The 72,089-nt window shown below is 41.6% G+C and overlaps 1 gene segment (V, D, J or C); it reads right to left on the reverse strand.

The window, feature by feature from the left end:
• Nucleotides 1-5,820: 5,820 nt before the first annotated feature.
• Nucleotides 5,821-11,214, reverse strand: LOC133255914 (T cell receptor alpha variable 8-4-like). The segment is given in 3 exon segments: nt 5,821-5,899; nt 10,177-10,330; nt 10,443-11,214. Coding segments are annotated over 3 exon segments (279 nt in total).
• Nucleotides 11,215-72,089: the final 60,875 nt, after the last annotated feature.

Below are 72,089 nucleotides of genomic sequence, written 5' to 3' on the forward strand. Positions count from 1 at the left end.
CTCAATAAACTTGGTATGGGGAAAATGTACTTCAAAATAATGAAGGTTATTTATGACAAACCAACAGCTAACATCACAATCAATTGTTTTAAAAAATGAAAGCTTTTTCTCTAAGAACTTAAACAAGAAAAGTCTGCAAATCTCACCACTTCTATTTAACATAGTACTGGAAGTCCTAGCCATAGCAATCAGATATGAAAAAGAAAGAAAAGGCATCCAAATTTGAAGAAAGAAACTGCCACTATTTGCAAATGACATGATGTTGTGTATAGAAAATTGTAAGGTACCATCAAAAAGCTATTAGGATAAATAAATGAAAGTAAAGCTCAGTAAAGTTGCAGAGTATGAAATTAATATATAGAAATCTTTTGCATTTCTATATACTAATAATGAATAATAAGAAAAAGAATTTAAGAAAACCTCCAATTTACAATTGAATCTAAGAGAATAAAATAATTAGCAATAATTTCAACAAAGGAATTGAAAGACCTGTACTTTTAGAACTGTAAGAATTGATAAAAATGATTTAAGACAATACAAATAAATAGAAAGATATCTCGTGTTTATGGACTGAACACGACTGAGTGACTTTCATTCACTTGCCATTAAAATAAATAATTCCATGATTTCTGGGTCAGTTTCAATCCCAAAGACATTATTAGACTTGATGAAACTTGACTGTATATTTATACTCCTTCTGTTAGAATAGGAAAAAAAGAGTCCCAATTAGCAGTGGCTAAAAGACAAAGAAAGGGGGGGGGGAAACCACAAAAATAGAACAAAGGAAGGTTTGAGGACCAGACTGAGAACCTCAGGTGAAACAAACAGTACTCTTGGCTAGCCCAATTTACATAGGGCAGGCTCAGGGGGAGGAGAAAAAATAAAAAGAGGAGCCAAAATTGAGCTGTTTGCCCCTTTTGGATCAGCCCGCCCTCATGCCTCAAGGATGTATTTTTCCTTTGCTTGCCAAATAAAGCTGAGCTGTAACAGGGCTGTAACACGGGTCCACCAGTTCGAATTTTTGCTGCAGCGAGACAGAACTGAGGAAATTACACAATCTCCCGACATATCTGGTGCCATTTCTTGGATTTAACCTGGGTGAAACAATCTCAGATTGGCCCTTGAGAGGCAGAGGCTAAGCACGGCAGAAGCACAGCTTGGCAAAAGCTCATTCAGTGGAAGCTAAATGGAAAGAAAACCCAGTGCAATGGAAGTGACAAGAAGCCTGCTGCTGCTGCTGCTGCTAAGTCGCTTCAGTCGTGTCCTACTCTGTGTGACCCCATCGACGGCAGCCCACCAGGCTTCTCCATCCCTGGGATTCTCCAGGCAAGAACACTGGAGTGGGTTGCCATTTCCTTCTCCAATGCACGAAAGTGAAAAGTGAAGTCACTCAGTCGTGTCCAACTCTAGCGACTCCATGGACTGCAGCCCACCAGGCTCCTCCGTCCATGGGATTTTCTAGGCAAAAGTACTGGAGTCGGGTGCCACTGACTTCTCCAATAGAAAATTGTAAGGTACCATCAAAAAGCTACTAGGATAAATAAATGAAAGTAAAGCTCAGTAAAGTTGCAGAGTATGAAATTAATATATAGAAATCTTTTGCATTTCTATATACTAATAATGAATTATAAGAAAAAGAATTTAAGAAAACCTCCAATTTACAATTGACTCTAAGAGAATAAAATAATTAGCAATAATTGCAACAAAGGAATTGAAAGATCTGTACTTTGAGAACTGTAAGAATTGATAAAAATGATTTAAGACAATACAAATAAACAGAAAGATATCTCGTGTTCATGGACTGAAAGAGTTAATATTGCTAAAATATCCATACACCCAAAACAATCTACAGATTCAATGCAATCCTCATCAAATTACCCATGGCATTTTTCATAGAACTAGAAAAAAATAATCCTAAAATTTGTATGGAACCATAGAAGACCTCAACAGCCAAAGCAATTTTGAGAAAAAAGAGCAAAGTTGAAAATCTACACTCTCTGATATGAAAATATGCTACACAGTCATAGTAATCCAAAATTGTATGGTACTGGCACAAAAACAGACATAGATAAATGGGACAAAATAGAATCAAAATAAACCCATGTACCTATGATCAATCAATCTATGATAAAAGAGGCAAGAATATACAGTGGAGACAAAGACAGATTCTTCAATAAGTAAGTTTTGAGCAAACTGAACAGCTACATGTAAAAGAATGAAACTAAAAATTTTTCTCACAACATGAATTAAAATAACTCAAAATGTTTTAAAGACTAATATGTAAGAGCTGAAATCATAAAACTCCTAAAAGAAAATATAAACAGTATGCTTTGTGACATTCATCTTTATAATATTTTTTCTAATCAAACTAAACTCTGCACTGGGACAGCCCAGAGGGATGGTATGGGGAGGGAGGAGGGAGGAGGGTTCTGGATGGGAAACACATGTATACCTGTGGCGGATTCATTTTGATATTTGGCAAAACTAATACAATTATGTAAAGTTTAAAAATAAAATAAAATTAGAGAAAAAAAAAAAAAAAAAACTCTTGCACAGAGAAGAAAACCATTAACACAAAGAAAAGGAAATCTGAAAGGGAAAAGATATTTGCAAACAACATGTCACCAAGGATTTAATATCCAAAATATATAAAGAACTTGTACATTTAATATCAAATACATAATCTTATTTTAAATTAGGCAGAGGACCTGTATAGGCATTTTACAAAAAAAGGTATATGGATGGCCAACAGGTACATGAAAAGATGCTCAATGTCTTTAGTCATCAGTAAAGTGCAAATCAGAACAACAAATGAGCAAATCACCTTACTAGCTGCTGCTGCTACTGCTGCTAAGTCGCTTCAGTCGTGTCTGATTCTGTGCGACCCCATGGAAGGCAGCCCACCAGGCTTCCCCGTCCCTGGGATTCTCCAGGCAAGAACATGAGGGCTGTCATCAAAAAGGCAAGAAATAACAAGGGTTGGTGAGGATGTGGAGAACAGGGAATCTTTGTGCACTGCTGGTAGTAATATAAATTGGTGCAGCCTCTGTGGAAAGCAGTATGGAAATTCTCCCGCTCTGCCCTCCCCAGATTAAAATGGAATGATGCCTGCGACCTGGAGTCTTATCTTTCCTCAGGTGCTCAGAAAGGAGGCAGCACCTCTGGGGGGAAGGGCGAGATAGCCATTGGGATCCTATCTGGTTTTGGTGGCTGTGGTGGGAAAGATAACAGCAAACTGACTGACAACTTTTTTTTAAAAATTAAAACTAGAACTACTACATGATCCAGAACTTCCACTCCTGGGTATTTATCCAAAGAGAACAGAAGAGCTAGTTTAAAAATATACAGGTGCCCCAATGCTCACAGAAACATTATATACAATAGTCAAGATCTTGAAGACATCTCAGTGTTCATTCGTATCATAGATGAATGGATAAAGAAGATCTAGATGATAGATAGATCAATATAGATATAAATAGTGAAATATTACCATAAAAAAGTAAAATCTTGCCATTTGGAACAACATGGATAGACCCAGAGGGTATTATACTTATTGAAATAAGTCAGAGTGAGACAAATAAACTGTATGTTTTAATACATATATGTGGAATCTGAAAAACAAAACAAACAAATATAACAAAACAGAAACAGACTCACAGACATAATGAAAAAACTAGTGGTCACTGATGGGAGAGGAGTGTAGGCGTGAACCAGGTGAGAGGAATCAAGAGGCACACACTCTGTTATAAAATAAACAAATTGCAAGTTTGTAATGTATGCCAAAGGAAATATGATCAATATTTTAAAGTAATTTTGTATGGTATGTAATTTATCAAAAATGTCAAATGACTATGCTGTACATCTGAAACTAATATAGTATTGTAAGTCAACTACGTTTCAATTTTAAAAGTTTTAGATTAAAATGTGGCAAAGTAGACTTTGAGTGTGGGATTAGTTGAAGGATCTTGATATGAATTATTCTGGATTATCTGGGTAGGTCCTATACATAACCATGCATCCTTTGCTGACATGAAAAAAAAAAAAAGACTATCAGATATTTCTCTAGAAAGATGAGTTTATTTGGGATCAGCAAAGGATTGCAATTTGGGGTCTGCAACCATGGCAAGCCTCATGCTAGTCCCCACAGGACAAGAGAAAAGAAAGGGAAGTTGGGAGGGCTACTGTAAACAGACATTTACATCTGTTTACTTTGGGATGTCCCTGGTGGTCCAGGGCTTAAGAATCTGCCTTCCAATGCAGGGGACGCGGTTCAATCCTGGTAGGGACCTAAGATCCCACAGGCCACCAGGCAACTAAGCCCATGTGCCATAACTAGAGAGCCCATGTGCTGCAACTACTGAGCCCATGCACTCTAGAGACAGTACTCCACAACAAGAGAAGCCCCTGTGCGCGCGCACACACACACACACACAGAGTGAACAGAGTCCATGGTTTTTCACTGGCCCAGTGTTTGCCTGGAAAAGAGGTGGTATATTTCTTCAGCCCTTTAATCCTGTTATCTTCACAGAGTATGAGAGCTCCCCCTGTCTCCCAACTCTATTTAAATGAGTTTCTGTTTATTTACTAATTTCCTACACCTTAGAAGCAGAAGAGTTTTTGACTCCAGAAGAGAAAGGAGCTGAGGTGGTAGAAGTAAGAGGTTGCAGTGATTCAAGGAAGGGCTATGACCCAAGGAATCCAAGTGACCTCCAGAAGCTAGAAAAATGCAAGGAAATGGATTCTTCCTTAAAGCCTCTGCTACTGCTGCTGCTAAGTCACTTCAGTCGGGTCCGACTCTGAAGGAACCAACCAGCCAAGATCATGACTGTAACCAGTAAAATTGATTTCATACTTCTTCAACCCAGAATTATAAGAGAATTCATTTGTTTTAACTTATCAAGTTCATGTTAAACATTGAGCAAACATTTTTTCTTTGCTTTCCACAGTAGTAGGATGGCATGTAAATATTTGCAGTTGTCTGTTGGAATACTTCATGGTGAGACAGATGTGAACATTCTGGAGAAGGCAACTAAGCTGGATAATATCTTTATTGGAGTGATTTCGTTTAATTCCTTTCACTTTTTAACATTTTTGAGTTCAGCAAGCATGCTCTGTCACTCAGTCATGTTCAACTCTTTGAGACCCCATGGATGGTTAGCCTGCCAGGCTCTTCTGTCCATGAGATTTCCCAGTATTTCCCAAGAATACTGGAATGGTTTACCATTTCCTCCTCCAGAGGATCTTCCCCACCCAGGAATCAAACCCATGTCTCCTGCGTCTCCTGCATCAGTAAGCAGATTCTTTATCACTGAACCACCTGGGAAGATGTGGTTAAATATTTATTTTAATTCTATCCTCTTATCAACTACACTGATGGTTCCCAGTTAGAAGTTTCTAGTGCAGAAGGAGACACAGATTGAGAAGGGAAGATAAAGACTAAAGTCCGTAATCTGTAGGGCCAAAAAGTATCTGTGGTTTAAACTGTACTGATGTAGGTGAGTAACGTTAAGCACTGCAAATGCCCTGTGGTGGCCTCACGGTGTGACTGTGGCTGGAGGAGGTCTGAACCCCGCGGACGGTAGAGGCTGTGTAGAGGCTGCAGGTGCCTGGGGAGCACTGTGCTGCACAGCACAGAAGTAAGTGCCTGAGTCTGTGGTCTGCGAAGAGGAAATGTGCAGTGAGCTGTGGCGTTCTGTAGGGACTGTCGTGGCATTTAATCTTCCATCTCGCTTTGTCCCTGAAGGAACGTAAAACAGGTGGATGAGGCGGCCCCCGGGGTTCTGAAGATACCACTGCATACTGTCTGCGAAGGTGGAGAAGTTACACTGCAGAGTAGAGCTGGCTCCCTCCTGGAGACTCAGGGCTGGGGGACTCTGCGCCACATCCATCCCTCTCACACCTGATGAGAAGGAGAGAAACAGTCACAGGTGAGGGTCACAGAGCTCCTGCAAAACCCGGAAAGTACACCCCCAACCCCATAAATGATAAGGATAGACAGTCTGCAGGACTTGTCAGCTCCTCTCCCTCCTTCAACAAAAGAGAAGCTGCTCATTCCTTCAGATTCCCCTGTGGGGCAGCCCCAACTCACAGCAAACCTGGGCAAACAAAAGCCCCAGTACAGTGTCTACTAGCCTTTTCATGACTCTTTGCCTTGTTGCTGGAAAATATTCACAAAATACATAGCAAACCCAGGGTGGTGAGTGTCATGACTTGTCTGGATGTTTCACCTCCTGCAGCCAATCAGCTCAGCCAACAAACCCTGCTCAGCTGCCACTCTGTGACAGGAAGCCCCACCCTTTGGTCTCAACTGAACTAAAAACAGATTAAAGAGGGGTGAGAGTGGAGGGAAAAGGTGACATTCAATGTTTTATACATAATTTTGAACTTGTGAAATGGACGTTCATATTTTCTCCTGATATATATTAATAAATAAATCTTAGGCAATAAAAGTGGAAAAAAGTCAGAAAAAGCTGATATCTATACTTCAAAATTTTCCATCTAATCTTTTATGAGTCCCTGTTTGATCCAGGGGACTTTCCTGAGAGCTATGGATAAAGATAATGACATAGATAAAGATAATAACAATCAATACAAATATAGATATTTTGCATTATGGTCATAAATGGCTAGTGCTTGAATCAGGAATAAGGCAGAGCTATTAACTGAAAGGAATATTCATCAAAAAGCATGCTTCTTATATGCCGATAATGATTTAGCTTTCCTTCACACAAAATTATTCTCTGTTAGTACTAACCCCCATTTGAAAGAGTTTTCCAGGGGATGGAGCGGTAAAGAATATACTTGCCAATGCAGGGGACGAAACAGATGGGGGTTCAATCCCTGAGTCTGGAAGATCCCCTGGGAAATGGCAACCAGCTCCAGTATTCTTGCTTGGAAAATCCCATGGCCGGGGGAGCCTGGTGGGCTACAGTCCACAGGATGGCAAAGAGTAAGACCCGACTAAGCGACTGAGCACTCAAAAACTCGGGATGAGTTTCAAAAACTCGGGATGAGTTTCGGAAGCAGGAGGTAGATGGGCCCCTGGGCTAGACAGCTGGTATGTGTCAAGCAGAGTAAGCTTCAAGCTTTGTTTTTCCTACACACTCCAAGCACTGAGGGAAGAACCAATTCTACCTGTTGGAACTGTTCCTTTGACTTGCTTTTCATTGCTTTTGTTATTATAATCATACATAATGGGCTGCCTCAGAGAATCAACCCCTCTGCCTGACTGCTAAAGTGCTTTTGTTCATGGCCTGTCCACCTGTGGATGGTAGGAAAGAAGAAATTAATACATCCCCTGCCTGAGGCTTGCCATTCTAGGAGATGTTTGCAAGATTAATTTTGCCTTTTTGTTTCCTCACCTTCCCCTTCCCTGTTCTGTAAAAGAACCTGGCATTCAGACCCAGACAAGATGATTATTTTGAGACATTAGTCTGCCCTCTTCTTGGTCAGCCAGCTTTCCAAATAAAGTCCTTGCCCCAACACCTCGTCTCTCAGATTCATTAACCTGTCATGCTAATTAGACTCAGTAACGAAGACAGTTGGGTGTTAGTTCTAAAAGTCTTGTAGGTCTTCATAGAACCGGTCCACTTCAGCTTCTTCAGCATTACTGGTTGGGGAATAGACTTGAATTACTGTGATATTGAATAGTTTGCCTTGGAAATGAACAGATATCATTCTGTAGTTTTTGAGATTGCATCCAAGTACTGCATTTTGGACTCTTTTGTTGACCATGATGGCTACTCCATTTCTTCTAAGGCATTCCTGCCCACAGTAGTAGATATAATGGTCATCTGAGTTAAATTCACCCATTCCAGTCCATTTTAGTTCGCTGATTCCTAGAATGTCCACATTCACCCTTGCCATCTCCTGTTTGGCCACTTCCAATTTGCCTTGATTCATGGACACAACATTCCAGGTTCCTATGCAATATTGCTCTTTACAGCATCAGACCTTGCTCCTATCACCAGTCACATCCACAACTGGGTATTGTTTTTGCTTTGGCTCCATCCCTTCATTCTTTCTGGAGTTATTTCTCCACTGATCTCCAGCAGCATATTGGGCACCTACCGACCTGGGGAGTTCCTCTTTCAGTATCCTATCATTTTGCTTTTTCATACTGTTCATGGGGTTCTCAAGGCAATACTGAAGTGGTTTGCCATTCCCTTCTCCAGTGGACCACACCCTGTCAGACCTCTCCAGCATGACCCGCCTGTCTTGGGTGGCCCCACACAGCATGGCTTAATTTCATTGAGTTAGACAAGGCTGTTCTCCATGTGATTAGATTGACTAGTTTTCTGTGATTATGGTTTCAGTGCGTCTGCCCTCTGATACCCTCTCGCAACACCTACCATCTTACTTGGGTTTCTCTTACCTTGGACTTTATTTTGGGGGGCTCCAAAATCACAGCAGATGGTGATTGCAGCCATGAAATTAAAATATGCTTACTCCTTGGAAGGAAAGTTATGGCCAACCTAGATAGCATATTCAAAAGCAGAGACATTACTTTGCCAACAAAGGTCTGTCTAGTCAAGGCTATGGTTTTTCCAGTAGTCATGTATGGATGTGAGAGTTGGACTGTGAGAAAAGCTAAGCACCAAAGAATTGATGCTTTTAAACTGCGGTGTTGGAGAAGACTCTTGAGAGTCCCTTGGACTGAAAGGAGATCAGTTGGGGTGTTCTTTGGAAGGAATGATGCTAAAGCTGAAACTCCAGTACTTTGGCCACCTCATGCAAAGAGTTGACTCATTGGAAAAGACTCTGATGCTGGGACTGATTGGGAGCAGGAGGAGAAGGGGACGACAGAGGATGAAATGGCTGGATGGCATCACCGACTCGATGGACATGAGTTTGAGTAAACTCCGGGAGTTGGTGATGGACAAGGAGGCCTGGTGTGCTGTGGTTCATGGGGTCACAAAGAGTCAGACACGACTTAGTGACTGAACTGAACTGAACTAAGACAATTAACAGCAAGAGCTGAGCTCTGCTAGAGTAAAAAAGTGACGACTTCTGAGGTCAAGAGGTCAAGGAAAACTGCACAGGCACAGAAATACTCCATGGTGCTCAAAAAGGAGGTGGCACCACCTCATAACAGATAATGCCAAGCATCCCACAAAGCTCTGTGCTGGCATCCAGCACAAGACGCAAAAGATGCCTATGCATCTTTCCAGAGTGTCCTAAAACAGGTCTGATGCTGGAAAAGGAAAGAGATATCTGGCCAAAGATAAACACAGACCCAGAAGAACTGCCCCATAAAGATGTTTTAACCACCTCTTCACTGCACTCTTCATCTTCCTCCTCATTAGGGAGGATGCCCTTGTGTCTCCTGCATTGGCAGGCAGACATTACACCACCTGGGAAGCGTATTATTGGGGACTGATAAATAAAGGAAGCCTTTTATTGTTTCACACGTACTGTTTTTGGAAAGGTCACCGATATACATTCTTTAGTGCCAGCAGTAATTAGCTGCACCAGTCCCAAATGCTTAGTCAAAGAGTTGAAGTCCTTTAAGGAAAGAAGCCTCTAAGGATACTAGAAAAATAGTCTGAAGATAATGCAGTTAGAAATAAGCCATTGTCCTGGGTTTTTTGTTTGCTTGAGAGATGAGATCAATATTGTAAAGCAAATTTTCTGACTTGTGTTATATCAACTCACATGGCCAACCTCAAACTATTATAACTCAGCCCATCACTATTCCAAATGACACCAGAGTAAGTAACTTTCTCCAGCTTGTTGAAAATTATATGGCTTCATTTTCCTTGGAATTCTGATTCTGGAGGACAAAAATTCCAAACTTCAGAAAATAGAAGTCCTTCCTTTGTAAAATGATAAAGAAAAAAGAATAGAAAAAAAAAAAAAAGAAAAAATGAAGAAAAGAAAAATCTAAGATGCCCATGGGAACCAAACACATCCAGGATTCTGTATTGTCTGTACTGTTTGCCTTCACAGAGCATGCCAACTTCCTAAATATAACAAAGACTGAGCTACAGTGTCCCAGGAGGTTTGTGTTCAGCTCCTCCTGCAGTCCCAGGCACTGTGTCACTCAGAGCACAGAAGTACTTGGCCGAGTCTTTCCAATGAGCTGGTATTTTCCTCAGGTGGAAGGACATCTCACTGTTCCTAAATTCAGCCTCAAAACCTTTGATGCCTGAAACAAGATTGTCTCCAGACACGTACTTCAGGAGAAGCTGGAGTCCTTGGTTGGGGTACTGCACGTACCAGAAGAGAGACAGTGAAACAGAAGATGAGTAGTTGCACTTCAGCTCCAGACGGGCTCCTTCAGAGACAGTGATGTGGTCATCAGGCTGGGTCACTGACTGGGTTCCAGCTCCTGCTGAAACACCAATGCTGAATCAGTGAACTCAGCTAAAACAAAAAGTCTCTATTCAACACGGAGCAATATTCCACGTGTGGACAAAGGAGTAAAATGGAGTAGTACTCACTCAGAAACAGGAGCATCTCAAGCATCAAGGTGAACACCAAGGTCATAGTAGAGCAGTGAAGAGGCAGTGAGCTCCTTTCTAACAGGTTTCCCACAAATAAGTCTGAAGACTGGCTGACTTGAACCCAGGTTTCTCTGAATAAGAATGACAAAGGATTTATATTTCTTCTGATGGAGGTTGTAGGGAGGTTGTTAGGAAGAGAAGTTGTCTTAACAAAATGCCTACCTTTGGTGTCTGAGATGCTTTACATCTCACTGTGTAAAAAATGATCAGAATATCTCTTTAAACCATAAGGGTTTTGTGAGGTTCTTATGATCTTTTACAGAAAAGCAATTTCCAATTTAAGCAGCAGTGCCCTCCAGAGGCCAAATTGAGAACTACGGAGAAGTTCACTGTTCTCATTAACACGCCCCACCTTTTTATTTCCCTTCTGTGGTTGAATTCCAAAGCATTATGATTATGTACAGAAGAGGATTTATATGTTGTCAGCCTTGAACTGTATTAAATTTGCTTTTTTAAAAAACACAGAATTGTGATTTTAAAATTCCCTGTGTTACTGGATAGCACAGGGAACTATTTTCAATATCCAGGGGTAAACCATAATGGAAAAGAAAATAAAAAAGAAAATCTATATATGTATAACTGAGTCACTTTGCTCTACAGAAGAAATTAGCATAACATTGTCAATCAGCTATACTTCAACTTTTAAGTGTTGGATACAAAATAATTTTTAGAATGAAACATAAAATCACAATGTTACAATTTTTTTAGTTTCCAGATTTAACTATGAGTCAGAAGGAAATACCATTAATCCAGAAGCCTTCACTAATAAAGGTGAAATTGAGACATTCTCAGATGAAGGAAAATTAAAAAAAGTGGTCACCAGAACACCTATCCTAATAATGTCTAAAGGAAGCTCTATAAACAGAAATAAAATTATAAAAGAAGGAGTCTTGAAACAACAAGAAAGAATAAAGAATACAATAAGCAAATTTATGGATAAATACAATAGACTTTTCCTCTTGAATTTCCTCAATTATATTTGGTGAAAATACAGCATATTATATATATAATAATATAATTATATATCTGGTATAAATTATAACACTGTCTAATGAGGCTCTAAACATACATGGAGGAAATAATAAAGAAAATTATTTTACAATCAGATCAGATCAGTTGCTCAGTCGTGTCTGACTCTTTGCGACCCCATGAATCGCAGAACGCCAGGCCTCCCTGTCCATCACCAACTCCCGGAGTTCACCCAGACTCACGGCCATCGAGTCAGTGATGCCATCCAGCCATCTCATCCTCTGTCGTTCCCTTGTCCTCCTGCCCACAATCCCTCCCAGCATCAGAGGCTTTTCCAATGAGTCAACTCTTCGCATGAGGTGGCCAAAGTACTGGAGTTTCAGCTTTAGCATCATTCCTTCCAAAGAAATCCGAGGGCTGATCTCCTTCAGAATGGACTGGTTGGATCTCCTTGCAGTCCAAGGGACTCTCAAGAGTTTTCTCCAACACCACACTTCAAAAGCACCAATTCTTCGGCACTCAGCCTTCTTCACAGTCCAACTCTCACATCCATACATGACCACTGGAAAAACCATAGCCTTGACTAGACGAACGTTTGTTGGCAAAATAATGTCTCTGCTTTTGAATACGCTATCTAGGTTGGTCATAACTTTCCTTCCAAGGAGTAAGCGTCTTTTAATTTCATGGCTGCAGTCACCATCTGCAGTGATTTTGGAGCCCAGAAAAATAAAGTCTAACACTGTTTCCACTGTTTCCCCATCTATTTCCCATGAAGTGGTGGGACCGGATGCCATGATCTTCGTTTTCTGAATGTTGAGCTTTAAGCCAACTTTTTCACTCTCCACTTTCACTTTCATCAAGAGGTTTTTGAGTCCCTCTTCACTTTCTGCCATAAGGGTGGTGTCATCTGCATATCTGAGGTTATTGATATTTCTCCCGGGAATCTTGATTCCAACTTGTGCTTCTTCCAGTCCAGCATTTCTCATGATATACTCTGAGCACAACTTAAATAAGAAGGGTGACAATATATAGCCTTGAGGTACTCCTTTTCCTATTTGGAACCAGTCTGTTATTCCATGTCCAGTTCTAACTGTTGCCTCCTGACCTGCATACAGACTTCTCAAGAGGCAGGTCAGGTGGTCTGGTATTCCCATCTCTTTCAGAATTTTCCACAGTTTATTGTGATCCACACAGTCAAAGGCTTTGGCATAGTCAATAAAGCAGAATTAGATGTTTTTCTGGAACTCTCTTGCTTTTTCCATGATCCAGCGGATGTTGGCAATTTGATCTCTGGTTCCTCTGCCTTTTCTAAAACCAGCTTGAACATCAGGAAGTTCCCGGTTCACATATAGGGGAGAATAAATAGGTGTAACGGGAGGCAATATTTATACATTTCATTCAAATAGGTAAAATAATATTAACAATAGACTGTGTTATGTAAATTCAATAACTGAAGCAACCATATAAAAACAGCTATACAACAAGACACAGCTAAATGTTATAGGAGCTTCCCTTGTGACAGACCGTAAAAGAATCTTCCTACAATGTGGGAGACCTGGGTTCAGTCTCTGGGCAGACAAGATGCCCTGGACAAGAGAATGGCTACCCACTCCAATATTCTTGCTTAGAGAATTCCATGGTAAGCTACAGTCCATGAGGTCACAAAGAGTCAGACACAACTGAACAACTCACACACACACACACACAACACTGCAGATAAATTGAAGTATAATCCTAGAAAATGTTGAATAACTCACAGGAGGTTAGAAGGAAAAACATAGGGGACCAAAAAAAGCACAAACAAAAAATCAAATGGAAGGTTAAGACCTAAAATATCAAGACATTAAAAGCAAGTGATCTACACACAAAAACTAAGACACAGAAGTTGATCTGAACACACCAGTGACAAAACAGATCAGACAAAAAGTGGATTAAGAAACATGACCCAACTATAACTGTCTGAAAGAAATTCATTTCAAATAAAACATACTCAACTTGAAAGTAAAAGGATGGAAAAAGACGTATTATGCAAACATTAATCAAAGCCTCAGAAGAAATATAGGCTGTGCTGCTCACATTTTTTGGAGGCTTTGTGAGGTGGACAAAGCCAAAAAAAAAAGAAGGAAGTATAATGGCTATATTAGTATCAGATAAATTAGACAGGCTGCTGAACAAAGAAAATTACCAGAGACAGAGAAATATTATCTACTGATGAAGAGGATAATTTACCAAGAAGACATAGCAATCCTAAATGTATATGTACCAATTAACAGAGCTGAAAAATAAGTGGAACAAAAATTAGAACTAAAAAGAAGAGACAAATCTAGAAACATAGTTAAATACTTCAATATTCCTCTCTCAACAACTGATAGAATAACTTGCCAGAAAATCAGCAGATGTATAGAAGAACTCAATAACACTATTAACCAGTAGGATTTAATAGTCAGCTATACAACACTCCACCCAACCAGAGCAGAATATACTTCTTTTCAAGTGTCCATGGAATATATACCAGGTACTTTGGCCACCTCATGTGAAGAGTTGACTCATTGGAAAAGACTGATGCTGGGAGGGATTGGGGGCAGGAGGAGAAGGGGACGACAGAGGATGAAATGGCTGGATGGCATCACTGACTCGATGGATGTGAGTCTGAGTGAACTCCAGGAGTTGGTGATGGACAGGGAGGCCTGGCATGCTGCGATTCATGGGGTCGCAAAAAGTCGGACACGACTGGGCGACTGAACTGAACTGAACTGAACTGAACTGAAGTCCAAATCTTGGGACCTAAAAAAACTCAACAAATCTAATGTAAAAAGCAGAAATAGAAAGAGTATGTTCTCCAACCACAATGAAATAATAGTATAAATAAATAACAGAAAGATACAGGAAAATTCCCAAACATTTGGCAACCAAACAACACAATTCTTAATAATCTATAGGTCATAGAGACTGTCTCAAGGGAAATCATTGAATTTCTCATGAATTGAGTAAAAATTAAAATACACACACCAAAATTTGGGAGACAGAGCAAAGAAGTATGGAGAGTGAAATTTTAGCAGTACATGCAAATGTTAAAAAAGAATAAATTTCAGATAGATTATCTAAGCTTCTACTTGAAGAACCTATACAAGGAAAATATAAATTAATCCAAAACAAGCACAAGAAAATAATAAAGATAAAAGGAGAAATCAATGAAATTTAAAAGAGATAAACAATAGAGAAAATCAATGAAACAAAGAGTTGGTTCTTTAAGAGAATCAGTAAAACTGACAAACTTCTAGCAAAACTGACGGGTGGAGGAGGGTGGGAAGAACAGGGACAATGTCAGCAGGCTAATTAGCAGTATGGCATCCTATGTGATTGGTTAAGGATGAACATTTGTCTTTCTCCAGTTGGTCCTGGGCTTCCTTCATTACCGGGGTCCAGCCCCGGTTGGGTCCAGGGATTCCCTCGGGAGGACGGCATTGGCAATTAAAAGATAAACAATAGATAAAAGGAGAAAGAGATAAGGAAAGAATTTTGCAGTTAAGAAAATAGAGGAGAGAAAAGAGGCTGATATTCCTTAGTTTATGCAGAAAGCCAATAAAGCCCCAGCACGGGACTTGCTCTGTTCACATAGGCTGCAGGCGCCCTCTCGAATAGCTGAAGGTGCCCCACCTTAGGCACCTTCTCAAGTGGGTCTTAGAAGCCCAGGCAGGAAAGTGAACACAGAGGGCCCCTGCGCTCCAGGGGATCAGCCTGAAAAGGAAAAGCAAAGAGAAAGAACAACATGGGGAGACCAAGCTTCTGTGAGCAAGGCCCACACTTTATTTTCCAAAGTAGTTTTTATACCTTAAGTTGTGCATAGAGGATAATGGGGCGGGGAGGGGTAGAGTCATGCAAGGTCAGCAGTCCTTCATCCTTATCGAAGCCAGGCTTTCTTTCTGCAAACTTACCATATGCAAAAGCTTTAGGTGACTTACATCATCTTCTGGCCAGGAGGCCTGTTAACATTTTATGACCCTTTCTTCAGAAAACTTGTTTTTCTCTAAAGGTGATTATTCTAAAGTCAGGCGCCACCCTCCGAAAGCATTAGATAAAGTTGCATTCCTATAGGGCAAAAGTGTGGTGGACTATAACAAGAAAAGAATTAACTCAAGGGTCCAAGGTTACAAACATTAAAGCTACTACTTCCATTTCTATACACCAACTATATTAATCAATACACTCCCAGGGACACAGTAGGTAAGGGATATGGAAACTTGGCAGCAAGCATTAGCTCAACAAAGAAATCTCTACTAGTCCTATTCTAAGAATTTTAACTATCTGAGAAGCTCTGCATTGTTAGAATATCTTAAGCTTCCCGTGCCTCTCGTGGTTGGGAGGCTGTGAATCTGAACAAACCTGTCAGGCAAGCTAGAAAGTCATCAGGGGGGTTTGAATTGAAATACTCCTATTATGCCTAGGAGACTTATTAACTAGAGTTTTAAGTTGATTTTCTTCAGAGAAAGGTGATCGGGGATAGCCCCCCCTTAATGTCAGAAGAGTTGGTGAAAGTCGTAAAATAGTAAAAACAGACAGATTCTGATTTGAAGGTAGACGCTCAGGCAGATCCAGGGGGGGGCGCCCTTGAGCCCTGACTCGCCTTGCCCATCAGGGCTCTCCCGCATGACCTTGTCATGGGTGGGAACTCGCATGCTGGCTCCCAGCACTTCATCACTCAGTTGGTAAAGAATCCACCTGCAATGCAGGAGACCCCAGTTCGATTCCTGGGTAGGGAAGATCCACTGGAGAAGGAATTGGCTACCCAGTATTCTTGGGCTTCCCTTGTGGCTCAGCTGGTAAAGAATCCCCCTGCAATGCAGGAGACCTGGGTTTGATCCCCGGGTTGGAAAGATCCCCTGGAGAATTGAAAGGCTACCCACTCCAGTATTCTGGCCTGGAGAATTCCATGGACTGTATAGTCCATGGGATCACAAAGAGTTGGACATGACTAAGAGACTTTCACTAACTAACACTAACAATTGGTCCTGAGTTGAATGAACTTCCGAAGTATTATGCTAAGTAAAATAAACAATGCAAAATTGCCATGGATTGTATGATTCCATTTGCATGAAATACATAAAATAAGTAAATCCATGGTCAGAAAGCAGGTTGGTGGCTTCCAGGGACATGTGCATGGGGAGCATGGGGAGCATGGGGAGTGACTGTTTCATGGGTGTGTGGTTTCCTTTTGGGGTGATGACAAGGTTTCAAATCTAGATAGAGGTAGTGATTGTGCCATGTTGTGAATATACTAGAGCACACTTAGTTGTTCATTTGAAAGAGTGAACTGTGTGAAATGTTACTTAATCTCAACAAAACTACTGTTTTTTAACTTTTCATTTTACATTAGAGAAAAGCTGGTTAACAATGTTGTGTTCGTTTCAGGTGTACATCAGAGCAATTCTGCTATACATATCAGATCAGATCAGATCAGTCGGTCAGTCGTGTCCGACTCTTTGCGACCCCATGAATCACAGCACGCCAGGCCTCCCTGTCCATCACCAACTCCCGGAGTTCACCCAGACTCACGGCCATCGAGTCAGTGATGCCATCCAGCCATCTCATCCTCTGCCGTCCCCTTCTCCTCCTGCCCTCAATCCTCCCAGCATCAGAGTCTTTTCCAATGAGTCAACTCTTCACATGAGGTGGCCAAAGTACTGGAGTTTCAGCTTTAGCATCATTTCTTCCAAAGAAATCCCAGGGCTGATCTCCTTCAGAATGGACTGGTTGGATCTCCTTGCAGTCCAACGGACTCTCAAGAGTCTTCTCCAACACCACACTTCAAAAGCATCAATTCTTCGGCACTCAGCCTTCTTCACAGTCCAACTCTCACATCCATACCTGACCACAGGAAAAACCATAGCCTTGACTAGACTGACCTTTGTTGACAAAGTAATGTCTCTGCTTTTCAATATGCTATCTAGGTTGGTCATAACTTTCCTTCCAAGGAGTAAGCGTCTTTTAATTTCAAGGCTGCAGTCACCATCTGCAGTGATTTGGCAGCCCATAAAAATAAAGTCTGACACTTTACTTCTAAGTGTCTGACATGGGACCAGATGCCATGATCTTCGTTTTCTGAATGTTGAGCTTTAAGCCAACTTTCTCACTCTCCACTTTCACTTTCATCAAGATGCTTTTGAGTTCCTCTTCACTTTCTGCCATAAGGGTGGTGTCATCTGCATATCTGAGGTTATTGAGATTTCTCCCGGCAATCTTGATTCCAGCTTGTGTTTCTTCCAGTCCAGCGTTTCTCATGATGTACTCTGCAAATAAGTTAAATAAACAGGGTGACAATATACAGCCTTGACAAATTCCTTTTCCTATTTGGAACCAGTCTGTTGTTCCATGTCCAGTTCTAACTGTTGCTTCCTGACCTGCATACATGTGTCTATTATTTTTTAAATTCTTTTCCCATTTAGATTGTAAAACTATTATTTAAATTGAAGTTGGGAAGCGGTCGAATTGAAAACGGGTGGCGGTCACGGGCGGTTTGAATTGGCCTCTGGGCTCCAGCTCACGGAGGCTGGACAAGGACTCGCCTTTCAATTTAAAAAAAAATAAAAATAAAAATAAATTGAAGTTGATGAAAATCTAATGATCAAAGTATTCATAGTATAATTTTAGATCATTTTATCAGATTTTTAAAAAATTTATTTATTTATATTAATTGGAGGATAATTATTTTACAGTATTGTGATGGTTTTTGCCATACATCAACATGAATCAGCCATAGGTATACCTGGGTCCCCACCATCCTGAACACCCCTCCCACCTCCCCTGCCACCCTATCCCTCTGGGTTGTCCCAGAGCATGGGCTTCAGGGGCCCTGCTTCATGCATGGAACTTGCACTGGTCATCTATGTTACCTATGGTAATGTACATGTTTCAGTGCTATTCTCTCAAATCATCCTACCCTTGCTAATTGCCTCTATCTGGAAAGAAAGTCAATGTAGAAATCTTCTTAATGGAAAAAGTTTCCTCAGAGCCAAGACAGGACATGGTTGGAGCCCCATCTGCAGTTTGAATACTGGGAACAGGTTCCCTCTGTGTACTGTGCCTCACAGCACAGAGATAGGTGGTCGAGTCACTGTGCTGAGAAGCTGCAATGTATAAAGCACTGTGTCTTGATGATTTATCCAACGAGACTGTAATTCTTCCACTTGCTTGTTCTTTCTGATTTGCCTGAATTGACAATAGAGATGTGAGCCCTTTCCCGGGATCCTGCCGGAACCACTGAAGGAAGTACAGAGCGCTGTCAGTGTAAGTGCAGTTAAGAACCACGCTGTCTCCCTCTCTCACGTTCAGAGCTTCAGGACTCTGACTCACGTCCTGTTTAGTGCTCACCCTTGTTCAGAAAGAGAAAACAGAGACAGGCTGGTTAGTGGCTGATTATTCTTTGAAAACTAATTTTAAGTTTACTTTTTTGCTCTCTACAGGAACTCCCAGAAACCATGCAGGTACAACTCCCAGACTTCCTCTCTTCCCTGGGGAGGAATATCCAGGAGTTGCCAATTCTTTGCCCATTTCCAAATCCCTTTAACTCACAGTCTAGTTGTAACCAAAGGATGAGCAGGCTTAGGGATTTGTCCATTCCTTCTGTTATGTAGACTCACTGAGAACTGAGTTCTTGTGTCTGTAAAATGTTCAAGGACTCACAGGATAAAAGATCTACTTTGCTGCCTCTTGTTTTCAAACCTTTCTACAGGAAACACAGCCCAGCCAATCAGAGCAAGTCACATAGGCATGGAGGAGGCCGGCGCCAGAAGCCCATCTGCCAAGAATGGGAGGTTGCAATGGAAACACCACCATCTCAGGACCAAGCCCAGCCTTGCCAGACAAATGCTTATCTCTTTCCCTCCTCTTTCCCTCCTCCTAGGGAAAACAATTTTTAACACATCAGATTTGTAGAATGTGGTTAAGTATGTACATAGAGGGGTTTCTCCGATGGCTCAAACAGTAAAGAATCTGCCTGCAATTCAGGAGACCGAAGTTCGATCTCTGGGTGGGGAAGATCCCCTGGAGATAGGAATGACAACCCACTCCAGTATTCTTGCCTGGAAAATTCCATGGACAGAGGAGCCTGGTGGGCTACAGTCCATGGGGTGGCAAAGACTCAGACACTAATGAGTAACTAATACACACAGGTACCTAGAGAGAAATGTAAGCGTAGGTACAGGGAGGGAGGAAAGAGGGGGGTTCGGGATGGGGAATATGTGTATATCTGTGGTGGATTCATGTTGATGTATGGCAAAACCAATACAACATTGTAAAGTAATTAACCTCCAATTAAATAAATTTATATTTTTTAAAAATGAAAAAAATTACACAGTAAAAAAAAGTAAGTTTGCAATTTGAAGTACAAAAAAAAAAAAAAAAGAAAAGAAGAAATCATAGGTTTTACTGCACAGCTGTAGCTGAACCTCTTCAGATTCCTGTAACTGCTCCCTCCTCTTGCCACTTCAGTTCTTAAGAATTATTTTCTTTAATTCACACTTTCTTGAAAATCCCTTTATATCATTTCTCAGCCATCAAGTTGCAAAAAGAGTTAAGAATCATAATATTCACATTCAATGTGTGTGATAAATCAGGAAATGGGCACTTTCACATCCTATAGCTGAAGCACAATAAACTGTGGAAAACTCTGAAAGAGATGGAAATACCAGACCACCTGATCTGCCTCTTGAGAAACCTGTATGCAGGTTCAGGAAGCAACAGTTAGAACTGGACATGGAACAGCAGACTAGTTCCAAATAGGAAAAGGAGTAAATCAAGGCTGCATATTGTCACCCTGCTTATTTAACTTAGGTACAGAGTATATCATGAGAAACGCTGGGCTAGAGGAAGCACAGCTGGAATCAAGATTGCTGGGAGAAATATCAATAACCTCAGATATGCAGATGACACCACCCTTACGGCAGAAAGTGGAGAACTAAAGAGCCTCTTGATGAAAGTGAAAGTGGAGAGTGAAAAAGTTGGCTTAAAACTCAACATTCAGAAAACTGAGATCATGGCATCCTGTCCCATCATTTCATGGGAAATAGATGGGGAAACAGTGGAAACAGTGTCAGACTTTATTTCGGGGGGCTCCAAAATCACTGCAGATGGTGATTTCAGCCATGAAATTAAAAGACGCTTGCTCCTTAGAAGGAAAGTTATGACCAACATAGACAGCATATTAAAAAGCAGAGACATTACTTTGCCAACAAAGGTCCATCTAGTCAAGGCTATGGTTTTTCCTGTGGTCATGTATGGATGTGAATGTTGGACTATAAAGAAAGCTGAACGCAGAAGAATTGATGCTTTTAAACTGTGGTGTTGGCGAAGACTCTTGAGAGTCCCTTGGACTATGAGAAGATCCAACCAGTCCATCCTAAGGGAGATCATTCCTGGGTGTTCATTGGAGGGACTGATGTTGAAGCTGAAGCTCCAGTACTTTGGCCACCTGATGCAAAGAGCTGACTCATTTGAAAAGACCCTGATGCTGGGAAAGATTGAGGGCAGGAAGAGAAGGGGACAACAGAGGATGAGATGGTTGGATGGCATCACCGACACAATCGACATGCGTTTGGATGGACTCCGGGAGTTGGTGATGGACAGGGAGACCTGGCATACTGCAGTTCATGGGGTCGCAAAGAGTTGGACATGACTGAGCAACTGAACTGAAGTATAAGCTAAATAAGATTCATAGGTGTTATTTACATATCATTGGCCAGAAATTTCACTTGTCTGAGAATTTTTTAAGAAATAGCCTAATAAATACATTATGAAATTGCATATTGTATGCAGCAAGGATATTTAAATATCCTTCAATACAAATATTCAATACATTATGATAGACTGATCCCAGTGGGCAGTGGTGGGGCTGAGGACACAGAGGAGGAAGGGATGGATTCCAACAGAGGGACCAAACTTTTGCCAGCTGTGGGTATGAGAACAAGAAGGCACTGCCCAGGGACAGAGCTGCCATTGGCTGACATGGGGCAGGCAGAGGCAGAAAAGGCTTGGGGCCAGTCAGAGGCTGGGTTTGGGTGATGCCAAGGGAGAGGGGCCTGTGAGAGTCCACGTGGAGTGTAAGGGAGGCAGCTGGGAAGTTACAAGAGACTGGTGTTCAGGACTGCTCTCTGGGCAGGGTTATGAACTGGGGATTCATTGCTTTGTGGTGGTGTTCCAGGTCTAGTGGGGGCAAGATACTGTATAGTTGTCAAAAGAGTAAGTAGACTTATTTCTGACTTGCAAAGATTTGGGGCACTTATTCAAACTGGTTATTTAAATTTTAAGTTAATTCTTGTTGGAGTATAGCTGATTTACAATGTTATGTTACTTTCTGCTGTACAGCAGAAATACTTTCAAACTGTTTAATTCTGGAGTTTTTTTTTTTTTTTTAATTCTCATTTTATGTTGCCTGCCACATTTATCTCAGAAATCCCTTCATCTTTAAACATGTTTAAGGCTAAGTTTCCTTACCTGAGGATAGATTAATATTACTTTGTGGGTTTTAGATTACAGAAGGAGTATCTAAAGTGCTGAGCAATGGACTTGACATATGGTAGTGGTTCAATAAATGATAATAAAGACTCTGATGTTGAAGATGAGAATGACAAAAAGTCAGGTAGAAATAAGAATCTCATGATAATTCTCTGATCTATTCCACTGAAGACATTGGGCAGACTATAAAGCTATAAACCCAAAAGATTAAAACTGAACAAAACCAGATGATATGGATAAGAATACCTGTGTCTCTCTCCATGAATCAGGAAGCTTCCACTTCTTCTTCCCTTCTTTGTAAACCTCCTCTCTTCTTCTACCCACAAAGGAAGAGTGAGGAGGGCTGATTCTGTCATTCAGAGTCCATTTATGAGTAGGATATTGAAAAAAAAGTGAAAATGCTAGTCGCTCATTCATGTCAACTCTTTGCGACCCCATGGCCGGCATCCTGCCAGGTTCCTCTGTCCATGGAATTCTCCAAGCAAGCATACTAGAGGGAGTAGCCAATCCCTTCTCCAGGGGATCTTCTTGACCCAGGGATTGAACCCGTGTCTCCTGCACTGCAGGAGGATTCTTTACCATCTGAGCCACCAGAGAAGCCCAGGAGATCAGTTCTCAGTCTAACTTAAAACATAGGACTCCAGAGTCCACTTATTCTGCTAATAGCTCCTGCATTTTGAAGTCTTTGCCTACCTGTGATAGTGCATTTCTATAGAGGGCTAATTTAGTGCCCTGGGAATGGCTGCCTCTTCTTTCTCTTTCAGCCCAGATGCCTGAAAAGTAAATCAACTCTTGGCCAATTTGAGGTGTGTCCTATCTTTCCACCTCATCCTTATAGGAATTCTGAGCTTGCTATTCTGGATTCAGAAGAAAGTAAGAAACTCTACTTAGGCATGAACCTCAAACCCACCTTTCCTAGAGGTAATCAGAGGACCAGTGATATTAGGTCCTGGAGGAAATTAGGTCCAGGGGTCAGCTAAAAGTCCTTCTTCACTTTCTGTTTGTATTAAGCCTATATATACAGCATCTTCAGGAATCTTCCCAGTGGTGAGCAGGGCAGGGTTTGGCCATTCTTAGGTCCCTGACAATATCCCCATAGGATATTAAATCCCCACTTCAAATGGAAATATTTTAGTTGAATAATAATTAATATATGACATCAAAACATGCAAGATGCAGCAAAAGCAGTACAGAAAGTCCCTGACTTATGGCTTTCCAACTTTACAATGGCACAAAAATAATATGGATTCAGTAGAAACTGCACTTCTAGTTTTGAATTTTGATCTTTTCATGGGCTAGTGTGATGCTGTCTTTTAATGCTGAACATCAGCAGCAACTTGCAGCTCCCAGTCAGTGACTCGATCACAAAGGTAAACAAGCAACATACAACCATTCTGAACCTAGACAGCCACTCAGCTTATCATCTTCAGCACAGTGCCAAATAAATTACATGTGGTAGCCAGCATCAAATTATAAGATAGGCTTTCTATTAGATAATTTTGCCCAACTGTTGGCTAATATAAGTGTTCTGAAGATGTTTAAGGTAGGCTAGGCTGAGTTATGATGTTCAGAGTTCAGGTGTATTAAATGAACTTTTGACTAAAGATATTATCAGCTTATGATCAGTTTTTAGCACATAACACCATTGTAAGTCAAGGAATATTTGTAATTAGAGACAAATTTATTAATTTAAATTATATTTGTCAGAAAAGAAGAAATGTTGAGAATTAACAGGCAAAGTTGCAACTAAAAGAACTAGAAAAAGTAGCAAGTTAAAATAAAAGAAAGTAATGGTAGCAAATAATAAAACATGAGCAGAAAAAAACACAGTTTATCAACCATCATAAGAGAAAAATAAATATATAAATAACCCTTTATCTGTTAGACTAACTGAATCCAAAATAAGGATTATTAAGTTTCTCCCATAAGGCTATGCTTACATGACCTCACTATAGTGAACTTTCTGAAAATTGTTTCTAAATTAATTCTAAATTAAAAACCCTACACAAATTCTTCTATAGGTAGAAGAGAAGCTTTAAACTGCAAGTTACCTAATGAATCATTACCAAATCTTGATACCAAAATCTGACATTAACATGGAAAAGAAAAAGTTGAATACTAATATCATTCAGGAAAATGGGGGGAAGAGCTCAATAAAATATTAGCAAATCAATGTTTCATTATGTGAAACAGACAAAACAACATTCCTAAGAGCATTTAACTCTAGAAGTGAAAGTTGGTTTCACATTTAAAAATCAATTTAAATAAATAAAGAATATTTATCAAAAACACTATAATTAATAGTCACAGTGAAATAGTGAATGCTTTACCTCTGAGTTTGGGAATAAGAATTCTATTCAACATTTTATAGGTGATCTTAGCCAGTTAAGTAGGACTTGCTACATCCTTTGTGGGGTGCAGTTAAAATGAAAATGCAGAAAGCCAAGTGGGCTGGGGAGTCATCTCGTAGGACCACTGCCCAAACCCCAGACCTACTGAAGAGCTTTCAGTCAGTGAACACACAGAGGTGCTAGGCAAGTGGTCCCTGGAGAGGACACGGAAGCTCTACAGTTCCACTCACAAACCTGACCCTACATGCCTCTGCCATCTGGATATTCACCTGTATCCTTTATCATAGCCTTTTATAACAAACAGGTGAAAATAAGTGGAATATTTCTCCTAGTTCTGTGAGTCACTCTAGTGAATTAATTGAGCCCAGGGTTTTGTTTTGTTTTGTCTTATCTTGATTTGGGAATCTTCTACCTACAGTCTTTTGTTCAGAAGCACAGTTGATCCCTTGGGCTTGTGACTGTCATGTTTTTTTCAAGTAGAAAGTGTCAGAACTGACTAGAATGATAGGATACTCGGGTGGGATTGCAGAGAATTGCTTGGTGTGGGAAAATACACATCTGTTGATCAGAAATGTTTTGTGCAAGGAGTAAAGGAGACTCATAGGAAAAAAAGACATAATAGGGCAGAACTGGATTTTTCCCTACACAAGAAGGAAAAAAAATGTTTTTTTTTTCCCCTCACACACAGCTTTTTTCACAATAGCACAAAACTGTAATCAATCCAAACAACCCAAATATCTACTTTTGGGAGGATGGATAATTAAATTGTTAGATATTCATATAGAGGAACTCTACACATCAATTAAAAAAAGAACAAATAAGACATAAGCAAAGTGACACCAATGAATTGCAAAGATATTATTTTGAGTGAAGAAAACCAGATATAATATATACTATGCATGTAGATATTAACAAGTGTAAAATTTCATTGAGTTCTAAGCTTCAGTTTTGTACACTTTATTATATGTATTGTAAGAGTTGGACTGTGAAGAAAGCTGAACGCCAAAGAATTGACGCTTTTGAACTGTGGTGTTGGAGAAGACTCTTGAGAGTCACTTGGACTGCAAGGATGTCCAACCAGTCCATTCTAAAGGAGATCAGCCCTGGGTGTTCTTTGGAAGGAATGATGCTAAAGCTGAAACTCCAGTACTTTGGCCACCCCATGCGAAGAGTTGACTCATTGGAAAAGACTCTGATGCTGGGAGGGGTTGGGGGCAGGAGGAAAAGGGGATGACAGAGGATGAGATGGCTGGATGTCATCACCAGCTCGATAGACATGAGTTTGAGTGAACTCCGGGAGTTGGTGATGGACAGGGAGGCCTGGCGTGCCGTGATTCATGGGGTTGCAAAGAGTTGGACAAAACTGAGTGACTGAACTGAACTGAACCTCAGTTACAGACAGAGAGAGAAGAGAAAGCCAAGAATCATTTTGAATGTTGAGATAAATGTCAGTGTCATCACCTGAGAATAAAAAGTGGTTCCTCTGGGGAGGCAAAAATAAACTATGTAGAAGAGTGGGAAGAAAAAGAGAGCGCTATTTGATTTTGTAAATAAATGAGAGTATTATTTTGATTAAAAAAAGAAATTTTACTTTTAAAAAGGATGAGAAAGTGAGAATCTCAGATGAGACAAGGTTGAAAAATAATCATTGGCTTTATCACCACCAAAGCCACTGGTTTAAGTGAGAGCATCTCTCAGAGTAATGCTCACAGAAGTCAGGTTCAAGGAGGGGAGGACTGGACTTGAAGAAATGGAGACAGTAAGTCTATATAGTCAGCTAATTTGATTATTAAGGAGAAGAGAAATGTAGTAATAGGGCTGGTGGAGATATGACCTTCGAGAATGTATTAAAATGGGAAAGATTCTCTTACACACATGTGGCCAGATTATCATAAGAGAATGCAAAAAAAAATTATTTCAGGGAAGAAGGTACATTCCTGTGGCGTCTTTTCAAGGGGCCCAAGACTGGAAACCAAGACTCCATACCACCACTATCCCTTTTGAATCTACACGAGGGAAGCTCTGGACTATTTAAAAGAGCAGACTGATCCATGGACACACAGGGGGCACTGTCTAGGATCCTGGACAGAATGCCCAGTAATCTCTGCTGTCTGGCTGCGTCACAAGACTTCGTTCTCCAGAGGACCACTTGGGAAGAGGCTCTGGGTGCTCAGGAGGAAGGAAAACAGCAAAGACGCCCTTATTCTAGAGCCCCAGCTTCAGGGTTTGGGTACAGTCTTCAGGTGCCTGGGGGGCATTGTGTCTGCACAGCGCAGAGGTAAGTGGCTGAGTCTTCAGGTTTTGGGGCTTCGATGTGCAGAGAACTTCCTTTCTTTAACAAGGTGGCTCTCAGTCTTTCTTTCTGCTTTTCATCCCCAACTGAGTAAAGAAGGAAGAGGAGTTCAGGGCCCTTCCCGAGATCTTGTCTGTACCACTGTAGCCCTCTAAAACTGCTGTAGCTGCAGTTGAGACTGAGACTGTCCCCCTCCTGGATTCTCAGGGTCTGAGGACTCTGCTCCACTTGGTCTTCACCACTCAACCCTGTTCAGGAAAACAAAATCAGAAACAATACAAAGCTTTCAGTTCAGCAGTACTTAAAAATTCCAACACAAAGCCTGGGATAAGCAGTGTCTAAACTCCTCTCTCTCCTCCCCATCTTTGGGAAAATGTGCCCATAGGGTCTCATCTCTTAACCTGCAACTTACATCCAAGGTGAAGCCACAAGACTATGAATGCACATTCCAGCATGTTCTCCATCCTGCCATCTCACTCTTGATGCAATCTTAATGATTCCAAATCTTCTCCCCTGAAGAGCTCCTCCTGTGTCTTAGTTCTTCTCTAATGCACAGGAGAGCCTTTCTGTTCCAGGCTCAGCCAGTCACGAGCAAATCCTCTAGTAGCTGTCGTGCTTTTGACTTTTAAGGCACTGGAAAAATGAAAAGAATGGAATCACTGCCACCTGGTGGCCACAAACACAAACATTTCACAGGACCAACTCTGCCACCCACAAAGACAAATATTCAGGGAAGGACATCTTTTATGTTGGTGGCCATAGTACATAGGAGGTCTAACACAGTAATCAGAAAAGCCTTCTCTGCCTGCAATTTTAATCATGTCATTGTTCCTTGAATGTACTTTAAAGCTAAACTGCTACCAAGGGTTATAGGAGTTGAGCTCAAGCATCAGTGTAATGGGGCTTACCAGGTGGCACTACTGGTAAAGAATCCATCTGCCAGTGCAAGAGGTGCCAGAGACATGGGTTCAGTCCCTGGGTCAGGAAGGTCCCCCAGAGGAAGGCATGGCAGACCACTCCCATATTCTTGCCTGGAGAATCCCATGGACAGAGGAGCTTGGCCAGCTACAGTCCATGGGGTCGCACAGAATCGGACACGACTGAAGGGACTCAGTAGCAGTGGCATTGGTGTAATGGATTGTGTTTCCCTCTACAGTACACAAGAATCTCAGCAGGTGAGACCTTAAAAAGACTAGAGTGCTGAGAGAAGCAGAGGGATACAATAGTTGTACATCTGACTGGAAACCTCTTTGACAGAGAATTGGGAATATAAATTAAGAAATCCATTTCTTCAAATAATTTTATGCCTGGCTTCAGGGACCAAGCATAACTAAAACTCAGCGTCAAGAACTTGATAGATCTTAGGGGGACAGAACGGGTGACCATGGCAGAGGGAAAGAAAAGCTCTCCAATATAGACATCAGACAGGTCAGAAAGTCACAGGGCAGAGTGGGTAGCAGAAGATAAGTACAGCAAAACTAGCATTGCTTAATGTGCCTGGTTCTATGACACCCCGTTGGATCTTGTCACTGAACGTGTGTCTCTGTTGAGTTGACCACCATTTTTAGGAGCTTTCTTAAGACTTGTCTGAATGGCACACTCTGCCCCAACCCCATTAGCTTCAATGTGGAAAAAGAGCATCAGCTCTCAGCTGCACTGTTTTGATGTCACCTTATCCTTTACCCACTCAGTGACAAGAAAGAATAAGCAGCACAGAAGTTCTTACACTAACAGTGTTTGGAGTTTGTTGTTCTTGGACTTTTTATTTGAAAATTTGGGAATTTCTCAGTGATTTAAAAGTCACTGAACTAACTTATATCCATTGTAGCATCCTTTGATTTAATTCATTTTAACCACACTTAGCAAGCTCTCTTACAATCATATTTAGAAGGCAGCTTTTCTTTGCTTTTGGATGTGTATCTCAGAAAGAAGATGAGAAAGATAACTGCAAGATAAATGCAGGAGCTCTTTGTAGAATAGACACTAAATGAATCCACGAGCTGGATGAGGGATGTGTAACAAAGCTGAAGAGACGATTTACAGTTGTGAACTTTATGAAAATTGCATGTCATTTAAAAAATACTTTTAATCTGAAATCACTATAGATTCATGGAAGTTTCCAAAAATGTACAAGGAGGCTCTGTGTACTCTTTACTCGGTCTCCTCCATGGTATCTACACCAGGAAATTAACATTAGTAAAATCTACAGGTTTCAATTTTTAGATTTCCCCAGTTTTGCATGCAGTCATGTGTGTGTGTGTGTGTGTGTGTGTGCGTGTGTGTGTGTTGCTCTATTCAATTTACACATGTAGATTCGTGTATTCATGTATATCACATGTATAGGCTCATCACCACAATCAAGATGCACAACTGTTTCATCATAACAAGGTTTCCCTAGGCCACGCACACCTTTGTAGCCACACTGACCCCCTTCCCTAATCATTAACCCCAGACAATCACTAATCTGTTCTTCATCCATACAATTTTGTTGTTTAGTAATGTCATAGAGTGGCTTCCTTGGTGGCTCAATGGTAAAAGAATCTGCCTGCCAAGGCGGGAAATGCATATTTAATCCTTGGGTCAGGAAGATCCTCTGGAGAAGGAAATGGCAATCCACTCCAGTATTCTTGCCTGGGAAATCTCTTGGAGAGAGGAGCCCGGCGGGAGTCCATGGGATTGCAAAGAGTCAGGCATGACTTATCGACTAAACAACAATGTCCTAGAAATGGAATTATATAGAAGTAACCAATGAGATTTTTTTCACTTAGCATAAGTAGTAAAATCATGAGATCTATCCAAGTTACTGTATGTGTCCAACTTGTTGGTCTTGTTATTTCTGAATAGTATTCCATGGTATAGATGCGCCACAGTTTGCTTAGCCGGTAACCCCTGAGGGACACTGGGTTGAATCCACATTTCGGCTGCTGTGAATAAAGCTGTTATGAATATTCAGGCACGAGTTTTTATGTGAATAAAATCTTTTATTTATTTAGAATAAGTGTCCAAATGTGTGATTGCATGTTTAGTTTTATGAGAAACTGCCAAGCTATTTTCCAGAATGCCCATGTCATTTTATATCTTCATCAGCAATTTGTGAATGATTGAGTTTTTCCCACACGTTTGCCAGAATTTAGTGTTATCACTATTTTTTATTTTAGCCCCGCTGAGATTTGTGCAGTGATATTTCACTGTGGCTTTAATTTGCATTTCTCTGATGGCTAATATTGTTGACCATCTTTCAGGTGCTGATTTGCAATCTGCATATCCCCTCTTTGGTGAAACACCTGTTCGAATCCATTGCCCGTTTTCTTCCTTCACAGCTCAGTTGGTAAAGAATCCACCTGCAATGCAGGAGACCTAGGTTCAATCCCTGGGTTGGGAAGATATACTGGAGAAGGGAAAGGCTACCCACGCCAGTATTCTGGTCTGGAGAATTCCATGGACTGTGTAGTTCAAGGGGTCGCAAAGAGTCAGACATGACTGAGCGACTTTCACTTTCACCCCCAGTCTGTAACTTATCTTTTCATATTTTAACAGGGTCTTTTACAGAGGAAAGGTTTTTAATTTTGATTCAGTTTGGTGTGTGCATGTGTGTGTGAGTGTATCATGCTTCAGTGTCAAATCTAAGATTTACTTAGCTGCAAGCCTGAAGTTTTTATCTTATGTTTTTTTTTAAGAGTTGCAGTTTTATATTTTAAATTTAAGCCCATGATCCATTTTGAGTTAACTTTTATAATGTATATATATTTTAATATTTTTTAAAACGGCTGTGTCATCATCTTTGTTTCAGCCTTTACCTATTTGTTGTTATCAAGTAACTAGTTCAAAGCAACATAACCAAAATGTGGATTGAAGACTTCTCATAGGGGAGCAGAAAAAAAAATTTGTTCTTTGAGCCTGTGACTTTCCCTTTTTATACTTACTGTGATTTCTCTACCTAAAGAGTAAAGTTAAAACTGTAGTAAAATGCCAAGCCCTTCTCGATTCATCGCCTCTGAAATCCTCTTTCATGTATTATAGGGCAATGCTTTCTAGTATAGATTCAGAAAAGGGTTACATCTGTCTTATGACTGAAGATAACTGTAATCTCTTCTAACATTCACATTTCAAAGTTCTCTGAGAAAAATGCCTATCAATATTTAAGTCATCAAACTGAGCTAAAAGTCAGAATCTCCTTTATTGTCTATAACTTCTTTCCTATAATTGAGCATGTGTTTCTTGAAGAAGAGACTACTTTTTACAAATTGTCTCAAGAATGAAAATTCCCTCTTACTGTTTTTGCTTTTTGAGAAAATTACAGGCTTCCATGGACCTTGTTTTCACAGACAGCATTCCAAGGTCAAACAGCTCATTTCTCCAAGGATGTAGTGATTCTTCTTTCTACTGTCCCAGGGGCAGAGTCTTTTAAATACCAACTTTTTTAATACAAATATTACAATTGAGGATAACACTTTCTAAAAATGTCCTTAAGGGTTGTGAATCCAGGAGCTTAAAATTGTTCTTGATCAAAATACGTCAGCCCTTGAAAACAGAAACTAGAAAAACAGACAAGGCATTTTTCTTGTCTTAGGCTAGGACTCTCAATGGTAGGAGTATTTATCCCTAAACTAGGTCTTTAGATTTGAAAGAAAAAATATACAAAGAGGCAGCAAAAGTCATGGCAATGGTAAAGGTAAATAGAAACAGATAGTTTGACACCATCCAGCTGTACTAATGGCAATATCTAGTGTATGGAGAACACCTGTTATACAAGGGTCATTTCCTTTGAACCCTAGAAATTAGGATGGAAAGGGAAAGTATTGGGACTCAAAGGGAACTAAGGTAGCCATGACTTTCTTTCAGTCAGGACCACTGCTCCTTCCTTGCCCACTACCATCCATAGCTTAATAGGACCCATATCTTTAGCCACAGCAAGTAAATATTTGAGGCTAAAATCCACAGATTAAAAAGTCTAGAGATGAAAGCAGAAAGGAGATAATACAGGGGTACATTAACATTGGCTGAAACCTAGAAGAATCACTGATAAGAGGGACTTCCAAGTTTACAAGAGAACAAGTCTATATACCTTACTATAGACTCACTCAGGTGGTTAAGATGGCTCTGTCTATGCCAACACGAGGGAGACCGTTTAATTTAATTGCAAGCCTGAAAACAGTACCATATGAAGAAAATCTGTTCAAACAGAAAGAGAACTTATGACACATATAAACAGAAGTATTCTTAAGGTGATGAGAAATGAACTACAAGAAATAATAGATCTGCAATTACCTAACAGCATCCAAAGGGTAGAAGCTCTACATCTGTTGATTTTATGAATTAATTCTTCTTCAGTCAACCAATATTTAATGTGTAACCACTATGTGCTCTGTACTGTGTAATGTACAATGCATTCACATTTCCTGACCCTGTGGAGCTCACAGTTATAGTCATAACAGAGACATTACTTTGCAAACAAAGGTCCATATAGTCAAAGCTATGATTTTTCCCGTAGTCATGTATGGATGTGAGAGTTGGACCATAAAGAAGGCTGAGTGCCGAAGGATTGATGCTTTTGAAGTGTGGTGTTGGGGAAGACTCTTGAGAGTACCTTGGACTGCAAGGAGATCAAGCCAGTCCATCCTGAAGGAAATAAGTCCTGAATATTCATTGGAAGGATTGATGCTGAAGCTGAAGCTCCAATACTTTGGCCACTTGATGCAAAGAACCGACTCGTTGGAAAAGACCCTGATGCTGGGAAAGATTGAAGGAGAAGGGGATGACAGAGGATGATGGTTGGATGGCATCACTGACTCAATGGACATGAGTTTGAGCAAGCTCTGGGAGATAGTGAAGGACAGGGAAGCCTGGTGTTCTGCAGTCCATTGGGTCACAAAGAGTCGGACATGACTGAGCAACTGAAAAATACAATACATAATTATAGATAGAGATGTAGATGTAGATACATAAAAGCATATTAATTGCAACATCCCTTTTGTCTTGGGCTTTGAAGACAGCCTGAAATACATGAGAACACATGGAGAGAGACTATAATACAAGCTTGAAGACACTTGCAAAACATTTGTAAGCCCACTTTTTAACTTTCCTTAGCCTATTCTGCACAATAATGATATATGAGAAAACTGATAATTCACTAAAGAGTTAGAATAAATAGGGACTTCACAGGTGGTGCAGTGGCTAAGACGCTGAACCCCCAATGCTAGGGACCTGGGTTTGACCCCAGACAGAGAATTAGATTCCATGTGCTGCAACTAAGAGCTGGCACAGCCAAATAAATTTTAAAAATATTAAAAACAAAAGAGAAAAAAGTGAAGCTGTGGTGGTATGTGTTTTTTTCAATCTTCCTCAAGTTAGAGGAGATTCAAAGGATTGACTCAGAGAGTTTGACATATTCCCCTGGAGTCTGGAGGATTTTGAAGTTCACGTAGGGTTGCAATGACAACTTCTCTCACTTTACTGCTGTAAAGAATCTGACTGCCAATGCAGGAGATGCGAGTTCAATCCCTGGGTCAGAAAGATTCCCTGGAGAAAGAAATGGCAACCCACTCCAGTATTCTTGCCTGGGAAATCCCATGGACAGAGGAGCCTGGTGGGCTACAGTCCATGGGATTGCAAAGAGTCAGTTCTAGGATACATTTTTCTTCTTTCACGTGTTTGATTTATTCCTTGAAATTGCTTACATCTATTTTCTTCATTAAAAGTTGATCTCTAGATAACTTTCTTCTTTCCAATACGTTTTACAAAATTCAACTCTTTTAACTAGTTAATTACTTGATGAATTGGCTATGTAAGTCTATTGTCTCTCTCTCTCATCTCTCTCTCTCCTTCACACACATGCGCGTCACAAACACACACACACACACACACACACACACACTCTTAAACTTTCTTTTCTGGAAAGTTGCTCTTTATTGGGATCATTGTTATTTGTACAATAGGGATAGAAAATCCTTACACAAGGAAGAGTATCTTCCTTTTTGGAATTCCAGACGAAAGCAAACCCACTAGGTTAATTCCCACCTAATATCACAGCAATAGTGCAGAGACTGAACTCTTTAGGATGTTGTATGACAGCTACTCTGCACACACATGGTGCGGACATCCAAAATTGAAGCCATCTGAAGTTAATTGTGACTAAAGTATAAAGCAAAGCCTTCGTATAAAAGAATTTTGTGAAACAAGGAAAATATGACTGTTTAGTAATTGCAGAGTGAAAATGCTCTATTCTCCAGGGTCACAGAAATGAGCAGGGAGCCACATCAGAAAGATTTAATGGTAAACTCCTATTAAACTCCTAGGACTCGTCAAGAAAACCACCAAATACCTTTGTGTTTATTCCAGTATTGTTTACTATAGTGAGTAAAACAATCTTAAAAGCTAGTAAAATGGAATTAGCCCAAAAGTATGATAAAATCACACATTGGAATATCACCATTAGAATGTGTGATGTTGACCTGTAAATAATGTTGTGAAATAATTATTTCACAATATACTGTCAGGTAAAAATTCAGATTAGAAATATCCTATAAGGTATGAATCTCTAATAGAGTTTTTTTTTTTTTTTGACTAGTAAAATTGGTGAGTTATTTTGTTTTTAGCTTTCCTTCTTTGCATATTCTATTTTCTACATTAAACATACATAGCTTTGTAATCACACATAGGGAATGTGACCAGATGATGACGTTAGTTCTGAGCAAACAGTAGGGTTTCATTTCTCCTTGGGGTGAAGATCTGTGGTAACAGTTATTCTATGCACATCATTCCAAGTCATTCATGGCACGGGTGAGGCAGGTCACAGGGAGGGTCCAAGAAGTGTCCTTTCATAGATATTTCAGATCCACAATGATGGCCAGACTTAGCAATGCATAAATATTTGTGCAGTGAACCTAAAACTCTGCCAACTCAGGTGCAGATTTAGTCAAATACTATTGAATTTTTTAAAGCCAAATTTCATACTTTAATAAAATCACTACTTAAAAGTTTTTTTTTTAATTGGCAAACAATCTTCTGCAAGATAAAGAATTGAAGATAAAGGTATTTTTGATGAATTACACTTTAAGATATGCACTCTGAGCCAAAGATAGCATTTTCCTTACAGTGAGGTTTTCACTTCTAACCCCCATACCTTCTCCTGACCTTACCAAGAATCTCACTAAGGTGTTCATAGCTGGGGGACTCCACATGTTGACATCTGAGGCTTCTGTGGGGCTCCCTCAGGCAGCGGCATCACTGTGGTCTCTCAGAGCACAGAAATACACAGCTGAGTCCTCGAGCTGTGAGTCTGAGATCGTGAGGCTGATGGAACTCGTTGGTTTATGGAAGTCCAAAAATACTGACCTTTTGTTGTATTCAGCTCATTGTAAGACTCCTGATGAATAAGGAAAATCATTTCCCCACTTGATGGTTGCTTGTACCAGAATAAATAATAAGTATAGCTATTAGCTTCATATGCACAGTTCAAGGTTACATCCTCCTTCTCCAGCACAGAAATTTCTGACCGATTTTGAGTTACTTTCTGGGCCATGAGGGATCCTATAGAGAAGAAAAAAAAATCATATATATATATATATATATATATATATATATATATATACATACATATATGAGAGAGAAAGAGAGACAGAAAGAAGAGGCTGATTCTCCTGGTGGAACTCAGAGGGCTTCAAGGAACAAACAGAGGATTAAGAGTTCTAATTCCTCTGCCAGTTAACCAACTCTCCTAAACCCTAACAGACAATAATAACCTGCCCTACCTCTAAACATGGGAGCTGAGCAGAGCTGAGTCTGTTTGCGGTCATCCTTACCAGCCTTACCAAGGCAGACAGAGGCTATGACAGCTCTGAGCAGGCCAGGGAGCCCCATGCTGGATGTTCTTCCTCTGAGTGAAATGCTCTGTGGTCTCTCTCAAATTCGGTCGAGATGCCTGACCTGTGCCTGCCAGGGCACATGCACAGTGATTGAGCTGTGAGATGCTTCTGCATCAAAACAGGAAATGTAACTGGCTGATATCAGTTTGCCTGTGTCATGCCACGGCTTGTGGATGTGGTTGGTGATTGTAACCTGCCTATTTAGACTTGAAAGTCACTTGGTCATATCTGACTCTTTGTGACTCCAAGGACTGTAGCCCACCAGGCTCTTCTGTCCATGAGATTCTCCAGGCAAGAATACTGGAATGGGTTGCCATGCTGTAATTAAATTAACAACAGTTACATCAGGGCTGCAAGCATATTCTGTCAATGCATCTAGGATAGACATACGTTCTGTGACAAAAACAATTTATTATGATTACAGTGACCTCTGAGAACAAATAGTCTTCCATTTTTGTATAGCTCCTTTTGGGGGGAAGGGATCTGCAGTCCAAATCTACAGTGAAATAAGCTCGCAAGCTTTTCTTTCATACAGGAAGATAAAACTGTTTACTCTCAATCATCATAGCTTTTCTTCCTACATTCCAAGGCATGGGTTTCTGGGGGAATTTACACTGGATAAAGGTCTTTGTCTGTTTAATGCAATCATAGCAAGTTTCTGGGTGGACAAAATTTGTCCAGCTTTATGCGTCTAACAGTAATCAATAATGTGTGATAAAATAATCTTGCTTTTAAATATCCACCCTATAGTCAAAATGAGGACAAGCTCACCAGACCATGCATTCTTATTTCCTTATATCAGAAATGTAGCCCTAGAGGCTGCGTGCCACAACTGCTGAGCCCATGCGCTGCCACTACTGAAGCCCGTGCGCCTGGAACCTGTGCTCTGCAACGAGAAGCCACCGCACTGAGAAGCCCACGCACTGCAGTGAAGAGTGACCTCCATTCACTGCAACTGGGGAGAGCCCAAGTTCAGGAACAAAGACCCAGCTGAACCAAAAATAAAATAAACAAATAAATAATAAAAGAAACACAGCCACTCAAAAGTCACAAATGCTTTCTCATCCCACGGCTGCAGCAGCTCCAGTTCAAAGGCTTTCACTGAAAACAGCCCCTCAATAGCGTTACGTCTCACTCACATGCAGGCTGGTATGTGATTTGCTTGGTACCTCTGTGTTGGTTTATGATTATGATTCAGATGATGCAGCTTTTAATCATCTATTTCTTTTCTCTAAATGAATTATTAATTCTGTGGCATCTAATATCCATCTTACATTATGAGAAAAACAGATTTTTTTTTAAAGTCAGTCTAGAGGAGAGAGGAATCTTTCTGGCTGAACAGGGGTGCTTCTGGGGATTGGAGCTTGGGTCTTCTTTAAGACTGACATCCACCCTATTATCCCTGTAGAGCAATTTCCAACCTCCTGGGTTTCTAAGATTAGACCTGAGTTTGACTAGTTTTCCTGAAAAACTCTAAAAGTAAACTAAACTCTGATCAAGGAGAGAATATACCTCTTTCTGCCTTCAGTCTCCTGCTCCCCTTGGGTTTGTGCTCAGCTCCCCCACAGCCCTCTCTCACTGTGTCATTCAGAGCACAGTAGTACACAGCCGAGTCTGATGCTTGCACTGCCCATTTCTGCAGGTGGAAGGAGCTGTCACTGTTAACAAGAGTGGCCTGAAAACCTTCATGCTCTGGCCTCTGGTTTGTCATTGAGCCCTTCAGGAGGAGTTGAGGAGCTTTGTTAAGATGGTGGACATACCAAAAATGATAGGAATCTGAATATGTGGTCTGGTAAGTGCAGTTCAGGGTCAGGAGAGCCCCCTCTGAGAGAGTCACTGGGCCTTCTGTCTGGTTCACTGAGTCACCATTGGTCCCTCCTACAAGAGAATCACTTTGTTATAGTAGAAATGTACAGGAGGAGTTTTCAGCCAGAGAAGAAAAATAAAACTTACCTGTTATCATAGGAAAATGAAAAATCATTTTAGGACAAAATGCTACTTACCAAGTATTAAGAAGATGACAAGAACTGAGTGAGTGGCAGAAAACATTCTGGCAACAGTCCTTGTTCCCTAGAAACATCAAATCTAACAAAGTTAGTCTCTGGTCGGATGTTATAGAAGCTCCTCACTCAGAAACTGGGAACCTCTTTCTGCACAGCAGCAGTCATCTGTCTTGTGGCTACAGAGTAGGCAAGTCAAACCAGCTCCTGAATACAATGAGGAATCGCATCTGAAGGAAACCCCGCCCTCTGGTGGTGATTTTAAAGATTCAGTTCAGTTCAGTCACTCAGTCGTGTCCGACTCTTTGCCACCCCATGAATCGCAGCATGCAAGGCCTCCCTGTCCATCACCAACTCCCGGAGTTCACCCAGACTCACGGCCATCGAGTCAGTGATGCCATCCAGCCATCTTATCCTCTGTCGTCCCTTTCTCCTCCTGCCCCCAATCCCTCCCAGCATCAGAGTCTTTTCCAGTGAGTCAACTCTTCGCATGAGGTGGCCAAAGGACTGGAGTTTCAGCTTTAGCATCATTCCTTCCAAAGAAATCCCAGGGCTGATCTCCTTCAGAATGGACTGGTTGGATCTCCTTGCAGTCCAACGGACTCTCAAGAGTCTTCTCCAACACCACACTTCAAAAGCACCAATTCTTGGGCGCTCAGCCTTCTTCACAGTCCAACTCTCACATCCATACATGACCACTGGAAAAACCATAGCCTTGACTAGACGAACCTTTGTTGGCAAAGTAATGTCTCTGCTTTTCAATATGCTATCTAGGTTGGTCACAACTTTTCTTCCAAGGAGTAAGCGTCTTTTAATTTCAAGGCTGCAATCACCATCTGCAGTGATTTTGGAGCTCAAAAAAATGAAGTCTAACACTGTTTCCACTGTTTCCCCATCTATTTCCCATGAAGTGATGGGACCAGATGCCATGATCTTCGTTTTCTGAATGTTGAGCTTTAAGCCAACTTTTTCACTCCCCACTTTCACTTTCATCAAGAGGCTTTTCAGTTCCTCTTCACTTTCTGCCATAAGGGTGGTGTCATCTGCATATCTGAGGTTATTGATATTTCTCCCGGCAATCTTGATTCCAGCTTGTGTTTCTTCCAGTCCAGCATTTCTCATGATGTACTCTGCATAGAAGTTAAATAAGCAGGGTGACAATATACAGCCTTGACGAACTCCTTTTCCTATTTGGAACCAGTCTGTTGTTCCATGTCCAGTTCTAACTGTTGCTTCCTGATTTGCATACAGATTTCTCAAGAGGCAGGTCAGGTGGTCTGGTATTCCCATCACTTTCAGAATTTTCCACAGTTTATTGTGATCCACACAGTCAAAGGCTTTGGCATAGTCAATAAAGCAGAAATAGTTTTTCTGGAACTCTCTTGCTTTTTCGATGATCCAGCAGATGTTGGCAATTTGGTCTCTGGTTCCTCTGCCTTTTTTAAAACCAGCTTGAACATCAGGAAGTTCACAGTTCACGTATTGCTGAAGCCCGGCTTGGAGAATTTTAAGCATTACTTTACTAGCGTAAGATGAGTGCAATTGTGCGGTAGTTTGAGCATTCTTTGGCATTGCCTTTCTTTAGGATTGGAATGAAAACTGATCTTTTCCAGTCCTGTGGTCACTGCTGAGTTTTCCAAATTTGCTGGCATATTGAGTGCAGCACTTTCACAGCATAATCTTTCAGGATTTGAAAGAGCTCAACTGGAATTCCATCACCTCCACTAGCTTTGTGCGTAGTGATGCTTTCTAAGGCCCACTTGACTTCACATTCCAGGATGTCTGGCTCTAGGCCCATGATCACACCATCGTGATTATCTGGGTCGTGAAGATCTTTTTTGTACAGTTCTTCTGTGTATTCTTGTCACCTCTTCTTAATATCTTCTGCTTCTGTGAGGTCCATACCATTTCTGTCCTTTATTGAGCCCATCTTTGCATGAAATGTTCCCTTGGTATCTCTAATTTTCTTGAAGAGATCTCTAGTCTTTCCCATTCTGTTGTTTTCCTCTATTTCTTTACACCACAATCATATCTGACCTCAGTTTAGTTCAGTTGCTCAGTCGTGTCCAACTCTTTGCGACCCCGTGGACAGCAGCAGGCCAGGCTTCATTGTCCAACACCAGCTCCCGGAGCTTGCTCAAAGCCATGTCCATTGAGTCGGTGATGCCATCCAACCATCTCATCTTCTGTCGTCCCCTTCTCCTCCTGCCTTCAATCTTTCCCAGCATCAGGATCTTTTCCAATGAGTTGGCTCTTCGCATCAGGTGTCCAAAGTATCGGAGCTTCAACCTCAGCATCAGTCCTTCCAGTGAATATTCAGAACTGATTTATTTTAGGACTGACTGGTTTGATCTCCTTGCAGTCCAAGGGGCTCTCAAGAGCAAAGGGGCTCTCTTTTGAAGACCACAGTTCAAAAGCATCAATTCTTCATCGCTCAATTTTCTTTTTGGTCCAACTCTCACATCCATACATGACTACAGGAAAAACCATAGGTTTGACTCTATAGACCTTTCTCAGTCAAGTAATGTCTCTGCTTTTTAATATTCTGTCTAGGTTGGTCATAGCTTTTCTTCCAAGGAGTAAGTGTCTTTTAATTTCATGTCTGCAGTCACCATTCACAGTGATTTTGGATCCCTAGAAAATAAAGTCTGTCACTGTTTCCATTGTTTCCCCCATCTATTTGCCATGAAGTGATGGGACGGGATGCCATGATCTTAGTTTTTGAATGCTTAGTTTAAAGCCAGCTTTTCACTGTCCTCATCCTGACCTGCTCCTGACCTAGTCCTCCTGATGATAGTTTGTGGGGTACACACAGGAGACTGGGGCAGGACTCTAAGAGGAGAGCTCTAAACACAAACATGCTTTGGGAAACATTCCATTATTACATCCATCATTTTCTGTGTGGTATGGTATCTCCAGCTTTGCAAATAATGCCAGTTAACAATTTTCAGGAGGAATGGTCAGAGGGTTTCTTCTTTCCGTATGTCTCCATGATTCCCATGGGTCAGAAAAGCCCCCCTCTGCATGGAAAGCACTCCCTCCTCTCCCTAGACCTTCACCTGAATTCACTCTATTCATCCCCAAGACACAGCCCACACGCTGCTGGAATGTTGGAATGTTGCATAATGTTGGAAACATTATCTCAGTCAGGTCTCAAATAATGTGTGGCTGAGTGACCAGTAACTACCCCTGTGCCGTGTGCTCTGCTCAGCTGCTCAATTGCGTCTGACTCTTGTGGCCCTAAAGACTATAGCCTGCCAGGCTCCTCTGTCCATGGGATTTCCAGGCAAGAATACTAGAGTGGCTTGCCACGCCCTCCTCCAGGGTATCTTCCCAACACGGGGATTAAGCCAGAGTCTCCTGCATCTCCTGCATTGCAGGTGGGCTCTTTACACATCTGAGCCACCAGATCATTTAAGGCAGATCTCATCTAATGTGTGGTTGAATGAGCAGGTTATTACCCCTATCCATCATAAAATGACATATTTGTAAAATGAAAAATAAATTGCTGTTACTTCTTTTTACTGATAAAGGTAGAGTTGGCCTTCCAACTAGAAAACTGGGCAAAATATATGAAACAAGTTGTGGATCTTGGACATCAGGTGGCACAGAGATAAGGAAAACAGGTGAGATGAGCCAGGACATCGCCCAGCTCTCTTCACAGAGGCAGCTTCTAGGCACCAGTGCATGAGGGATTTAACAAAAATGGCCCAACTATCTACTGTGAGATGGAATAATATTTTGGGGATCCTGAGGAACCTAGAATTTTGTGGACCAGTATACCAGAGAGGAGGGATGTGGGCAAAAGAGAAAGAGGGAGAGAGATGAGGGCAAAGAGGTTGGGGAGGAGTCACTGTGAATCTTGGACTGAGTACTGATCTGTAACTAAAGAGAGAAGACTCCATGAGTTTGGTAAACCTCCCTGAAGGGGCCTCCTCTGGGGCCCTGGACCCTACTTGGATGACAAGCCACCTTACACCTTTAGCCTCATGAGAGACAGGTGACCTTACTTAGGTAACCTGGTTCTTGAAACTAAGTAATTCAACTAAGTATCTTTTTTTAGAATGTCAAGTTTAGATGGTTAATATATTAGCCAGGCACTCTTCATTCCTGAGGCTCATGTGTGGTATTGATCTCTCTTCTGTTTGTTTGTTTGTTTTATTAGGGATTCAGGGATCTCAGTGGAAAGAACTGTTGGCTCAGTGTCTGTCAGCCTGTTTGTCTAGTTTCTTGTGCAATTATTTATGCCAGTGAAGCAAACCCAGCAGAAGATTTAATGGGGTCATTTCATAGCTTGTTCTTTTCTCTAGGATTGGGTTTATTTTATGCAAAGTCTGACTATATTATGGTAAGAATTGTTGCCATTGTTCTTTGCTGACATAAACCATTTTAAGGCATGGGAACGTGCGGCTGCAGACAGCTGTGAGGTTGCCTTACACGGGCTCTCAGGGCAGCGTTGTCAATCCAGTAACAATGGCTGTGACTAAGTCAGTTGAACTCAAGAACAATCTTCTTCAAATGTGCCTTTTTCACCTACTGAGATTTTCTCACCAGTTAAAATGAATATTGTTAGTTCTTACCAAAAGTGGGATCATTTTTAATGCACATCTGTTTGCTGAGCTGTCTGTGCCAGGTCTTAGTTTAGGCTTGTGGGATCTAGTTCCCTGACCAGGGATCGAACCTGGGCCTCCTGTAATGTGAGTGCAGAGTCCCAGTCACTGAACCAACGCTCCCCCTAAAATTAGAATCTTGAGTTGAAGTTATCAAGCTGGCAGGACTGTCTGGCTCAGCAGATCACCTAGATTCTCTTAAAGTCTTGTGCATTTTCAGGAATCCCTAGCTTTCAGCATTCATTCTGGAAATGTACAGGATTGTCTACAATGTGGAAACAAAAATCAGACACAATTTCTATCTCAAATTGCTTTCAGTTGATTGAGAAGCAGGTAAGCAAAAAAAAAAAAAAAATCCTATGCCCAGTCTGTACTCCCACTAGCCTGGACCCCAGTATGTGAAATGAGGGATCAGACCAAAAGCAGAGAACTGATGCAGTTACCAACAGGAAATAAAACCTGCTAGAGTACTTTTTTTCCCACCGTTAAGATTTATTTTTGTTCCTTCATCTCCCTCTCCATTTCTGTGGCCTCTTTATTAAGCTGTTGAGCCCCCACTGCTCAGGTGGCCAGCACCCAGTGTGCAGGACTCTAGGATGTTAGGGAGGAAAACAGTGCTTACCTTCAGGTGGGTGTCCAGATTCACCCTAAGTGATGATGGTGACTACATCTGCCAAGACCATAACTATTAAACCCTGCATGTAAGTAGTTGCACCAATAAAATGGGTTTCCTAGGTGCTAAGTGATAGAGAATCTGCCTGCCAATTGAGGAGATAAGGGTTCAAACCCTGGGTCAGAAAGATCCCCTGGAGAAGGGAGTAGCAACCCACTCCAGTATTCTTGCCTGGAAAATTCCATGGACAAAGAGCCTGGTGGGCTACAGTCCACGGGGTCACAAAGAGTCAGACACCACTTAGCAACTCACACATGCATATAAATTATGAAATGACAATGTTTCCATATCCTGGCCACATCTCACAGACTGCCCAGCAGTAAAACACACATCTCTTCCCACCTGCTGTGCCCACCAGTGTCCTTCCAGAAAGTCTGCTCCTTGAAGTTGCAGACAGGAATTCAGCCTGCAGAGATGCAGAGGGGACTCTGTGCAATGGGCATGATTGTATCAGGGATGCAGAGCAGTGACCCAAGTGGCTCCACATCCTGCTCATGAGCAGAAGAGTGTGGAGATGTTCCTGCTTTGGGAGGGGGTGATACTTTCTCCTAGTTTCTTGAGCAGGTGAAAAAGCTCACTCTTCTGCTAAGATAGCTTATTCTAAGAGTACATAAACACTTTTTCCATGTGTCTGAAATGTGACTGATGAATTAATTTTCCCTGTTTTGTTGCTGTTCAGTCCCTAGGTCATGTCTGACTCTTTACGACCCCATGAACTACTGCAGGCCAGGAGCTTTATTCTCTCTTTTCTTGACTTTTCCATCCCTTCTGGTTGCTCCAGAAATGCTCTGCCTAAGTAAACTCCAAGAGGAGAGCTTCCTGACAAGATATTCCTTCTGAAGGGCCCTGTGGATCAGAGCAGCTCACTTTGTAAATATCGCAGGAGTTGTGTGTCCTTCCCTGTCCTTTACTATCTCCCAGAGTTTGCTAAACTCATGTCCATTGAGTCAGTGATGCCATCAAACCATCTTATCCTCTGTCACCTCCTTATCCTCTTGCCCTCAATCTTTCCCAGCATCAGGGTCTTCTCCAGTGAATTGGTTCTTCACATCAGGTGGCCAAAATATTGGAACTTCAACTTCAGCATCAGTCCTTCCAATGAATTTTCAGGATTGATCTCCTTTAGGATTGACTCGTTTGATCTCCTTGCAGTCCAAGGGACTCTCAAGAGTCTTCTCCAACACCACAGCTAGAAAGCATCAATTCTTTGTCACTCAGACTTCTTTATGGTCCAACTCTCACATCCATACATGATTACTGGGAAAACCATAGCTCTGACTATATGGACCTTTGTGGGTAAAATAATGTCCCTGCTTTTTAATATGCTGTCTAGGCTGATCATAGCTTTTCTTCCAAGGAGCAAGCATCTTTCAGTTTCATGGCCACAGTCACCATTTGTAGTGATTTTGAAGCCCAAGAAAATTAAATCTGTCACTGTTTCCACATTTTCCCCATCTATTTGCCGTAAAGTGATGGGACCAGATGCCATAATCTTAGATTTTTTAATGTTGAGTTTTAATTCAGCTTTTTCACTCTCCTCTTTCACCTGCATCAAGAGGTTCTTTAGTTTCTTTTCACTTTCTGCCATCAGAGTGGAATCATCTGCATATCACTGAGGTTGTTGATATTTCTCCTGGCAATCTTGATTCCAGCTTATGAGTCATCCAGCCCTGCATTTCACATGATGTACTCCACATATAAGTTAAATAAGCAGGGTGACAATATATGGCCTTGACGTACTCCTTTCCCAATTTTGAACCAGTCATTGTTCCATGTCCAGTACTAACTGTTGCTTCTTGTCCTGCATACAGGTTTCTTGGGTATCCCCATCTCTTTAAGAATTTTCCACAGTTTGTTGTGATTCACAGTCAAAGGCTTTAGCATAGTCAATGAAGCAGAAGTAGATTTTTTTTAATTACCTTGCTTTTTCTGTGATCCAGCAGATATTGGATCTGCTCTGGTTCCTCTGTCTTTTCTAAACTTGACTGTACATCTGAAGTTCTTGATTCATGTACTGTTGAGGCATAGCTTGAAGGATTTTGAGCATAATATTGCTCGCATGTGAAATGAGTGCACTTGTATGGTAATTTGAACATTCTCTGGCATTCATTCCCTGAGATGAGGTTACTAGCAAACAGAATATCCTGTACCCAGTTTGAATACAAACAATACACACAACACCTGCGATATTTACAGAGTGGGCTGCTCTAATCCACAGGGCTCTTGACAGAAGGAATATCTTCTCAGAAACTCTCCTCTCAGAACTTACTTAGGCAGCAGCATTTCTGGAGCAACCAGAAGGGATGGAAAAGTCAAGGAAAGAGAGAATAAAGCTCCAGTACCTGAAGATGGAGTGTCTGCAGGTGAAACTCAGCAGGATACACAATCTTGGCCTGAATTTTAAAAACCAGAAATTAGCTTCCAGGTCACACAGTCATCCATTAACAATGTGCCCTGGAATTTTCATTAAAACATTGTGAAATATTTCAACACATATAAACTGAATTGTCATTGAAGAGTTAATGTCACTTTAAGGGATTCTATGCCACCTAGGGGATGTCAATGGGCTGAAAATAGGCATTTCTGGAGAAAAGCGGTTAGGTTCCTCTTTACACTGTCCTGCCCCAGATTCCTTGCAGGGCAAGCCAAGAATTTCAAGGTCCTTGGCTCTGAGTATCAGAGCTGGAAGTGCTTTGACAGTACCTCTGGAGAGAGAAACAACACCCTTTTTCAGGGCTGCCCAGAGCCAGAGCCCCATCTGCACTCTCGGTTTGTGTTCAGCTCCCCCGCAGCCCTCTCTTACTGTGTCACTCAGAGCACAGTGGTACACAGCCGAGTCTGATGCTTGCACTGCCCATTTCTACAGGTGGAAGGAGCTGTCACGCTTAACAAGAGTGGCCTGAAAACCTTCATGCTCTACCTTCTCGTCTGCTGTTAAGCCCTTCAGGAGGAGTTGAGGAGCTTTGTTGAGATGCTGGACGTACCAGAAAAGATAGGGATCTGAATACTTGGTCTGGTAAGTGCAGTTCAGGGTCATGGGAGCCCCCTCTGAGACAGTCACTGGGCCTTCTGTCTGGTTCACTGAGTCACCATTGGTACTTCCTGGAAGAGAATCACTTTGTTACCGTAGAAATGTACAGGAGGAGAGTTTTCAGCCAGAGAAGAAAAATAAAACTTACCAATAATTATAAGAAAGTGTAAAATCATTAACATTTAGAATAAAATGTTACTTATGGAATATTAAGATGATCAGAAGAACCGAGTGGCAGAATGCATGTTCGCAAAAGAAAGCGATCCTTGTTCCCTGGCATAAAACAGCCTAACAAATCTAGTCTCCATCTGGATGTTACAGAAACTCCTCGCTCAGAAACTGAGAGCCCCTTTCTGTACTGCAGCAATATTCTGTCTTGTGGCTACAAAGCAGGCAAGTGAAACCAGCTCCTGAATACAATGAGGAACCGCATCTGAAGGAAGCCCCGCCCTCTGGTGGTGATCGTGAAAATTGCACCACAGTCCGGTCTGACCTATTCCTCCTGATAATATCTTGTGGGGTACATACATGAGAATGGGACAGGACCCTAAGAAGAGTCCTATACATAAGCTTGCTTAGGGAAATATTCTATTATTACTTCCATAATTTTTTCATGGTACAGGTATCTCTAGCTTCGCAAGAAACCCCAGTTACAATTTCTAGATGGAATAGTCAGAGGTTTCTTCCATGCATATGCCTCCAAGATTCCCATGGGTCAGAGAAAGATCCCTCTGTATGGAAAGTGCTTCCTCCTCAACCCAAGACATTTCTCTGAAGTAGTTATATTCATGTTGACTCTGTCAACATGCCGTGGAGAAAATGTTTTGTAAGGCAGGTGTCAAATAATGTGCAGTTAAGTGATAAGGTTATTATACCGATTTATCATGGAATGACAAATTTGTAAAACACAGCAAAAATAAAATATGTGACTTCTTTTTCACTGATAACAGTAGAGTTGATCTCCAATTGGAAAACTATGTTTGGACCTTGTACATCAGGTAGCACAGAGATAAGGAAAACAGATGAGATGAGCACTAACATGGCCCAGCTTACTTCATGGAGGCAGCTTCCAGGCACCAGTGCATGAGGGATTTACCAAAAATAGTGCAGCTGTCTCATTGTGGGACTGAGACAGAATAGGAGAACGGAGATCCTGAAATACCTAAAAATTGTGCACCTCTGTACCAGAGAGGACGAATGTTGACAAAAAAGACAGAGAGAGAGAGATAAGCGCAAGGCAGGGGTGGGAGCAGAGTGGGGGCGGGGGGAGTTGGGCCATCCTTGGATGATGGCAACCTTACACCTTTAGCCTCATGAGGGACAGGTGACCTTAATTAGGTAACCTGGTTCTTGAAACACAATCACTATTGTTTCACTTCTTGTCACATAGTTGTTTTAACTCGACTAAGTATTTTTTAGGATGTCAAGTTTAGATGCTTAATGTGTTAGCCGGGCACTCTTCATTCCAGAGGCACGTGTACGTGGTGTTCCTCTGTCTTCTGTTTGTTTGTTTTATTAAGGATTCAGGAATCTCTGTGGAAAGAACTGTTTGCTCAGTGTCTGTCAGCCCATTGGTCTGGTTTACTGTGCAATTATCTGGGCTAGTGAAGTGAGCCCAGAAGAAGATTTAAGCGGTCATTTCATAGCTTGTTTTCTCTAGGGTTGGGTTTACCTTATGCAAAGTAAGACTGTATTAATTATGGTGGGAAGTCAAAACATTGTTCTTTGCTGACATAAACCATTCTAAGGCATGGCAACGCTGCGGCTACAGACAGGGGCTCTCAGTGCAGTGCTGTCAACCCAAGAGCAATGGCTGTGACTTTTACTTGAATTAAGTCCGCTTTGTTTATTTTTGTTTTTATTTCCAATACTCTAGGAGGTGGGTCAAAGAGAATCATGCTGTGATGTATGTCAAAGAGTGTACTGCCTATGTTTTCCTCTAAGAGTTTTATGGATTCTGGCCTTCATCTAAGTCGTTAATCCATTTTGAGTTTATTTTCTGTATGGAGTTGGGAAGGGTTCTAGTGTCATCCTTTTCCTGTAGCTTTCCAATTGTCTTCCAATTAAAATTAAACATTTCTAAATGGCAATGACCAAGTCAGTTGAACAAGAGCAATCTTCTTCAAATGATACCTGTTAGTGGACATAGAATTTCTCAACAGTCAAAATGACCTGTTTTTCTAAAATTAGGGTATTTTTTTAATGCACGGCTGTTTGCTGAGCTGTTCTGTTTCGTTTTTGTTTTTGGCTGTACCGGGTCTTAATTTCGGCTTGTGAGATCTAGTTCCCTGATCAAGGATCAAACTCAGGCCCCCGGCATTGGGACCGTAGAGTCCTATCCCCTGGACCAAAGTTCCCCCTAAAACTAAGGTCTTGAGTCAAGTTCTCATGCTGGCAGGACTCTCTGGCTCAGTGGATCACCAAGGTTCTCTTAAACTTTTGTGCATGTTCAGGAATCCCTAGGCTCCAGCATTCATTCTGGAAACTTACAGAGTTGTCTACAGCATGGAAACCAAAACCAGACATGATTCCTATCTCAAACTGCTTTCAGTTGACTGAGGAACAGGTTAAAAAAAAAAAAAAAAAGTCCTCTGCCCTGTCTGTAGTCCCACTAGCCTGGACCCACACATGTAGAATGAGGGATCAGACCGAAAGTAGAGGGCTGACACAGTTACATCCAGGGGAATAAAACCTGCTTGGATACTTTCTTTTCATTGTTCAGATTTCGTTTTGTTTTTTCATCTCCCTCTCCCTTGCTATGCCCTGTTTATCAAGATGTTGAAGCCCCAGTGCTCAGGTGTCCAACACCCAGTGTGCAGGACTCTAGGTTGTTTGAAGGAAAACTGTGTTTACCTTTAGGTGGGTGTTCAGACATCCCCCCTGTTAAATAAGAATGGGGACTACACCCTCCAGGAATATTAAAACCATTATAACTATTAAATTCTGCATTTTTATAGTTGTGCCTATAAATTTTTAAATGACAATGATTCAGTGTTTATGCCACATCTCCTAGACTGCCCAGAAATAAAACATGTATCTCTTTTCTCCTTCTGTGTCCCCCACTGTCCTTACAGAAAGTCTGGCCCCGAAGTTGCAGACAAGAGTTCAGCCTGCAGAGATGCAGAGGGTAAACTCTGTGCAATGGGCCCAATTGTAGCGGAGATGCAGAGCACTGACCCAAGTGGCTCCACATTTCTGCTCATGAGCAGAGGAGTGGGGAGATGTTCCTGCTTTGGGAGGGGGTGATACTTTTTCCTAGTTTCTTGGAGCAGGTGAAAAACTCAGTCCACTCCAACAGCAGTCCGCCTTCAAACTGGATTCAGGATGAGAATATCCTCTTTGCCAGTAATCACATCGTCTCAGGGAAAATTAATTCATTAATCAATCATGTTTCAGATATATTGAAAAAGTGTTTATATAGTCTTAAAATAAAAACAAAAAATCCCTCCTTAACTTACAGAGATATTGTATCTCACAAGTTATCCAATAGCAGTATTTTTTTTTTCAGGTGAAAAAATGTCATTTCTTCATTATCTTTTATCTTGACATGTGGAACTTTGCTGAATGTTTAACTGTGTGCAAGGCTGAAACCGAATCAGTTTGAAGGCTGCACTGAATATTGACCATGTCTTAGAGCATTCTTTCATTGATCTGTCAACAAATATGGGAAAATACACAGCAGTTATATAGTCAGGGAAATTAAAGTGGCCCTGCCTGGCGCTGAAAAGGGCACTTTTATGTTGAGCATAAGTCACCTGCTCTTCTCTGTCAGGACCGGGGGCTTGTCTGGTGGGGCTGCTGAGAATGGGAACACTGACCACAGGGCTACCAAACCCTGTAGGCGGCATTTCTAACAGTGCCAACATGGCCCTGGCTTTTCACTGAGCTTTGGTTCCTTTCTTGAAAAATAAGGAGAAACTTTGTGTTATAAAAAAAATGACATGAATGAAAATCTGATGTAGGTACTGGAACAAACTCTGCCTTTTATATAATAATAGTCATTAGTGAGTGATCCCTGCTGTATCAAGATGCCATAATATGTACCTGTGCTTAAAATTTTATTTCTATAAAACACACAGGCAGGTGTGTTTATATATAATTTAATTTTATAATGATTTTAAACAATAGAGATATATGGATGATTTTGATTCTTAAGTCCATGAAGTAGGTTGTATTATTGCCATTTTACATATGAAGAAACTGATGCACAGAGAGGCTAAGGAGTACCTCAAAAGTCATGCTGTGATGCAGATGACAGGGTTTGAATCCAGCTAATTTCAATTCATCATTTTATCAAGGATGATATCAAATGTATACAAAAGTGTTTGGGATGAAAGAACAAAGTCTGGGCCTGTCCTCCCCTCCTGCCTGCATTCCTGGCCCTTTTCCTCCTCCCTCTCCCATCCAGCAATGCAGAACAGTGTTCCTGAGTGTTAAAGGTAGGTGACTTCCCATGTCACTCTACTCTCTTCCTGTGCCCATAGCTTCTTATTACACTGTGAGCAATGTGAGCAGAACCTTGATAACTTCTACAACATCTAATAGTCCTTTTTTAAGTAAGGGAGGGTGTTAGGAACTCAAAAAGGATAGTGAACTAAGTGGTCCTGTGAGGTGAGTAAAATTTTGGAAAGGACTTCCCTGGTGGCTCATACGGAAAAAATATCTGTCTGCAATACAGGAGACCTAGGTTCAGTCCCTGGGTCAGGAAGATCTCCTGGAGGCAAAAATGGCAGCCCACTCGAGGAATCCTGCCTGGGGAATGCCATGGACAGAGGGGCCTGGCTACAGTCCACAGGGTCGCAAAAGGGTTGCACACGACTGAGCGACTCACACTCACTGAACAGCAGCTTCGTAACTAACCTTTACACTTTACAGAGGAGGAAGCAGAAAGTCAAAGGGAACAACTTGCTTAAGGCCACACAGTCTGTGCTGTGACGTCCTTTCTGCCTACTATCCTGTACTGGAGACCACTACAGCCCCCTGGAACCTGAGCTCCATCAAAGCAGACATCACATCTGTCTTGCCAACTAATGTTTCCCCAGTGCTTACCAGAAAACTAAGAATTAATGAATAAACTATACTGAAATTTCTCACACTGGGATCCATGCTGTGATGATAAAAATCACAGGGAGAAAAACAGGTATATTTCCATGAGATGTTAATTCAGATTTGTTTGCTTTGTGGATCAGCTTCTATATTATGACTAATAATTTAAAATTTTATTTTTGGGCTATTCATGTTGTGAATGGTAAATCTGCATATTTTTAAAGATAAAATGAGTCTATATCAAAGGCATTATGCAATCAAACACGACTTTTGACCTCTACCCCAGAAGATGTTGTGCTCTTAGATATTTTTATAGAGAATCTAGAAATCCAGTTTTCAATGTGATGTCTGATTTTTAAATAATAACCATAACCACTAGCTTCATATACACAGTCCAAGGTTGCAGCCTCCTTCTCCACCACAGAAATGGCAGACTAGGTTTGAGTTACCTTCTGGGTCATGCTGGATCCTGCAGGAAAGAGCCTTTACTTACAACCATGATGGTATAGGGGATGAAGTGGCTTAGGACCTAATGCTCCGATTCCATTGCCCGTTAACCCTCCCTTTCAAGATGCATCAGGTAACAATGCTCTGCCCTCCCCACAACCTTGGCACTGAGAGAGGTGCATGAGTCCTGTCTCTGGCCACTCTCACCAAGACAGACAGAGGCTCTGCCTGCCCTCGGCGCACTGGCAACCAGCATATGGGCAGCTCCTCCCTACAGTGACGTGGCCTCTGCTCCATTTCAGATCCAGATCTGAATTCTGCACCCTGTGCTCAAGAGGTCCAGGCAGAGCTCCTGGGCTGTGTGATGCTTCTGCCCCACGCAGGAAACTGAGTCAGCAGCTGGAGGGCCGTTTGTCTGTGTCGTGTCACACACTTCCTTCATAGGAGGGAAATGCTAGACTTCTGCACATCAGTTTGTCGAATCAGAACACTATCAGACTAGAAATAAACAGTGGTAAAACTGAATCATGTTCAGTTCATTCTCCTCTGGATCAGAGAATCGAAAGTAACAATGGAGTTTCGACTCTAACAGAAAGGCAGAATTTTTCACTTCAATCTTTGTTCCTGCCTCCTATGGAATCTGGGAAAAGTTACCTGCAAAATATTTTGTTGTCTGTGAACGATTTCATATCATGCCTCTGAGTCACAAAATCTGTCAAGTGTGTGCCATGTGAAATAGCAGCAGGGGGAGAAATACATGTATATGTGATCACAATTTACATGTGTGTATGTGTGTAAACAAAAGTAAATTCAGAAAATTTTAGTCAGTGCCTAAATATAAGAATTCCTGTTAAAACTCAATACATGTATTTCTGAATCACCCCAACACTTCCAAACCACACCCATTAATTGTGGTGGAAATTGGGATAGGGAAAACCCTAAAAATACACAAATCCAGAGCCAAAGCATTATCAAAAGCAATAGAAATCCTATTAGAAATGCCAGCAGAGTTCAGTCTCCATTGATGTCTGTTCCCTGCATCACAGTCTTTAAAGTCTTTGCCATCTTAAATATTGGGAGTTGTGTCTCACTGCTCTAGACATAGGTCCATGAGAACATGTAAGACCAAGGTCATCAACATTTTAAATGTTATTGTTCTTCATAAGGGCTTTGCCTGGTAGCTCAGCTGGTAAAGAATCCGCCTGCAATGTGGAAGACCTGGGTTTGATCCCTGGGTTGAGAAGGTCCCCTGGAGAAGGGAATGACTACCCACTCCAGTATTCTGACCTGGAGGCTTCTTGATAAATCAGTTTGCTTAATGCTAGAGAGGAAGATGGACCAGTGTTCTTTTTACCCTCTCTCTCAGCTTTATCAGGTAGCTTTCACTTGAAAACCCTAGGAATTCGTGAAGCCACTAAAGCAAACACTAGATTTTAGGCTTTTTTATTGGGAGAAAATTGCCTTTGAAAGTTTCTACTTTGGCACGAATTGCTAATGTGCTTAGAAAAGTCAATGAAACTTCCTCATCATACCCATATTTGTTGCTGTTTAGTCACTACCTTGAGCCCGACTCTTTGCAACCCCATGAACTGAAACCCACCAGGCTCCTCTGTCCATGGGATTTCCCAGACAAGAATACTGGGGTGGGTTGCTATATTCTTCTCCAGGGGATCTGCTCAACCCAGGGATTGAACTCATCCTGAAGAAGATCTTCTGCATTGGCAGGCGGGTTCTTTACCACTGAGCCCCTGGGGAAGGCCAGACCCATATTTACTAATTGTCTAAAAAAAGAATTTGCTTTAAGATATACACTGTAGTAGAACAGAAAATGCTGTGTCTTACAGTCCCAATGAGGAGACATATTTGCCACACGAAGGGGTTTTTTTCTTATTTGAAAAATATAGTCCTCATTGCCATGGCAAAGACCTGTAATGTATATCCTCTTTAATATGGCTACTGAGGCTCAGCTATAAGCCCTGGAATAAGCAGGTTATTCAATCACAGAGAATCTGAGCAACTTTATGTTCAAAGTCATAAAAGATGATGACTGCAATTTTTTGGCTTCAGTGTTCAGGAACATATACAGACTCCTGAGATTGCCCATTGAGTAAAGTACAGTTATCATTACTACATTAACTTATTTTTCATCAAATGAAAACTTCAAAAATTATAAAATTCTAAGAAGGCAATGGTATTTAACAAAAAAGAAACAGATTTCATGGTGGTTCTATCAATTAGCTTTTATGACTATTAGTCATACATCAGAATGATTGACGTCCTACCCAAGCTCTGCTCCTAACTGGTTATGTAACGGATAGGGAGGCCTGGCGTGCTGCGATTCATGGGGTTGCGAAGAGTCGGACAGACTTAGCGACTGAACGGAACTGAACTGAACCCTTGATTAAGTTACTAAAGATCTCTACACCTCAGTTTTGTCATTTGTAAATTGGAAGTTTCCTAGTATCTACCTGAAGAGGTGGAGAGGGATTTAAAATGCTTAGCTGGGGGGCGGTCCTAAGATGGCAGAGGAATAGGATGGGGAGACCACTTTCTCCCCCACAAATTCATCAAAAGAACATTTAAACGCTAAGTAAATTCCACAAAACAACTTCTGAATGCCAGCAGAGGACATCAGGCACCCAGAAAAGCAGCCCATTGTCTTTGAAAGGAGGTAGGAAACATATAAAAGACAAGAAAAGAGACAAAAGAGGGAGGGACGGAGCTCCGTCTGGGGAAGGTAGTCTTAAAAAGAGAGAAGTTTCCAAACACCAGGAAACACTCTCACTGCCGAGTCTTTGGCCAGCCTTGGAAGCACGGAGGGCAACATAATAGGGAGGAAAAATAAGTAAATATTTAAAACCCACAGATTACAAGCCCAACGGTAACTCCCCCAGCGGAGAAGCAGCGCAGACGCTTGCACCAGCCACTAGCAAGTGGGGGCTGGGCAGGGAGGCGCGGGCTGCATTGCTTAGAGTAAGAATCGGGCCTGAATGCCCCGAGGCTAATCAGAGTGAACTAATTTGGGCTAGCAAACCAGACTGTGGGATATCTACCACGCGAAAAGCGCTAAGACACCGCCAGGCCCACGCAAAGAACAAAGGGCCAAACAGAACTAGCTGGTTGCAGACCATCCCCCTCCAGTGACAGGCAGCCAGAGCCAGAAGAGGGCAATCACAGCCCCAGAGAGACATTATCTACCTAACTGCAAGCAGGCTTCTTTGCTAACTAAGACTTCTTGGGGTTCTGGGCAGTCATCATCCGCCTGAGAAGGTGAGCCGGTTGTACACCCAGAAAACCGAGCAGCAGGGACGGGAGAAGCAATAAGTCGCAGTGACCGCGCTCGCCAAACACCTCATCACCAAAGCTGCTTGGAGCTGGGAAGGGCACAAAACGCACGCCCAGTGGAATCTGCACCTCTGAGGACTACCCGAGTGCCTGAACCTGAGAGGCTTTGACCTCGGAGGTTCATGCAGCCCAGGGCTGGCCTCAGACGGTTACCCTCGGAGCAACCTAGAGCCTGAGCTGTGTGGGCAGGGAGGGTGCACGCGCTGTAAGCGGGGGCAGGCGCAGTGTGGCTGAGACACTGCGAGCGCACGCCAGTGTTATTTGTTTGCAGCGTACCCCGCTCCCCACAGTGCGACTGAACAAGTGAGCCTAAAAAAAAAGTGTCCACCACCGCCCCGCCTTGTGTCAGGGCGGAAATCAGACACTGAAGAGACCAGCAAACAGAAGAAGCTAAAACCGAGGGAACCGCCTTGGAAGTGACGGGTGCAAAAGATTAAAACCCTGTAGTTAGTACCAACTACATAGGAAGGGGCCTAAGGTCTTGAGAATATAAGCCGCACCAAGGAACTATCCGAAAATGAACTGACCCCACACTGCCCACAACAACACCAGAGAAAGTCCTAGATATATGTTTACTATTTTTACGATCATTCTTTGCTTTTTTTCTTTTTTCTTCTTTTTTTTAACTTTTTTTAATTTTAAGTCCTCTATTACTCCTTTAATTTTCATTTTTATAACCTACTATTACTTTTCAAGAAAAAGACTATTTTTTAAAGCAAACTTCATATATATTTTTTTAATAATTTTTGTGATTTTTTTCTTCTTCTTTTCTTTAATATTGTATTTTTGAAAATCCAACCTATACTCTAGAATTTTAGTATTTGCTTTTTGGTATTTGTTTTCAATTTTGTACCTTTGAGAACACAATTTTCAGTACCCATTTTTACTTGGGAGCAAGATTACTGGCTTGATTGCTCTCTCCCCCTTTGGACTCTCCTTTTTCTCCACTAGGTTGTCTCTGTCTCCTCCCTCCCCCTTCTCTTCTCTATCCAACTCTCTAAATCTCTGTGTGTTCCAGATGGTGGAGAACACTTAGGGAACTGATTACTGGCTAGATCTGTCTCTCTCCTTTTCATTAATCCCTTTTATCCTCCTGGCCACCTCTGTCTCCTTCCTCCCTCTTCTCTTCTCTGTATAACTCCATAAACATCTCTGAGCAGTCCAGACTGTGGGGCACACATAAGGAAGTGATTATTGGCTAGCTTGCTCTCTCCCCTTTTGATTCCACCTCATCTCATTCAGGTCACCTCTAACTCCTCCTCCCTCTTCTCTTCTCCATGTAACTCTGTGAACCTCTCTGGGTGTCCCTCACTGTGAAGAAACTTTTCATCTTTACCCTAGATGTTTTATCAACAGTGCTATATATAAGGAGAAGTCTTGGGGATACTGTAAAAATAAGACTGAAAACCAGAAGCAGGAGACTTAAGCCCAAATCTTGAGAACATCAGAGAACTCCTGACTCCAGGGAACAGTAATCGATTGGAGCTCATCAAACACCTCCATACCTGCACTGAAACCAAGCACCACCCAAGGGCCAACAAGTTCCAGAGCAAGACATACCATGCAAATTCTCCAGCAACACAGGAACACAGCCCTGAGCTTCAATATACAGGCTGCCCAAAGTTACTCCAAAACCACTGACATCTCATAACTTGTTACTAGACACTTCATTGCACTCCAGAGAGAAGAAATCCAGCTCCACCCACCAGAACACTGACACAAGCTCCCCTAACCAAGAAACCTTGACAAGCCACCGATATAACCCCACCCACAGTGAGGAAACTCCATAATAAAGAGAACTTCACAAACTGCCAGAATACAGAAAGGCCACCCCAAACTCAGCAATATAAACAAGATGAAGAGACAGAGGAATAACCAGCAGGAAAAGGAACAGGATAAATGCCCACCAAGCCAAACAAAAGAGGAAGAGATAGGGAATCTACCTGATTAAGAATTATGAATAATGATACTGAAAATGATCCAAAATCTTGAAATAAAAATGGAATAACAGATAAATAGCCTGGAGACAAGGATTGAGAAAATGCAAGAAAGGTTTAACAAAGACCTAGAAGAAATAAAAAAGAGTTAATATATAATGAATAATGCAATAAATGAGATCAAAAATACTCTGGAGGCAACAAATCCTAGAATAAACGAGGCAGAAGATAGGATTGGTGAAGTAGAAGATATAAAGGTAGAAATAAATGAATCAGAAAGGAAAAAAGAAAAACGAATTCAAAGAAACAAGAACAATCTCAGAGACCTCCAGGACAGTGTTAAACGCTCCAACATTAGAATCATAGGAGTCCCAGAAGAAGACAAAAAGAAAGACCATGAGAAAATACTTGAGGAGATAATAGTTGAAAACTTCCCTAAAATGGGGAAGGAAATAATCACCCAAGTCCAACAAACCCAGAGAGTCCCAAACAGGATAAACCCAAGGCAAAACACCCCAAGACACATATTGATCAAATTAACAAAGATCAAACACAAAGAACAAATATTAAAAGCAGCAAGGGAAAAACAACAAATAACACACAAGGGGATTCTTATAAGGATAACAGCTGATCTTTCAATAGAAACTCTTCAGGCCAGGAGGGAATGGCACGATATACTTAAAGTGATGAAAGAAAATAACCTACAGCCCAGATTACTGTACCCAGCAAGGATCTCATTCAAATATGAAGGAGAAATCAAAAGCTTTACAGACAAGCAAAAGCTGAGAGAATTCAGCACCACCAAACCAGCTCTCCAACAAATGCTAAAGGAATATTCCATAGACAGAAAACACAAAAATGGTGTATAAACTCGACCAAAACAATAAAGTAAATGGCTATCGGATCAGTTCAGTTCCGTTCAGTTCAGTCGCTCAGTCGTGTCTGACTCTTTGCGACCCCATGAATCGCAGCACACCAGGCCTCCCTGTCCATCACCAACTCCAGGAGTTCACACAGACTCATGTCCATCAAGTCAGTGATGCCATCCAGCCATCTCATCCTCTGTCGTCCCCTTCTCCTCCTGCCCCCAATCCCTCCCAGCATCAGAGTCTTTTCCAATGAGTCAACTCTTCCCATGAGGTGGCCAAAGTACTGGAGCTTCAGCTTCAGCATCATTCCTTCCAAAGAAATCCCAGGGTTGATCTCCTTCAGAATGGACTGGTTGGATCTCCTTGCAGTCCAAGGGACTTGCAAGAGTCCTCTCCAACACCACAGTTCAAAACCATCAATTCTTCGGCACTCAGCTTTCTTCACAGTCCAACTCTCACATCCATACATGACCACAGGAAAAACCATAGCCTTGACTAGACGGACCTTTGTTGGCAAAGTAATGTCTCTGCTTTTGAATATGCTATCTAAGTTGGTCATAACTTTTCTTCCAAGGAGTAAGCGTCTTTTAATTTCATGGCTGCAGTCACCATCTGCAGTGATTTTGGAGCCCCAAAAATAAAGTGTGACACTGTTTCCACTGTTTCCCCATCTATTTCCCATGAAGTGATGGGACCAGATGCCATGATCTTCATTTTCTGAATGTTGAGCTTAAGCCAACCTTTTCACTCTTCACTTTCACTTTCATCTAGAGGCTTGTGAGTTCCTCTTCACTTTCTGCCATAAGGGTGGTGTCATCTGCATATCTGAGGTTATTGATATTTGTCCCGGCAATCTTGATTCCAGCTTGTGCTTCTTCCTATATACATGCATTAATGTTATTTTTTATATGTACTGAAATTAAAAGAAAAAAAAAAGTCAAAGCCCCGTTAAAGCAAATTTCAGAAGGTTCTTGTGATTAAGAAAGAAAATTGTGCCCCTATAGCAAGAGTCACCAACTGGAGATACATTTAAAATTTTTAAAACGTGAGTTTTTCTCTGGTTGTTAAAATAATGAATTCTAAATACATATTGTGGAAAATACGGAAAAGTATAAAAATCATGTGAATGCTATATCCAAGAAATATCTTTGATAATATTGGGGTATATATCTTTTTTTTTCCTTTTTCTATGTATAAATATTTTTAACAAAATTGGACTGCATGTGCATATATGCACAAGCACATAAATACATACATACACTTTGGGGTACCCTGGATTTTTTAATGTTATTTCTGAACCTATTAATAAGTATATGTAGAATTTGGATTCTAATTGAAAATATTCCTCAAAATATTCCACGTTAGAGATGTACTATAATTTATTTACCAATTTTCCTCGTGGTAAATATTTAAATTTTAGGAAGAATACTATATAAACACCGTTATTCAAAAACAGAGACATTACTTTGCCAACAAAGGTTCGTCTAGTCAACGCTATGGTTTTCCCTGTGGTCATGTATGGATGTGAGAGTTGGACTGTGAAGAAGGCTGAGCGCCGAAGAATTGATGCTTTTGAACTGTGGTGTTGGAGAAGACTTTTGAGAGTCCCTTGGACTGCAAGGAGATCCAACCAGTCCATTCTGAAGGAGATCAGCCCTGGGATTTCTTTGGAAGGAATGATGCTAAAGCTGAAACTCCAGTACTTTGGCCACCTCATGAGAAGAGTTGACTCACTGGAAAAGACTCTGATGCTGGGAAGGATTGGTGGCAGGAGGAGAAGGGGACGACAGAGGATGAGATGGCTGGATGGCATCACTGACTCAATGGACGTGACTCTCAGTGAACTCCGGGAGTTGGTGATGGACAGGGAGGCCTGGTGTGCTGCGATTCATGGGGTGGCAAAGAGTCAGACACGACTGAGCGACTGATCTGATCTGATACATAAATCTGTCTAAATTTCCAGTTATTTCTTTGTTAAGGGTTTTTCCATCTTCATTTTTTACATGATCACTTGCAAAATAACATAAACCTACAGTTATTTCTTTAGACTAGCTTCTACAAAGGGGATTCCCTGGGTTAAAGAGTAGGAATATTTTAAGAGTCTTGGTAAGTATTAATTTACTCAATCAAACAACATTTGCAGGGTCCATACTTGGGTCAGGCACTGAGCTAGACGCAACATCCCCCTATGAAAATGGTCTTGTCAAAAGGAAAAGAATGTTTAAAGCAGTGACAGTCTTCATGATAACTGCTGTGATAGGGAAAGTACAGCATCATGGGGACATACAGGTAGGAAGACTACTTTGGTTGTGGGATTCCAGGAACATTCCCAGGTGGAGTGACACCTGAACTAAAACATAAGGGAAGATGGACGAACCTGATAAAGACTGGGTCAAGTAGGAAGAGGCCAAAGGAACAGCTTTGGGACAGGCCTCGAAGCACCTGTGGGAGCACAAGTGGAGAGCACTTGGGTAGATGGTAGTTCCACTGTTTGATATAGAAACAAAAAAACAGGGAGTTTGTCTTGTTTGTTTCTTTTGTTTGGGGAAGGGAAGAAAATGAAAAGCTAAACTACCACTTAATTTTAAGTATTTCTGGATTCTTGCAGGGAACCCAGTGAAACTTATTATACAATTAGAAAAAGGTCAGAGGAGGGAAGACTGAAGGGAACACAAAGTGGCTTCAGAGAGGGTGGTTCCTCTTAGAGAGAGATGTCTCCCTAGCCTCCAGGCAAGGGTGAGTTCTCACATGGATGCAGCAAAATATAGCTCTCAGGAAAACCAGGAGAATAAGCCCCCAAAATGCTTCTCTACCCCTACCTTCTCTAAAATACTTAACATTATATTTCATAAATGAAAACTGTGGTTCCACAAATAATTTTTTAAAAAGTTGGTACTTCCCTGGTGTTCCAGTGCTTAAGAATCTACTTTCCAGTGTAGGGTATGTGGGTTCGATCCCTGGTTGGGGAACTGAGACCCACATTCTGCAGAGCAACTGAGCCCATGTTCCAGAACAAGAGAAGCCCCCACATCTTATCAAAGACCCAGTACAGCCAAAACATAAAAAAAAATAAAAAATAAAAAATGCAATGTTGCTTAAAATAGAATAAAATGTTGCTTGATGCAATTTAACCACAGTGTAACTAGATAGGATGATACTAGCTCCTTTCCTAAAAGCAGGTTTTCTAGTATATAAGATGGTATACAGGTTCAAGTGATGTGACAAAGACCAAAGTAAAGTAACTTAAAAACAAGATTGACTGTATTTCCTTCTCATGTTGCAGTCCAAATATAAGCAATTCAGGGCAGATATAGGAGATCCATAGCTTTGGTGATGGCCTTAGTCCATTTGGGCTGCTATAACAAAAATACCACAGACTAGAGGCCTAAGCAACAAACATGTATTTCTAACAATTCTGAAGGTTAGGAAGTCCAGGATCAAGGTGCCAGTGGATTGGGTATCTGGTGGGGACCCACTTCCTGGTCTGGTGGTCCAGACCATCATCTTCCTGCTGTTCTGTCATATAGAGGAACAGGCAAAGGAGATCTCTGGGGTGCCTTTTATTTATAAGAAAACGAATTCCATTCAAAAGACCTTCACCCTTACAATCTAAGAATTTCGCAAAGGCTCCACATCCTAATACCATCACACTGATGATTAGGTTTCAACATACAGATTTTGCCAGGACACAAACATTCAGTCCATAGCAGTGACTAAGTTTCTGATTGCTATGCCTCCCTCAAAACCCAGTTCTATTCGGGCTCCAAGACATAAGTACAAAAATCCTCACAACAGTCCTTCCAATTATCTCAATTTTGATTTAGGAGATAAGGCATACAGATTGTAAATGGCTGATCCACTGTGGCATAGTTACTAAGAAGAAGAATCATAAAATGTAATTTATGCTTAGCCCTCTTTCCACAGAGTCCTTAAAATGAGATAAAAGAGAGGATAAAAATGAATATTATAAATAAAAACTCCATTGAATTTCTGGTTTTACTAAAAAGTTACCTGGTCATAACGAACATTTTCCAGTAAGCATAGGAAAAAAAGAATATTAAGCTAACTTTCCTCCTCAAGGTCAAACAAGCCAATTACCAGGACCAAATGACAAAACAGAACTTCAAAGGAAACTTATTTGCTCCCTCTTAGCCACCTCAGTAAATGGGGGAAATATAGACCTGAGCACACAATGTCCCTTCCCTAGTCCTCCATAAAAGGCTCTTCCCTGGCCATCCTCCCACTTCAATGCCTGTGAGAAGTCCACTGAGCCATGGATATATCTCTTCTAGATCTTGCTCTGGTTACCAGGATCCCAGGATTCCCTGCACACAAGGATTCCCCAAATCCACTTTTAAGGTCTACATGTGCTTCTTCCAAAGACCTTCTTCCCTGACGAGGTATTCCACCAGTGTATACACAACCCAAGCCCATGGGGTAGTCGAGGAATGGCTTTTTGCAGGGATTATAATCATTTTGGGCTGAGATATACCCATCAAGAATAGAATCCAAAAACAGATCTGGGTATATATAGGAATTTAGTATACTATAAATGCAGTATCCCAAATCAATGGAGCCAATGTGACATTTTCAATAAATAAGTAGTCATCTTATGAATGTCGATACATTTAGAAAAAATAAATGCAAGTCTCTATATAAAAATTAATTTCCTTTGGGATATACTCCTTTGAATCATATGGTTAAAAATGGAGCTGCTAATTTCTTGCAAGATCATCCCCCAGACACCACTAATTAATTGGCCAAATGCAGAGCAAAGTGCTGCACTCAATATGCCAGCAAATTTGAAAAACTCAGCAGTGGCCACAGGACTGGAAAAGGGCAGTTTTCATTCACATCCCACAGAAAGGCAATGCCAAAGAATGCTCAAACTACCACACAATTGCACTCATCTCACAGGCTAGTAAAGTAATGCTCAAAATTCTCCAAGCCAGGCTTCAGCAATATGTGAACCATGAACTTCCTGATGTTCAAGCTGGTTTTAGAAAAGGCAGAGGAACCAGAAATCAAATTGCCAACATCTGCTGGATCATGGAAAAAGCAAGAGATTTCCAGAAAAACATCTATTTCTGCTTGATTGACTATGCCAAAGCCTTTGACTGTGTGGATCACAATAAACTGTGGAAAATTCTGGAAGAAATGGGAATATCAGATCACCTGATCTGCCTTTTGAGAAATTTGTATGCAGGTCAGGAAGCAATAGTTAGAACTGGACATGGAACAACAGACTGGTTCCAAAGAGGAAAACGAGTACGTCAGGGCTGTATATTGTCACCCTGCTTATTTAACTTATATGTAGAGTACATCATGAGAAACGCTGGACTGGAAGAAACACAAGCTGGAATCAAGATTGCCAGGAGAAATATCAATAAACTCAGATATGCAGATGACACCACGCTTATGGCAGAAATTGAAGAGGAACTAAAAGCCTCTTGATGAAAGTGAAAGTGGAAAGTGAAAACTTGGCTTAAAGCTCAACATTCAGAAAACGAAGAATCATTTTGATATTTGGCAAAACTAATACAATTATGTAAAGTTTAAAAATAAAATAAAATTAAAAAAAAGAAAACGAAGATCATGGCATCCAGTCCCATCACTTCATGGGAAATAGATAGGGAAACAGTGGAAACAGTATCAGACTTTATTTTTCTGGGCTCCAAAATCACTGCAGATGGTGACTGCAGCCATGAAATTAAAAGACGCTTACTCCTTGGAAGGAAAGTTATGACCAACCTAGACAGCATATTCAAAAGCAGAGACATTACTTTGCCAACAAAGGTCCGTCTAGTCAAGGCTATGGTTTTTCCTGTGGTCATGTATGGATGTGAGAGTTGGGCTGTGAAGAAGGCTGAGCGCCAAAGAATTGATGCTTTTGAAGTGTGGTGTTGGAGAAGACAACTTGAGAGACCGTTGGACTGCAAGGAGATCCAACCAGTCCATTCTGAAGGAGATCAGCCCTGGGGTTTCTTTGGAAGGAATGATGCTAAAGCTGAAACTCCAGTACTTTGGCCACCTCATGAGAAGAGTTGACTCATTGGAAAAGACTCTGATGATGGGAGGGATTTGGGGGCAAGAGGAGAAGGGGACGACAGAGGATGAGATGGCTGGGTGGCATCACTGACTCGATGGATGTGAGTCTCAGTGAACTCCGGGAGTTGGTGATGGACAAGGAGGCCTGGTGTGCTGTGATTCATGGGGTCGCAAAGAGTCGGACACGACTGAGCGACTGATCTGATCTGATCTGATCTGAGAGAAAAGTTCTACTCCAGTACTCCAGTACTCCTGCCTGGAAAATCCCATGGACGGAGGAGCCTGGAAGGCTGCGGTCCATGGGGTCGCTGAGAGTCAGACGGGACTGAGCAACTTTACTTTCCCTTTTCACTTTCATGCATTGGAGAAGGAAATGGCAACCCACTCCAGTGTTCCTGCCTGGAGAATCCCAGGGACGGGGAGCCTGGGTGGGCTGCCGTCTATGGGGTCACAGAGTCGGACACGACTGAAGTGACTTAGTAGCTTAGCAGAGCAAAGCTGGGCTAACCCTAGTAGCCACCACAACCTCCAGGGAACAGCATCTGACTCACACTGAGTCAACCAGAGCCCTTCCTGGGAGGTTCTAAGTTGAAAAGAGAAAAAAAGAGAGGCATTGAGTCCAGTCCTTCACAAGGGTATAGGGAAGAAGATGTGAGCACAGGAGCTGTAATCGGCCTACATGTTTATACGACATACTTAAATCCTCCATTGTTTTGAATCCTTCTTGCATTATGTCTCACTTGCTTCCTCTCTCCTTCCTTCAGAGTCAAATTACCTCTACTTCCTTTTGTCACATAGCATTTTATGCACTTCTCTGTCTGAGCACTTACCAAACTGCTTTGAGTTATCAGTTTACTTTTCATCCCTACAACCAACACTTTTTATTAACAGGGACTATTTGGGGAATGAGGGCTACACCACTGTTGAAATCTGTCTCATGCCTGGAGGAGCCTATAGGCTGAGAAGAAGTGGAGTGGTCAGACTATATGCCTGAAAGGCAGGCTGCCTGGGTTTCAATTTACTTTTGATCAGTTCTGTGACTTCAGTAAGATACATAAATTCTCTGAGCTTGAATGCCTTCATCAGCAAAGTGAAGCTCATGAGAAGAGTTGTGAGAATTAAAGGGCTTCACAAATGTTTGGGATCACACCTGGCATCTGCAGATCAAGGATGGTTTCTTACACCTTTTTATGATCAGTGTTCAGCAAAGTATCTGGCACACAGGATTGATTTCAACATATACTTGTCAAATGAACAAATTTTGTGGCTTTACCAAAAAAAAAAAAAAAAAGTTATAATGAAGGACAAATTCTGGAGCCACACCGCCACCTTGTGGAGGGATATTAAGGCTTCAGGAGGATGGCTTTCTGTGCTCAGGGTTTGTATTCAGCTCTCCCTGCGGCCCCCACCACTGTGTCGCTCACAGCACAGAAGTACAAGGCAGAGTCACTCCCTAGAACAGATGGTTTCTTCAGGTGGAAAGAGGTTTGGCTCTTGTTAAATTCAGCCTCAAAACCGTAGTTGCCTTTAACCAAGGTGTCCCCAGAGATGTATTTCAGAAGGAACTGGAGACCTTGATTGCGATGCTGGATATACCAGAAAAGATAAGGGCTCCCTGAAACTGAATAGGTGCACTTCACAGTCACTGGATCCCCTTCTGCGACAGGGACCTCAGCTTCTGGCTGAGTCACCGACTGAGCTCTCAGCCCACCTGTAAAGTAATGCACAATACATCAGTGAAGCTTCTGAAAAAGAACGTAAGTGGGTAATACAAGAGCAAAATGGGAAGGGAATATCACTCACTGAGTGTAAACAGAATCCCAAGTGTCCAGATGTGTGCAGAGGCCATGGTTCAAGCTGGGCTGGATGGGGGCTCCTTTGCAGCTCACCTTTGCTGGAGATATGGCACCACCCCAGAGACTATGTTCTCCACGAGTACAGTGTTTTACAAATGGCCCCTGGTGCTTCCTGGCACCTGTATCTTCTCTCAGTAGAGCAAGCTCTTCCCTCAGTCCTCCGTGAGAAGCAAGACAGCAACACCTCCTGCACTCAAGACAAACCTCACAGTGCAGCGCCCCCTAGAGCCCACTTAGAATCAGGAGACTTTCTACTCTAGTAGCTGAGCTGCTTGGAGAAGGCAATGGCAACCCACTCCAGTACGCCTGGAAAATCCCATGGACGGAGGAGCCTGGTAGGCTGCAGTCCATGGCGTCGCAAAGAGTCGGACACGACTGAGCGACTTCACTCTCACTTTTCACTTTCATGCATTGGAGAAGGAAATGGCAACCCACTCCAGTGTTCTTGCCTGGAGAATTCCAAGGACTGCGGAGCCTGGTGAGATGCTGTGTATGGGGTCGCACAGAGTCGGCCATGACTGAAGTGACTTAGCAGCAGCAGCCGCAGCAGCTGAGCTGCTTAACTAGTGACACAGCGATAAAGATTCCGTCTGCCAATGCAGGAGACTTCGCTTCCATCTTGGGTCAGGAAGATCCTCTGGAGAAGGAAATGACAACCCACTCCAGTATTCTTGCCTGGAAAATCCATGGACAGAGCCTGGCGGGTTACAGTCCATGGAGTCACAAAGAGTCAGACACGACTGAGCAACTGAAATGAACTGAACTGATCAATCAGGCAAAATGTGGGTTTATCCTAAATGTCTGCTCAGGCATATCTATATAGCACTTTGATGTAGCAAGATAAATAAGTCAAAACAATAATCCAATATAGACTTTGTGCCATAACTAAATTTTCCAGGTAATTGCCTAATCTCTACTTCTCCTCTCCTATACAGATACAGCATACAAAGCGTGTAGAACTATGCCTAGATACTGCAAGTGACTCACTGTGCTTACCTTCAACTATTTAATAATCAATTCCAAGAGACACAAATGAACTAAACCTTTAAGAGGCTACACATCCAAAGGATTCCTAGGGCATCAACTGAGCTTTCACAATTGAACAAAATAGACTCACTAGCTATTCTTCTATGTGCTTTATGAGACTGATGAGGGTATTATTCATCAAATGTCTACTGTGAGCATAATGTTAAGCCCATTACATTTATTGACTTATTTTTCCTCCTAATATTTTAGAGATGAAAATATTAGGAGTTCAGGAATATTCGATTACTCAAGCCATCCTAAAAGAAACAGAACAAAGATTTTAACACATACTTTTCTGACTGTAAAAGCATAAATCACATTGAGAATTTAAAATTAGATCATTTACTTTTTTTTAAATACCTTATAATATTGGAAAGTAATTCCATTATCTGAATAAAGTTATACAATCATATTCTTATGTGCTACTTACGTTTAGAGGCAATGTTTTAACTGGGTGTATACCAAATACTGACTTCATATGTATGTGCCACTTAATCAAAGCAGCCCCTAGATCATTGCTTCTAGGAGGTCCTCAGACATTTAAAGAACTGAATGAGCTACTGACCCCAAGAAAACATTAGCAGCAATGCAGATATGACCAGCAGCAGGCAGAGCAGATCAATCTAGGGACACCTTGGACAGCTCTGTGCCCACTGCATTGGACTCTCCATGTTTACTCTCAGCCCTGCTGGGCATCTTTAGTCTCGGGAGTCTTAGAATAGCTTTCTCAACCAGAAATTTTTTTATGAGAAGTAAATCTCAAAAAAAATGGAAATTTCTACGTATGTACAAACTTCCAGGATTTGGGAGTACAGGGAATTTTACTCTCCTGTGAATGTTTCACAAGTCTCCGTCAAACTGAGAGCTTCATGATGCTTTTAACACTGTGCTGTCACTGAGCGCTCTTCTTCATGAATGCTCTCTCATCAACTGTATTTTCCCCTTCTTTTATTTCATTCTTGTCCCACTTCCCCTTTGGGTAAGAACACCTTTAATGTTCTATATGTAAGCTGGAAAAAAATCTGGTAAGACTAGTTGTTGACAGTTTAAACAATAGAATCCAAACACCAACCTAAAAGGTAGGGTTTTCAATATGTCACTCCTCAATGAACTGAAAAGAACTTCCTATATGAACGAAAGGAATTTTCTGTCTCTTCTTGCTTGCCAAAGCAAGGAGGGGCCGTGTGCTTATTCACCGTTTGTGGAGCAGCAAGAGCACACGTGTGGAACTCATGGAGAAGATGCACACGTGGCTTATACTCAGATATTTCATTTGCAGAAAAGGCGAGATTAACACAGTTTTAAACAAGCAATAATCCAAAACAGAATATGCCTAAAGAAGTGGCACAAACATAGATCAATGTGTCAGATCAGATCAGATCAGTCGCTCAGTCGTGTCCAACTCTTTGTCACCCCATGAATTGCAGCACACCAGGCCTCCCTGTCCATCACCAACTCCCAGAGTTCACTCAGACTCACGTCCACTGAGTCAGTGATGCCATCCAGCCATTTCATCCCCTGTCGTCCCCTTCTCCTCCTGCCACCAATTCCTCCCAGCATCAGAGTCTTTTCCAATGAGTCAACTCTTCGCATGAGGTGGCCAAAGGACTGGAGTTTCAGCTTTAGCATCATTCCTTCCAAAGAAATCCCAGGGTTGATCTCCTTCAGAATGGACTGGTTGGATCTCCTTGCAGTCCAAGGGACTCTCAAGAGTCTTCTCCAAAACCACAGTTCAAAATCATCAATTCTTCGGCGCTCAGCCTTCTTCACAGTCCAACTCTCACATCCATACATGACCACAGGAAAAACCAAAGCCTTGACTAGACGAACCTTTGTTGGCAAAGTAATGTCTCCGCTTTTGAATATGCTATCTAGGTTGGTCATAACTTTCCTTCCAAGGAGTCAGTGTCTTTTAATTTCATGGCTGCAGTCACCATCTGCAGTGATTTGGAGCCCCCAAAAATAAAGTCTGACACTGTTTCCACTGTTTCTCCATCTATTTCCCATGATGTGTATACAATTTGGATGTTACTAAAAGCAGAGAATGGGTTTCCCGGGTGGCGCTAGTCGTAAAGAACCCACCTGCCAATGCAGGAGACGTAAGAAACACAAGTTTGATCCCTGTGTCAGGAAGATCCCCTGGAGAAGGGCAACACACTCCAGCATTCTTGCCTGGAGAATCCCATGGACAGAAGAGCCTGGCAGGCTACAGTCCCTAGAGTCACAAAGAGTCAACTCAACTGAAGCAACTTAGCACACACACAAAAGTAGAGAATAGTGGCTAAAGCCTCAAGATCTGGGCTCCTGAGTCTGCGATTCTCACAAAACTTGGATGAGCAATAGAATTTCCAGAGAGACATTTGTAGAAAATACAGACTTCTGGGTCCAATCCCTGCAAACTATGATTCAGTTACTCCGGAATGCAGGGGAGAAAAAAATCTACTCTTATTAACAAACTCCAGAGACCTCTTATAAAAAAAAATTGGGAATCACTGATCTATCTTAGGACTTTAGTCTCTAAAGTGGGAGGGAAAGGTCTGGGTAAAAAGACAAAGATAATTTAACAAGGATTGGGGAGTATATATTACAGTTATATTGTATTTAAGTTTAAAAATGTGGAATAAGATTGAGTTTTACTAATATTTCATATACTAATTGACACTGGCATCCTCACTTAGTGTGTATATCAAATTTTAATAAGTAAAATATCCTGAGAAGGACTGAGGTTTCAAACTCAGGGCTGTTGGTAGTAGCTATTCACTCATTTGTTCCCTTTCAGCTAATTATACTATTGAATGTTAACTAAAGTACACTTTACAAAATGTGTGTGTAACTCCATGGACTATAGCCCTCCAGGCTCCTCTGTCAATGAAATTTTCCAGGCAAGAATACTGGAGCAGGTTATTATTTCCTACTCCAAGGGATCTTCCTGACCCAGGGATTGAACCCATGTCTCCTGAATTGGCAGGCGGATTCTTTACCACTGAGACACCTCTGTTTAAAAAAATTCCCACAAACAGAGATGCTGGCCGATAATATTTAAAATGCAGAAAGCAAGAAGAAAATAGCAGGGTGGACATGACTCTTCCTCTCTGCTACTTTCTTCTTGCTTCTGCATTTGCATTTTAAATATTATCAGCCAGCTTCATTTTCTTTGCGGGAATTTTTTTTAAGACACAAGGGTGCAGTGGTAAAGAATCAGCCATTTTACAAAGGAAAGCAAAAATAATCCAGGCATATTTCAAAAGAAACAGATCAAAAGTGTTTCAGTTATCCAAAAGACAATTTTAAACATGAATTTACAGAACCATTATAGAAACACTCCGTAAAAACTTATTTCCCAATATACTTTTAGTATATATGGTGCTGTGCTGTGCTGTGCTTATTTACTCAGTCATGTCCAACTCTTTGTGACCCCATGCACTGTAACTCTCCAGGCACCTCTGTCCATGAGGATTCTCCAGGCAAGAGTATTGGAGTTCTGCTCCATGGAATCTTACCAACCCAGGGACTGAACCCAGGTCTCCTGCATTGCAGGCAGATTCTTTACCATCTGAGCCACCAGGGAAGCCCAAGAATACTGGAGTGGGTACCGTAATCCTTCTTCAGGGAATCTTCCCAACCCAAGAATCAAACCGGGGTCTCCTGCATTGCAGGCACATTACAAGCTGGGCTACAAGGGAAGCCCATTGTATATAGTGTTTTAACTCAAATGTTTTTCCTGATAGTGCAAATGGAAAAGCTTGAGGGATGCTGAATTGAGAGTAGGAGGGGAAGCACTTATTGATCGTCTTTCTTCCACATCCTGCAAATGCTGTGACCTCTCCTTGTTTCTGTTCAGCTCTTCATGGATGCCCTGCTTCTGTGTACCTCAGAGCACAATAGTAAACCCCTGCATCTGCCGTCTGCACCTGGAGGATGAGCAGTGATGAAGAGAACCTCTCATATGTCATGTTGTAGCGTCCCTGTTGAGAAGGCTTTGAGCCCTTAATGAGGAGTCTTGGTGCAAATCCTGGGAAGTGAAGGTACCAGAAGAAGTCATAAACATCGGATACAGAGTGATTACAGGAAATTTCTGCAACAGCTCCCTCCAAAGAGACCACAGTGGTAGGCTGAAGTACTTGCTCCTTGCTCTCTGCTACTACAGGAAACAAACAAACAAACAAAAAAAGTTGTGACTTTGAAATTTAAAACAAATTTTAAAACAAAGACATATATTTTTCCAAGACCAGATGGTGAAAAGGCTTACTCACCCTTCCAGAGAGAGCTGAGGAGGAGACCCAGCCACACTGCTTCCAGAGTGCTCTGCAAAGCCATGGCCAAAATGCAGCTGGTCTCAGGCCACTTGCCTCAAGTGTGACACTCACAGGAAGCTGATTATAGGCTGCCTCTTTTGCATTTTCTTCTGTGTCATGACATCATCAGTCAGAATCTGTGAACCAAGAAGAATCACTACAATTCTGAGGTTATTTAATAACTTCATCTGTACTTTGTTCTGAGTAAGGAGTCTTAAAAAAGGAGATGCCCTGGAGGAGGAAATGGCAACCCACTCCAGTATTCTTGCCTGGAAAATCCCACGTACAGAGGAGCCTGGCAGGCTACAAGTCCATGGGGTCACAAAGAGTCAGACAGCACTTAGCAACTGAGCACACACACATCCTCTCAGAGGTCACCACAGCTGTGCATTTAAGAAGGCATTAAGCATTTAAGAAGCTTGCTTCCTTCATTAATGGTGCCAGAAAGAATCTCACATAGATGGGAGGAGACTGATTCGTCATTCAAACTAGAGTGATAGATTCACACAAATAAGTACGCTGAACTTATCACATGTAATATAATGCTATACTAATATATTAAAAATAATGATCATGAAATCTTAGTGCCCGTGGTAGATGAGCAATACATATTTTTAAGGCACAAAAATTACAACGTAAATTACAATATTCATCAAAGTTTGACTCTGCATTGGAGATGATCTCTGGAATAAGTATGGAAGGAAAATCTCACTTACATTTTTCTGTAACCAAAAGAAACGGTCTAGAAAGACCCAAAATTGCATCTGGAGATGACCTTTTTTGGATAGTGAAAGTGATCAGTCAGTCGTGTCCAACTCTTTGTGACCCCATGAACTATACAGTCCATGGAATTCTCCAGGCAAGAATACTGGAGTAGGTAGCCGATCCCTTCTTCAGGGCATCTTTCCAACCCAGGGATCGAACCCAGGTTTCCCACATTGCAGGCTTTTGGATAGTACCTATCTTCATTTTATTGCCTGAAGCTGTCCCATCTGTTACTAATGAGGGCTTAGTAGTTCTAGCTGAGGGTTTTATACAGATTTTAATGGGATTTTATTTGAAAAAGAAGAGACAAGATCTGTGGCCATTCAAGTTTCATACAGTAGCATTTATATGTGCACCAGCGCCGCCCAGTGGGCTCCATGGAACTGATGGAAGATCATGTCCCACGCAGCCTCTGAGATGGTCTTCATAGCTTCTCACAACCTGAAGAGGCGTTTTTGCCCTTTGCTTTTGTTCAAATTCCTCTCCTTTATTCAATATCCATAGGGATATGAAAACTATAGAGAGGAAATAATCACCTTCTTAGAAAGCCTTCTGATTAACAAAAGTTGTTCCTCATTCAGGTGAGTGGTTATTTAAAACACACTTCCATAGAGTGGAATGTTTCCCTTCCTCATCCTAAAATGGTTGTT

This window comes from Bos javanicus, chromosome 10 (assembly GCF_032452875.1).
Source record: "Bos javanicus breed banteng chromosome 10, ARS-OSU_banteng_1.0, whole genome shotgun sequence".
NCBI classification, from domain to species: Eukaryota; Metazoa; Chordata; class Mammalia; order Artiodactyla; family Bovidae; genus Bos; species Bos javanicus.